At 39.4% G+C, this 66,342-nt stretch overlaps 1 protein-coding gene across 2 annotated transcripts; it reads right to left on the bottom strand.

Annotated features, from left to right (window-relative positions):
• Positions 1 to 5,876: 5,876 nt before the first annotated feature.
• On the bottom strand, positions 5,877 to 57,784 carry CCDC68 (coiled-coil domain containing 68). Of its 2 annotated transcripts, XM_034995798.1 has the most exons (15): positions 57,695 to 57,784; positions 57,190 to 57,339; positions 50,310 to 50,421; positions 47,612 to 47,705; positions 45,833 to 45,926; positions 42,896 to 43,026; positions 41,685 to 41,771; positions 37,816 to 37,956; positions 36,284 to 36,409; positions 34,508 to 34,636; positions 28,994 to 29,076; positions 21,437 to 21,542; positions 20,052 to 20,135; positions 10,992 to 11,068; positions 5,877 to 8,680 (listed from the first exon to the last, which is right to left on the bottom strand). In XM_034995798.1, the coding sequence occupies exons 6-15, from the start codon at positions 43,010 to 43,012 to the stop codon at positions 8,623 to 8,625; spliced, it is 1,008 nt and encodes a 335-aa protein (XP_034851689.1). In that variant the 5' UTR covers positions 43,013 to 43,026; positions 45,833 to 45,926; positions 47,612 to 47,705; positions 50,310 to 50,421; positions 57,190 to 57,339; positions 57,695 to 57,784; the 3' UTR covers positions 5,877 to 8,622. The 2 variants fall into 2 exon arrangements, with proteins under 2 accessions (XP_034851689.1, XP_034851690.1); XM_034995799.1 differs by lacking the exons at positions 47,612 to 47,705; positions 50,310 to 50,421; positions 57,190 to 57,339; positions 57,695 to 57,784 and adding an exon at positions 46,237 to 46,327.
• Positions 57,785 to 66,342: the final 8,558 nt, after the last annotated feature.

Genomic DNA, 66,342 nt, shown 5'->3' with positions numbered 1-66,342 from the left:
AAAATGTGGGAGACTTTGAAACATTTTGTTTGCTCTATCTGAATTTAATTTTCTCATAAATTGCACTTTGACTAATTTTTTAAGGAGTAGAATCACAAAGATGCTTCTCTGCAGATCTCCTTTTACCAACAGTGTGTGGTTGAGATATTTTCTAGCTTCATATATACAGAGAAAAAAAAACAAGCAAAAACATTAGCAACAAAATAGTGGGGTTATTTAAAAGGGTGTCAGCTTTTGAAGAAAAAAATATACAAAGGAATCATCTTTGGATTGAGTCATTTGAATTTGTTTCCCAGTTCCTTTTCTTTCCAACAGGTCATGGAAATCATGGCTAATATCCCTCAGGTGATTTAGTCTTTAAGCATCATTAGCAAATTTTGTAGAAGCAAGCATGTCTGTCTTTAACCTAATGGATCCCTTATTTAATCAATGGCTCTTGTCCATATGTCTGCTGGAACATCAAAATGGTGTCTGTCCTTAGTAAAGTATTAACATATTCTTATAGTTACTCTTTTATTCTCCAGGTTATTTTTCCAAATGCTCTTTGAGAGGAAGCTTAGTATTATAGAAAGGAAAGTGGCCAAAAAGAACAATTTGGGGACCATGAGTATGTCATTAAATATCTTAGTGGCTTCTTCTCATTTGGAGTGTATAAACCCTGTGTGCCCCCATAGGGTTCATGTCAGGCTCAGAGGAGAATCTAAGAAATTGGTTTGTAAATTATGTTCCATTTCCTAAACAGGCACTATTATCACAAGCTAAGAATAATAAAAAATTACAGTAATTTAAACCACTTATGAGGAGAAAGGACATAGCAGGGACAAAACACTAATTTTAGTAGTGGGTATTGGAAGCAATCGATGGTTAGCAATTTGAGGTCATTGTATTTGATGGAAAATGTTTAATATATCTGAAGTTATTGAAAAATATGAGTTCTATCTCATTTTGTATGTCATTTGGTATTCTAAGGAGTCCAATTGCATTCTAGATAGTATATTACAACGTGGTCAAATCCTCCTTGTACAAATAGGGCTTTTGTGTCCATTGCCTTGTAAAAGATACTGACTGCATCTGAAATTACCCAAGAGAAATAAGTTATCTTGCTTACTGTGTTAAAAATAGACAATGTTCTAACGTGACACTGAAGTGCTTCACTGTATTCCAACAGTCTACCTTTAAGTGATATTATTCTCATTTTTGGGCTAAGCACTTTTGATTGTTTTGTCTGTCATCTCCACAGATCTGTTTTGTCTAGTGCTATGAATGTAAATTAAAACCTTAAACATGGAGTTTTTATTCTATGTGCCCCTGAGTGGACTGTGGTGCCTGACAAACACTGTTGGATCATTGTTTTGTTGTACCAAAGTTCTAGTGGCTTCAGAAATCATAGCATCCAATGATTTTGTGGTGTCTGGGTTTGAATACTATGGTGGTGAACTGTATTCAGTGATGGTTTCTGCACATTTTTCAAGAATAAAAATGCATTTTTATCAATTATTTTGTGTGCTCAAAGCAAACGTATTTCTGTGCTGAAGTTGAGTGTTAAATTGGTTTCAACACGGAACTTGTTTCACATTTAAAATGGTATCCCTTAGGAACTAGGAACTAAGAAGTGATTTGGATTTAGCCAAGTTATTTTTATCCATCCCTCTAAAATTTTTCATTTATTATTGGCTTAAAAACTGGACTGTGCAAGGAAAATATTCTAATAATTTTGAAGGATACATGTATAGAATTAGCAGTTCACATGTTAAAGTATTCTATGATGCATAAGCACCTTGGTATATTATAGCCTTTTTCTTCCCCATAATAAAATGCTGAGGCAAGTGATGGTAACTTCCTTAGTCCCAGACTGGTGAAAGGACTGATGTTCAAGGCCAATTCAAGACCACAACCATACGCTTCCTTTTAAATATTCCTTTGCAAAGGCTGCCTTTTTCCCAGAGTTGCTCTCATTCCATATGTTACTTAGTCTTCGCCAAGATAATGATGAGTTTTTAATTTAAAGATAAACAACTCTCCCACTGCAGGCAAATAAATCTTTGACACCATGCTTTCAACTTTGCTCCCTGGTAGCAATAATGCTGTTTTACATAGGCAGAACCTTTGCCCCCTGGGTTCATCTTAAATAATTTATGACAAGAGGGTCGCCTGGGTGGCTCAGCTGTTGGGCGTCTGCCTTCGGCTCAGGTCATGATCCCAGAGTCTTGGGATCAAGTCCCACATTGGGCTCCCTGCTATGCGGGAAGCCTGCTTCTCCCTCTCCCACTCCCCCTGCTGTGTTACCTCTCTCGCTGTCTTGCTCTCTGTCAAATAAATAAATCAAATCTTTTAAAAAAAATTATGACAAGTCGTTAAGAACTTGCTTTTCCTAATGGTTTTATAGGATTTTTAAATAGTCCTAGCATGCTCCATATTGAGGGACGGAAAAAAGTCGATCTTGACATTCATTGTTTTTAATGAGGAAAAGAGAGCTCTTTTAAAAAACTAAGGTATTTGGATTTTTCACTCTCTCATACCAAGAAGAATTTCATTTCTAATATAAAATTCTAATTCTAGGGGCGCCTGGGTGGCTCACTTGGTTAAGTGTCCCACACTTGGTTTTGGCTCTGGTCATGACCAGCGTCCTGGGATGGAGCCCCACATCAGGTTCCGTGGTCAGTGGGGAGTCTGCTTCCCCTTTCCCTCTGCCACTTCCCCTGCTCATGCTATCTCTCACTATCAGATAAATAAATCTTTTTAAAAAATAAATAAAATTCTAAGACCGTGAGCATTGCTCTTCTGTTAGAAACTCATTTAGGGGACTTACGTTATGCTTTACGAAGCCAACACACAAATTATAATTTGACTAAGGTGATAGTATAGGTATTAGAAATGTTTTGTGATAATAATCAGATAGTTGAAATTATCAAAGCTTTAAATCATTTTTGTAGGTCTCTGAGAAAATGACTCTTCCTTACCAGAAAGATTTAAAAAAAAAAAGCAGCAGTGAGGTTGATAGCAGACAACTTCAATCTGTTTGCTTGATTCTCCAGAGAAATTTATATCATGACTCATTCACTGATGAAAAAAAATGAAGCAGAAGGAGGATTTGGAATCGTGCTAATTATTGGATTATGAATACACATTACCTAACTTCCTGGACCCTCTCCTCACTTGACTTCCAAGAGCAGTTCCTCATGAGTCCTCTAGGCAGGGAGTGTAAAGTCAAGGGGCGCCTGGGTGGCTCAGTCGTTAAGCGTTTGCCTTCGGCTTGGGTCATGGTCCCAGGGTCCTGGGATCGAGCCCCGCATCGGGCTCCCCGCTCAGCGGGAAGCCTGCTTCTCCCTCTCCCACTCCCCCTGCTTGCGTTCCCTCTCTCGCGCTGTGTCTGTCAAATAAATAAAAATAAAAAAATCTTTAAAAAAAAAGAGGATAAAGTCAAAATAAGACCACTCGGCTGAACCTTTTAAGAGTTTTCCCTTCACTGTACCTTCCAGAAAACATGGGCTTTGTCAGTATGTTAGGAAAACATAGACAAACAGGAACCGAGATACAGATTCCTAAAACTCATTAGCTTACCGCTGCTCAGAATTCAAAGAACTGGAAGGATAATTTATTATTCAAATAAAAGGAATGATTTATACAGGGATACGTGAAAGAATATGTTGCATGGAAAATGATTTAGACAATATTAGGACTTATTCTTCACCTGCCAGTCCAGCCGCACTGATGTCCCGGCTCTTCGGGGACACACCTGGTCTGCCTGTCCTCTGGAGCCTCCACACCTGTGCCCGCCTCTTCCTGGGCCCCTCCTCCACCAAATAACAACACCTTCGTTTGGTCACTTTCTTAGCCTTCTTTCTGTTTGTGCTTAAATGTTACCTCGAAAGAGAGAGGCCTTATTTAAAATAACTATCCTGGGACGCCTGGGTGGCTCAGTCGGTTAAGCGTCTGCCTTCAGCTCAGGTCATGATCCCGGGGTCCTGGGATCGAGTCCCACATCGGGCTCCAGTCCCACATCGGGCTCCCTGCTCGGCGGGGAGTCTGCTTCTCCCTCTGCCTGCTGCCCCCCCTGCTTGTGCTCTCTGACAAATAAATAAATAAAATCTTAAAAAAAATAAAGTGACTATCCTCTTTAAATTACCAAGCCATAGTTACCACGTTTAAAATGATCACCCAGTTTAAAATTGCAACCACAACCCTTCCCCCTGGTAACTCCTGACCCCTGTGTTCGGCTTGATTTTTCTTCACAGTCCATGGGACGTCTCTGACTTTATTATCTGTTTTTTGTCCCTAGAATATATTTACGTGAAGGTAGAGATTTTTCCTTTTTCATTCTTCCCTGACACACGCATGCCCTTTTCTTTCTCCACTGTCATACCCCTGGCATTTAGAACAGTGCCTGGCAAATAGAGGGCACTCAATAAAATATTTGTTGAAAGTAAAAGAATGAATGAATCTTATGTGAGAACCTGATTGGGTGACTATAGAATAACATAGTGTCAACTTAAAAATTTTTTTTACTATTTTATTGAGGTAAATATTTAAATTGTACAAGGTATTGATTTTGTCATGGAACACATCCATGACATCACCAATATCAACACACTGGACATTTCTACTCCCTCCCTATGTTTCTCTGTACTCCCCTGCACTCTTCTCTCGTGTCCCCAGGCAAATACTGATTTGCTCTCTGACCCTCTGGAATCACACATTATGTCCTTTTTCCTCTAGATTCTTTCACTACGGATAATGGTTATCCATTGTTGTATATATTTGTTTGTGCTTTTTGTTTCTTTTTATTGAGTTATATTCTAAAGTATGGATGTACCGCATTTTGTTTACCTGTTCACCTGTTAATGGACATCTGTTTTGTTTTCAGTTTTTGGCTATTACAAACAAAATTGCCATGAAAATTCAGATACACATTATTATGTGGACAGAAGCTGTTGTTTCTCTTGGTAAAAAAACAAAACAACAGCAACAACAAACTGAAGAATGGAGTGGCTAGGTCATATGGCAGGTGTATATTTAACTTTTAAAGAAACAACCTGTTTCCCCAAGTGCTTCTACCGTATTTGTATTCTCACCTTTAGCATATGATTTGGTTGTTCCACATAGTAAGGCCAGTCTTTTTATTTTAGCTGAGTTTTTATTATGAATGAGTGCTGAATTTTATCAAATACTTTCCTTCACTTACTAAAACAATTATATGGTTTTTCTTTATTATGTATATATGGTTAATTACATTGATTTTCAAATGATAAAACAACCTTGCATGCTTAGGATAAATCCCAACTTTCTGTAATTCTAGTTCAATTTTTAACACTTATAAGTATATACTTTAATAATAAAGCGATTAAATATGATTATTTAAATCTTTATTGCATCTTGAATATTTCCCACTAAAAAAATAAAAGAAAGAAGGAAGTACAGAAGGGAGGAAGTGGGGGGCGGGAGTGATAATGCTAACATTAGTGAGGAATTTTCAGCTCCTGATGGATTGGGTCCCTACTTCAATATTGATAGGATTCTCTAATTATTCCCAGCTCAGAGGAGAGGTAAATATTTTCAAAATAAAGAAATGAAATGTTTGAGAAGTGTGTTTGTTCTTAATTTTATAATAATGCTATTATTTTTTCAAATTCAGGATAAAAACTTAATAGATTACTTTTTCCATTAATTTGGATCCAGGGAAAATTAACAGAAAAACTCAGGGAGCTATCTAAATATCTGTTCACTGGCAAAAACAATCCATTTACTATGGGTTATATTGTCATAAACAGTCAAATAAAAATGACTTAATTCACTTATGTGTAATAATTTTCATGTAAAAAGAAATGAGAACAAAAAATAAACAAAATATGATATAAATTTTATTGTAAGGCATACCATAAGCAATTATTCAAAAGATGTATGTATTATACCAATTGTTTAGACATTTTGTTGTTGCTTAAACGTTTCTTAATGATAATTTGTAACAATATGTAATCAAAGTGAAACAAAGTTTCTTTTTATTTTCCACCTTCCTGTATTCACTTCAAGATCCACCTCAGACCTTCTTATCTGATATATTGATTAGTATAATTATAAGGACAATTATTTAGACTACAACTAAACTGGTTTTTCTTTTCCTGTATTTCTCTTGTTGTACTACTTTTAGGTTAATGCTTTTTATTCTTCACTATGATCATTTGTTTCATCGCTCAGAAATATTTATTCAAAAAACATTCCAAATCATAAAAGCTGAAATAAAGATAGAGGACATAATCCACATATGACAAATAAATGATATTGCTGATGCTACTAAAAACATACTTTCGTATTTGAAGAGTCCAAACCTTTTTAAGCTTCTGAAACTGTTCTTATTCTCAGGAAATCCAAAGGCCATTCCAGGGTGAACGTGGAGAGCACATGACCAGGTCCTAGCTGTATCACGTCCAGTAGACTTCCATGTTCAAAAATGAGCAGAGTTAAACCTAAATTAAATCCAACAGTGTCTTCCCATTTTTGACTCTAGAGTACATTATTCTAATGGGAATCATTCTAGTTGTTAGCTCAGTTAGATGGATCCATTCCAAACTCTCACATTTATTACCATCCTGCATGGTGACTGGGGTGTAAAACGAAACCTAAGTAGTCTCCAGGTGAAAGGCAAATTCGCCTACCACACTGCAAATACTTGACAGAGTTCATGATCCCAATCTCCTACAAATGTGCCTGAAAATATACTACCAAAAAATCTTCCATGTGGCATAAGGTCATGGTAATAAATGTAGAATTAGAAGATTTTTAGCAGGGAAGTTTTTCTGAATTAAGTTTGCATGAGGGTAATCCAACAGGTGAAAGGCCAACTTAATTGTAGCAAAATATTTACTTTATGAGTCAGGGTTATTTCTGAGTGTCATTTGTGGGATAATGCACATAGTCAACAAGGAAGCTGTGTTTTTAAAGGAGCAAAAAGAGGTATTTCCAAATTGTGGAAATATCTCAGACCACCAAGTGAGCAGATAGAAGGACTATTGATAGCCAAGTCAGAGGTCCCAATCCTTGCTCCATCATTAGCAGCAGGGAAAAGTCCTGGACCTCACAGTACCCACCCCTAGAAGATGGAGTAATAATATGACCTGCTTTTAAGGCCTATTGGGAAGATTAAAGTAATTAATACAGGTAAAGTACTTAGAATTGTTCCTGGTATAGGAACTGTGCCATAAATGTTATTCGATAACTACAGCTGAAAAACTAGCAAGCAATAAAAACGTGAAGCATGAAATGCACACATACATTTCAAGGATTACAGTACTTTAAAAAATATTTATTTGAGAGAGAGGGAGAGACAGAGTATGAGCGGTGGGGAGGAGGCAGAGGACAGAGGAAGATCCCAGGACCCTGAGATCATGACCCGAGCCAAAAGCAGATGCTTAACTGACTGAGCCACCCAGGTGCCCCAAGGATTACAGTACTTTGATAAATTTATAAATACATTACTTTATCTCATTTGTATGTATTTTTAAATATTTCATAGATAACACTGCTATTTCACATTCCACATTGAAAGACTTCCAGCATCTTTCCTGAGAAAATGTTTACAGTCCTACACCCGAGAGGACCATCAAAAGGCTTACAAGCAATTCAGCCTTCAGTGGGGCTAAGGCTGCCCATTATTCCTTTAGTTGAAGTGTGTTCTCTTCTGGAGGGTCAACATGTTTGCATTTCTGCAAATCAGAGTCTGGTTTTCCTCACAGCAATCCCAGACTCCACCTGTGATGAATGCCCATATCAAAATGTAAATACGCTCTCACCAAAGCACTGGACATTTAATTCCAATTCATGAATTCAGAGTCTTCCTGGCTGCAGACAGCATGTTTATGGAGGTATGAGCTGACAGCATTGTGTTTCTATTCTTCCCTCCAAAGATCGTCGCAGATAATAATGAATCTTGAAAAGAAAATTAGTCACGAAGCCAGAGAGAGCCACAAGCTCCATTTCTTTGTGCTTATTTGTGGGTTGTCTCTAGCAACCAATTTTCAATCCCAACTGAAGAATAGTGGCTTCCTCAGGTGTGGTGAGACGCCACGATTCTCAACTTTGGAGGGTTATGTGGGTTGGGGAATTAGCTAAACAGAACCTACTCCTTCTCCTGCCCATAATACAGTAACTCTCCCATGAACACTGGGTCAGGAGGTGAATTTATAAATTCATGTTAAGATATTTTTTTTATTATCCAAAGTGAACTTTAAAATATATCATTTACACATACACACATATACTCTTCCATTTATATACACAAAAACCACTATCAAAAAGTCACTGTCAACAACCTTAAACCACTCCCTTCAGCAAAAATCTGCAAGAAAGATTCAGATCTTTTTTTTTAAGTTTAAAGCAAAATTCATTTTCCATCGAAAGCCCCTGGTCTCTTCACCCATTTCGTAAGTTTTGAAGAAAGAGTTCCTTCCCCTGAATATATATTTTGTTTGATTTTCTGGAATGTCATCTTCCTGCAAAACTGTTGATGTATAGTACATTCCACTGAATGCTGGCATTGAGCCATTTCAGCATGCAAGTTTAGGCTGTGTTTTGAGGAATAAATAAGACCCACGTAGCAATCTTTCTCATTCAGATATTCAGCCAGTCAGCTCATTTCCGGAGCCTAATCAACATCAAATAGGGCGTGGTGTTGACAGTCTTCAATTCACTGTAGAAAAGACCATACAATTATTGAAATCGAGCACATTAAATGTTCGTGATGTAAGTGCTGTATCGCCATGATTACCATCTCCACCACCGCTCTACTACCCAGTTTGCACTAATTGCTTTAACCTAAGAGATATGGTGGTTAATTGGCTGACTCTAATTCCCCATGAGACATACTAGAATCACATGTGGAAGCATCAACCTTATGTCAATTCAGCTAGTTGTAGTAGGACAAGAGTGAGGAAGAGTGAGGGGAGGGGAGAGAGCGAGCGAGCCTGTGTCTGCCATTCCACAGAGTGAAGACATACACTGGAGTGACTTGGAGATAGGAAGCAAATCAACCCTTCTGCCAGGACACTGCAGTTCTGTCTGAACTTCTCTCCTCAACGTGTGTGATTCTAGTATTTAAAATATACATGTATGTATATGTGAGTATACACACACACACACACGCACACGCACACAGTCTTCTATGTGTGTTCTGTTGTTGTTGTCTAAGAGCATGACCCCGAATCTCCAGCAAACACTTCTTCCGGTGTTCAAGAAATATCTCTCTGTTCTAATGCTCAAGGGAAACACCTTGCTTTGTAGTACTTACTGAGAGATATAGAGCTATATTTTATGGGTGATGAAAGAGATTTGCCTGGATTAATCTTTAAGTGTACATGATTATTTTCCCCCTTACCAGCTACTTTTCTACTCCAGTCTCTCCCTTGAGTTATAATTCCATTGCCTATGGGCGAACCCAAGACTTCCCAAACCATACTACTGCTTACATCCTCAAAGCAGCCAATTGGCCATATTTTATCTTACAAAGATGAGATAGGAAGAAAAAAATATCTTTAAAACTAAAAGACCTGAATAATTAATTTACTACAGCTAAAGAATTGGCGGTAGAAGTCCTTCTCTCCAGCACCTTCCCTCTGCACGGGCTAGAGTTTCCACATTCCATACTGAAGTAGTTACAATCTAGAGACAACCTGACTCTCTCTCCTCTACTCCACTCTGGCTGCACTCCCTACAGGATCAAAACAGCTGAGGAGGGCCACCATGCCCTACCACCCCAAGGGGACTGGTATCTGGTAAGGGAACAACAAAGCAATCCCCTTCCTTTCCCTTGGGAAGTCATGCTTGCCCTTCTATTCTGGACTCTTCATTTCTTCCCCCACTCAAGTGACTTCTTCTCTCACTGCTTCTGAATCGTGGGTATTCACTTCCTCCTTTACTCTTTCTGGGGCTTAGTTTCTTTTCTTTATTGGAAGTTGCAGGGCCAGTGGCCAAAAAGTTGATAACTTAGCCTCTGGGAGCCCAAGGATTCTAGAAGCCTCGATTCAGAATGGCTTCATCTCGTCTCTAATTACATGCATCCTTAGCAAAGTGAAGCAAGGCTGCAGGGAATTCTGAACAGGAAGATAGATCTACCTGATTTCCTGGACTGAGGCTGATCACAGCAGACCTGATTTTCTACCTCAGGCACTGCGCCAAGGTGAGTTTCAGAAAACAGGCTTTTGCCCTAGAGGGACTAGACTGGGAAATTCAAAAGCTGCTAGAACAGGAAGTTTTTAATCACTTTTTAAATGATTCATGTAATTACAGACTATGTTTTCTTTTAAGTGATAATTTCACAGAGTATTATGGAAATAAGATTTGAGCCCAGAAGTTTTTTTGTTTTTTTTTTTACAACTTGGCATTTCAGATTCTGTCACCATTAGAAAGTGATTTTGATGGTTTCAACCATCATTTTGATTGCTGTCATGGGCCATTATCATTGCTTGATTCAGTCATTATTAGGTAGTTACTGAAGACACTTGCCCTTAGCAATTTAGGAAATAAAGTGAAATACAAGGAACTACTCCTGCCTTCTTGACATTGACAATCTACCTGGTTTGAGATACAGACGTGGACATTTAAATAAATACAAACAATTTATAATTAATATGCTCATCAATGCTACAGAACACAGGAGTAAACAGAGAAACAAGGACAACAGAGAAGAAATGATGTGTGCTGCTTGGAGAAAGTGTTGAAGCCAAGACTAGACTTATTTTATGGCACAAAGCAAGAAAAGATATCTAAATTTATTCACTCATTTATTCAGTAAGTATTTCTATGTTAGGCTTTGAGGATTCAATGATGAACAAGTAACACAGGTCTTCTTCTCAAGAACTGGGAAACAGACAGTAAACCAATAATTACTACGTAAGTATTAATAGATTGGAATATTTCTCAAGTGGGATAAATGTCAACATTCATGAATGAATGTCCAACAGAAGCTGTGAAGGCAGATGGCGGTGAGGGAAGGAAAACCTTACCTTGTAGAGACAGCCTTAGATACTATTGTCCTAGGTGTTTCAGACCAAAGCGCCACCTTGGTTTTTAGTTCTTTATTCTACAGTTGAAAAAAAAATGTGCAGAGATTAGATAGGTAGCACATTTATTAGCCACATGCTTAATGCTTCTGATCAACCCACCACCTACATCATTCCTTGGCAGTAAGCTTGTTGTTTCAGTCACTCTATTAGAACACAGAATGCAGCCAGTTGAGAGTCCCTATTATCTCTGAAATTACAAACACACCTGGAAAAGTGCATAAAAGTGGAGTAGTCTACGTGAGCTTCTGAAATTTAACAGCTGAACTATGTTCGATTTTACATAGACAGATGCAAAGAAGTTCATAAAATAACTTCGTTAAAGGACCTTGTTAAAGACACCCACGATATTGATTACAAGTTTGTCGTTCTTGTGCAATCTCTTGATTATAAACTCCATGAAAATAAGCACCATCTATTCTTTATAGTTCATGTCATTTTTAGCCTCAATTTTCTCACTGAAGCCTCAATTTCTTGATCTCTATGCTAGTGGTAAATGATACACATCTTGCCTATCATGTATTAGTTGGAAGAAACAAATCTCATATGATCATAATATTTTAAATCTGGGAGCACTCTCATAATTCTAGGAAATAATGCAATGGCTGATAATAAGGAAGGCAAGAGTTTAAGTTCTCAGGTACAAATCCTAGCCACTCAGTAGCTACATGACCTCAGTTACCTAACCTCTCTGTGCCCAATTTCCTCATCTGTATGCTAGAATCACAGTCTCTTCTTCACAGGTTCTGAAATGAGATATCAATATGTACTCAGCTCAGTGTTTGGCATGGATTTTAAGACTTAAAGACAGTTGGTTATGATTTTCTGGTCCAAGTACCATTTTTATAGCTAAAGACTGAGATCCAAAGAGCTTAAGTGCCCAACATCTTGTTCATGGCAGAACTCAGGTTCAGAGTCGGGTCCTCCTGGTCCAGAGCCCATGCTTCCTCTATCGCATGGCCACACCAAGCACAGATTTCACAGATCTGGAACATGAGACTTAAAACAGCAAAGCATCATGCCCAGGGTGGAGTTGTCAGTGGGCCGCACTGACAGGTCAGAGTTGTTTGAAGGATACACCAGAATAGCAGGGGCTGGGACTGGAAGGTAGCTGGGTGGGAGGCTGACAGGTGGAGCTGTGGCCTCCAAAGGACAGTAACACACCAGCTCCGATCCCTAGTAGGAAACTAAGGAGTTAAATAAAGAATCATATAATTGAAGTTTAAAAGGTATTTCCTAAAAGTCCACCTGATGGTTTGAAGTAAGCCAACACCAAATGCATGGTTTGGGGAAATAGATGTTAGAATTTTGATGGAAGCAAGAGAGTTCATAATTATGAGTGCCTAGCAAATGTCAAGACCTTTGCCAGGTGCTTTCTATAAAATCTTTTCTTTGATGACTTTTACTCTTACGCATATTAAAGAAATAGGGCCGGCAAAGCTCAAATTGTTTGGGTAACTTGTTTCTGATCACCCATTCTATATAAATGTGTGGGCTTTATGCAGGCCTGACTCCAAATCCTATGCTCTTTTCCCTGCAAGATGTTATTTTTCTGTAACCATAGGAATTAGCCCAGCCTCCTTACATTACAAATAAGTAAATGGTGAGCCCCAGGAGGACATAGAGATTCAATGATTTCTAAAGGGACTTCAGATCTGATAAACATGAAACAGAAAAAAGGAAACTGTCAGGAAATTAATCCACAATTAATCTACTGCAACCATCCATCCATCCATCCATCCAGTTAGTGAGTCTCTGCCATGTCTATGGCACCAAGCCGGGAGCAGAGTGAATGTGAAGCAACACAGGAAAACGTGGATCTCTCTCTCCAGCGCACAGGATGCACAGTATAGTGGGGGTGACAAGACAAACACGTGAACATTAAAAAATATAAATAAATAAAGGCGGTTCAGGAGATGCCATAGGCAGTAGGTAATTAATTACTACATAAAAGGTGTAACAGAAATCAGTGTGACTAGAATAACTTTGTAACATTTTCATACACAAGGAGATTTCACCTGGACCTTGAAAACAAAGTGAAATGGCATAGGTGGAAAAGAAGGGGGGAAAAGACTAAGGCAACAGTTCTTAAAGTGTGATCTCGGGATATCAGCAATATCAGCATCACCCGGGAATCTGCTAGAACTACAGATCCTCAGTCTACAGCGAGACCTACTGAGAAACCCAGGGTGGCCAAGGGATGTGTTTTAAGAAGCTCACCAGATGATTCTGACATCTGCTCAAATTTGAGAACCACTGGACTACAGTGCTGGTTTTATATTGGAATTATCTGGGAAGATTAAAGCTTCTTTTTTTTTTTTTTTAAAGATTTTATTTATTTATTTGTCAGAGAGAGAGTGCGCACGAGCAGGGGGAGCAGTAGAGGGAGATGGAGAAGCAGGCTCCCTGCTGAGCAAGGAGCCCAATGCAGGACTTTCTCTCAGGACCCTGGGATCATGACCTAAGCCGAAGGCAGACGCTTAACGGACTGAGCCACTCAGGTGTCCCTATCTGGGGAGATTTAAAATCTACTCATGTTAGAGCCTCACCCCAGAGATTCTATTTAACTTGGTTGTAGTCTGGGTTCAAGAGTTTTCAAGACTCATGGGGCGCCTGGGCGGCTCAGTCTGTTAAGCCTCTGACTCTTGGTTTCAGCTCAGATCACCATCTCAGGGTTGTGGGATTGAGCCCTGCTTCTGGCTCCATGCTCAGCTGAGAATCTTCTTGAGACCTCTGCCCCTCCCCCACCCCCCTTTCTCTAAGATAAAATAAATAAAATCTTAAAAAAAAAGTTTTCAAGACTCCACAGGTGATTCTAATGTGCTGCTAAGATGAAGAACTACCGGAGTAGGGAAACCAGAGACAAGATGTGGATTTTGCCCCTTCTTCTCCTTCAGCATCTATGCTGCATAATAACTAAAAAAATGGAGCAAAAATCTTCACACGCAATGATCTTTTTGCTGTGATGTTTCAAGAGTTAAGCACTTAAGTCTCACATAGGAAATGTACTTCACATTTGATAAATTGATAATAAAGATGTTCCTTGTGTAATGGAGATAAAGCTAATATGCACTCCAAACAAGCGTAGGCACCTATCACAGGCCAAGTATGTTGCTGAGAAAAACTAGTCTCTATACAATACTCTGCAAGTTAGGAAGCGATATGAATCATAACATCCTGATGACAATGAATATGGGAATAAAAATAATCCAGGCTGGACAATTACGTAAAGGCTACTGGGAGTTTTTCCAAAACAAACTCCTAGTTTCTCAAGTTGCTGAGTATCAAACAATACAAAAGCATAAGAGTTATCATGTTAGACTGTCTTTATGTTCATTTATCTCAGCTTCCATGCTGATTTATTTAAGCTGCTAGATTTAGGTATTTATTTTTGATTCATTTTCATAGTTTTTCCTGTCATTAGAACAGCCACATCCAGGAGTTTTATTACATCACTACTTTACAAAACTGCAAATCACTGACCAGAATATGTCTGCCATTATGATGACTCTGTCCAAGGATAGTTTATTGATGCAGTTTTCCAAAAGAACCTACTTTTTGCATCCTTTCTATCAACACATTCTTGTTAAATTAAATTTTAGGGATCACGGTGAGTATATAAAATAAGATAATCTTCAGTGTTTAGAAAATGGAGGAATTTCTGAAGATGTATTTCATATTTCCGTATCAGCCCATGATTAGTCAGGAAGCTAGAAATGCATGAGATGTGAGAGGAACGTCAGAGATGAAAATGAAGGTGATAAAGATATGGCAAAAATAGAAAGAACAGTAAATAATTTTGGTAGAGTTAAGCAGAAATCTTCCAGTGATATTTTTAAAAGTTTTAAAAACCTTAAGGTTGTTCTTGTCGTTGTTGTTTTATTTTTTTATTTATTATTTTTTAAAAAGATTTTATTTATTTATTTATTTATTTATTTTTTAAAGATTTTTATTTATTTATTTGACAGAGAGAGACACAGCGAGAGAGAGAACACAAGCAGGGGGAGCGGGAGAGGGAGAAGCAGGCTTCCCGCAGAGCAGGGAGCCCGATGAGGGGCTCGATCCCAGGACCCTGGGATCATGACCTGAGCCGAAGGCAGACACTTAACGACTGAGCCACCCAGGTGTCCCAAGATTTTATTTATTTATTTGGCAGATAGAGACACAGAGAGAGTGGGGAACACAAGCAGGGGGAGTGGGAGAGGGAGAAGCAGGCTTCCTGCTGAGCAGGGAGCCCGATGCGGGGCTCAATCCCAGGACCTTGGGACCATGACCTGAGCCGAAGGCAGGCGCTTAACGACTGAGCCACCCAGGCACCCCTCGTTGTTGTTTTAAAGGATTGAGTTATATGAGTGAATATACCTCCCTTCTGGAGAGGGAAAAAAAAAAACCCTGCTAGGATAGAAAGACAGCCACAGAAAAAAAGTATTTGTTACTATGACTCAAAACACTGGAAAGTGGAAAACACTGTAATATAGTAACTGTGAAAATGACTAAAATCAATATAAATGGTCAGGCAAATTTAGTAACTCTTCATTTCTAAATACATATTGTATGCACACACATGTATTTCACACACACATATATATATGCACATGCACATACACACGTACTCCCCCCAACACACCCTTATTTAATCACTCCAATAAATAGATTTTTGTGGTGGTGATGGGAGGACGGGAGCCTGTGCTTCCAAGACAATAAGACTCAAATGAGTGATTTTGAACGAGTTTCTTAAATTCTCTGGATCTCAGTTTAATCACTTACAAAATGTAATAGATAACTTTCTCCAAGAGTAATCTTGAAGGTTAAATAAAATGAAGCATGTAGCATGCCTAAAAAGAGATGAATGTTTTTGGTATGGATGATGCTGTCTGTGGTTTAGAAACAGAGGTGATGTGTTTAACTTGGTTGTTCAAGCTTGGGTGACCATTTATCATAAATGGAATCAATTCACCCTGTGATTTAATGGATTCCAAAATAGGCAGTGGTCTTATATTTGCAGTGCAAGATAGTATATCCCTGCATAAATCACCCCAGTTTAAGAACTTCATAATAAAGCACTGACTAGGACCAGACCAGAAATAGGCTAACCATGGCTCAAACACTCACCAAATTCAAGTACCTGGTCAAATATCACAGGTTCAAAGATACCCTTCCTGACCCCCATCACTCTATAACTATCACATTGTCACATTCTACACTTTTCAGAGTACTTGTCCCTCCCTTATTAAATTGTTTATTTACTTGTTTATGTGCTTATTATCTGTATCTTCAATTAATAAGCTAGAGGAGATCTGGGACAGTCTGTTCTGTGCGTTACCCATACCCAGCACTGGAAACATTTCCTGGTACATCATAAACACACAAAACTATTTGATGAATCAATTAAATTGATGCAGCTTGGACTTTTTTTAAAGCTGAAATGGTCATTGTAAAACTTCTTGCTGTGAAGGAAAAGATTTATTTACTGAAGATAAGAAATTTTGAGAATATAAAGATATTCGTCAGATACTGCTATAGTTTGAAGACTCTTTTATGAAAGAACACACTAAAAAACAGAGGCTTAAATCGAGCTATGTACAGAGAATCTGAGATAGTATTGAGCAGTGTTTGCACATCACTGCAGAGAGTCTACAATCAACCAAGAAGTTCCCACGAAGGGAACAAATCTGTTGCTTTCTCGCATATAACACTGAGTGGCTAATCAGCAATTATTTGCTGCATTTGGAAATACAGAAACAGAGTACAATGGAAACAAATACATTGTTCCCGTCTAACTATTAGACCACAAGACCAGTTGGATAATGTACTGTACCTGAGCAATCTGAGTTAAGTTGCCAGCCTATTTAGGATGGTAACATTTATTTTTGGGATGATATAAATAAACAGACACAACTAAAGGACATAAAACTGGATTAAAAGCAGCAGTACCATTGATACCTGAATCCTGTGATGATAGCTGGCACTTAATTATGTCTGGCTAGAACACAGTGAAGTGAAAGCTCAGAGACGGATTAACAGTATCTCCAATTAAAATGTGTGACCAGTGTGCAATGTGTAAAGCAGTAGGGTACTGGAGCCCAAATAGGCAGATACACCATCAGAAGAGATTTCCAACATAAAAACTCAGTCTAGGATAATAGGCACTTCAAATTCATGAATAAAGGCCAGACTTCTCAATAAAGTGAGACAACTACAATGTTAGATCCCTACCTCACACCAAACTTCCTGAATTACACATAAACTTGGATTTAAATGGGATTCCCAGTCCAAAAAGGGAACCTGAGCACATGTGTTTATCATGTCTCCCTTCTTAGATTTTATTAAAATAATAACAAAGGATTTCTAAGTATTAAAATCCCTTAGTAATGAAGAGGAAAAAATAAGACTATGAGCAGATCAGAAATATCAGGCCTGAAGGACTGAAAGTGAGCAAAAACTTGACTGCTAGAGCAGAGGCAGCTGCAGGTGGGGCTGTTGTTGCTAAGAGAGATGATTGATCCAGCAGAACCCTGGGAGTCAGAGAGCACATTATCAAAAACCTGAAAAATGGATATACTTTGAGTTACCAATTCCGCTTCTAAAAATTTATCTTAAGGAAGGAAGTAAATATACAAATGATCAGTGATGTTTGTATAAATATGTTGAATTCAGTGCTGTTACAAAAGCAATACCAAAAACAATCTAATGTCCAATAACAAGGACTCAGTTAATTAAATTATTGTATATCAATAAAGTGGCTATTTTAAAAGATAACATAAATGTAATCTGATTGTTAAGCAAAGACTTCTTGTTATATTGTTATATAGAGAAAAAAAACTCTTTGGCATGGTCTATGATCTAGCCCCTTCCTACCTTTCCAATATCATCCCATGCTATTCCATCTAACTCTTAGATTAGAAGCACTCACAATGGCTCCCTGTCCCTCTTCCTGACAAGCCCTACCACCCAATTTTTCACTAGGCTCAGATTAAAATTCATTTTCTTAGAGAACTTCTTTCCACCCACCAAGCTAAGTCCTCCATCTAGGTATTATCTGTCAGAACATCTTGTTCTTTCCTTGCAGAATGCTTCCACAATAGTGCTATTTACATGTTCATTTATGCATCTGTCTCCCTCTCTAGACAGTCAATTCCAGAGTGCGGGCCTCATGTCCCTTTTGTCCAATACTGTTTTCCCGAACTTAGCCACTTCCCCAACTTAGTCAGTTCCCAAAATTCTACACCCCAGCAGCCACGCAGTAAGTACTTAGAGGATTAACAACAAGATTGATAATGTGAACAAATGAATGAAGCTTAAAAATACAATGAAACGGGCATGATATTATGCCATGTAATACATACACACAGGTATGGAACAGGCAAATCGAGTCCTACAGAAATACAGATGGACACAACTGTGCGGAGTGATTACCCACGGATGGCAAGTCTGCGTGATGTTCTTATTATAAGTACTTATTCATATTTCCTAATTGGTATGGAATGAATGAATATATATTAATTACATTAAAAATAATATAAGAAAAATATTTTATCAAGTAACATTTGCCAAAAAAATCCACTAAGTACAAAAAGCAGTGAGGAAATCCCTATAGGGACATTTTTTGGGAGGAAGAGGCTCTAATGTGGTCTGAATCCCATCATCTGAACCCCTCGATGTAAACTGACAAGCCATTACTGGGCACTTGAGTGGACACGAGTTTTGAGCCAATTATTCCCCCATCCCTGCATTTTTCAGCTGCACAGAGCTGCAAGCATGGTCTTTCTCAAATAGCCATGTGTAGCCTAAAGAAGGTGAAAATCTAAGGAAAGTCTGAGGCTCATAGGGTTCACCTTCCAGAAGAGAGAGAGAACAGCGGTCCTCTGGGAAGGGAGAATTGGCACACCACGGCTCTGGTTACAAAATTTAAGATGTAAAACTATTTACAACCTCTTTATGTTATGATGACTTGTTCCTTCTGTTTGGGGAGAGCTGAGAGAACAGGTGGCAAGAGAAAAGGTGGGGCAGTGTGCTGGGTGCGTGGTCTATCCTGGGGACGAGAAAAGCCCCCAACGATGATGAGGTGTCTGGTGGCAGTCAGAGCATCTCATGTAACACTGGCAGGGGGACAAGCAGGAAGTCAAAATACTACAGAATGAAGGAGAAAAGGTGACCAGGCCCAGGCAGTCAGTTAAGAGCCTCTGACAGAGGCAGAGGCGGAAGCACTGAGCACCAGCTAGAGCCCAGGGGGGAGGCAGGGGTGGCGTCTTCAGGTGCTCCAGCCTCAGTGGGCTTTGCTGCACTTCCTGGGAGGCAGGGTGCTGCCAAGCCTCCACCTGCAGCTGAAAGCCTATAAAGGGCTTCCCTAGTGTAGAGGGGAAGGAGTGGGCAGGAAGAAAAGCATGTCTTATCACAGTAAGTTATTGTTATGTTTCAAAACACTGAAAGATAAGAAAACTACAAGAGGCTTCTTGAAGTGGATGAGCCCCGAGGCAAACCGTGCAAGCCATGATGGGTGTGAGTGAGGAAAGAGGAGGAAAGAGGACATCTCAGGGCGGGAAGGAAACAAAGACATAAGACAGCAAACCCAGCCATCTGGCCAGAGCTGAATTCACCCCAGATGGTCTTGATCGAGCTTCTAATTCAAGTCCACATGGAGAGATGTTCTTATTTGTCCCCCCAGGAGAGCAAGCATTCTGGAAAATTTGGATGAACTTTTAACAGTAATTTCATAATATTTAATACTAATAATTTAATATTATAAAATAATATTTAATACTTCAGTAATTATTAGGAGTACCTCTCCCACAAATCCATAATTTCGTATGCATAGAAGATGCACATGCACACACATTCACAAAAAGACACTCATAAACCCACACAGACACATGCACACACCGGCCCTTATATGGACTCACGGTGTCATTCATACAAAGGCTCACAGACACACCGAGCGCACACACACACACACACACACACACTCACATTTACACTGAACTATACAGCAGACTCCCTCCTTACCTGGGCTTCAAGTATGTGAACTTTTTCTTTCAGATTTTCAATTCTTTTATCTTGTTCTTTTAAGTTATTTTTTAATCCTTCCATCTAAGAATGAGGAAACACAATTGGAAAAGTCTTGTCAGACAACAGGGAAGTTACTTAAGTCAGACACTGCACAGGTTTCTGTGGTCCACTGACATCCATCAAATAAAAAAATTAAATCCCAAAGCATTAGCGGATTCAGTAGCTTATAGAAAAGAGCAGGGCAAATTGGCACCTGGGGATGAGAGCGTGTGGGCAGTCCTATTAAACACTGTAATCTCCGGAAAACCTGTTTAAACCAAACCCGTGGGCATGCCTCCTGTGGAAGGCAGCTTTGGCCATCCTTCTGTTTCCGACACACAGGGTCATACTGCCGATGCAGAGGCTGGTGGCCATCACACAAGGCCACCACCCAGAACGGGGAAGCTCCCGAGGGCAGAGATCTGGTCAACCCGCGGCATAATGAGGTGAGCCTGCTTTGCTTGGGAAGAAAAGCATCTGCCAAAAAGCAGTGTGCAACTGGGGAGGTGGGCGGATGACCAGAACAGAGTGGGAAGAGAGGAAACCCACGGGTTCGAAGGCTGGTTCTGCCACTACCAGCCCTGTCACTTAACTACTGCGAGCCTCTGTTTTCTCATCTGTCAAAGGAGAACGTGGGCTGCCCCCTACATCCTTCCTGGCTCCCAAGTGCCATGACTCAATTCTCTGGCCTTTTGGTGAGGTCCTAGCCAAATGGTACATTTGTATCAGGGAGGCATTGGAGTTATTTGAAAGGATTCTTTTTGGAAACAAATATTAGGTAGTAAAAAATGAGTGAAGGTCTGATTTTAAGTCGAAAGCACAGCCCCTGAACCAGATCCATAGAATTCTTGAAGTAAATCGTATGAGTTCACAATCCACCATCCATCTGGCTGCCACCAGCCTCTCTTTCACCTGCCAGGATGTTCCCAGAAAAGAATGGCCAGGTGACACCCCCTCCCCACACACCTACTAAGTAAATTTACTGTTTGTGAGGTTATAAAAACAGATCCTTGCTTCCTCAAAAAGGGCTGAATCTTGTAATCTCCAAAATTTTCTAAAGAACAGTGTACATTACCTGGCTCGGAACACTTTAAAAAAAAAACACTGAAACCTAAAGAGCAGTTAAACACAATCTCCCAAACATCTTCACTGAGAACACAACAGGTGTTGGCGTACAGACCGAAGAAGGCATTGAAAACAGAGTCAGGTTACATGGGATGAAAAAGGAAATGTTAGCGGGGAGAAAAATCTCACTGCTTGTGAAGTCCAGGCAAGCTGCCTGTATTCAGTCTTCTTACTGTAAGCATACCATCTACCAGAGAAACACACTTGATTAATCTGACCTCCTGGATGACACTGCGCAGGTTCTGATGTTGGGAATGAATCACAAACTGCAGATGAGAGATCTTCTCCTGGAGAAGGGAAATCTCCATTTGAAGATTGTGGCAACTGGAAATGCAAAAGGAAAAAGATAAAGATGTGCTGAAGCATCGTGCAGCCATTTTTTATAGCCAGGCTGCCAGGCTCTCCTCACACACGACTCTGTTACTGGGCATCGTGCGGGAAGGACGCTGGGGGCCCCATATGCCACGCAAGACATGGAAGATCAACAGCCACAGAGCAGCCTCTGATTAGCTCAGACAGGAACTTGAATGAGTATATCCATTCATGTCAAAAGCTCCCTCCTGGCCATCTGTGACTTCCCTACCTCCAGGAGGGGGTTGAGTCAAACTGTACTGAGCCCGATGAAGCACTCACAGAACTAAACAGTCTTGCCTAGGAACACCCACACACCCAGCACTCATCAGAATGCCCAGATAACTACATAAGGATAGTGGGGCTAGGACATGGGGGGCTAGGAATGGAGATTTTTACATATAATGGGAAACCAATTTCCAATGATACAGAGATGGTGTATGTTGTGGTTTGCCTGTTTGTCTTATTATTATTATTATTATTATTATTATTATTTTGGCTTCCTGCTTTGGGTAATTCTACTACTTGTAAATAGGGCATAAAAAAAAAAAAAAGGAAATTTAATTCCAGCTAATAGTTTGAGTCCCCATCGACCTTTGTGAAAAAAGACAGATGAAATTTGGATTTAGATTATTCATACTTTCCCGAAACTCCATTTAGGTAACTGGAATTGATTATACAGCTTTTGACTTGCCAAGATTTTCTTTCTTTTTTTTTTTTAAGATTTTATTTATTTATTTGACAGAGAGAGAGACAGAGAGAGAGGGAACACAGCAGGGGGAGTGGGAGAGGGAGAAGCAGGCTTCCCACCAAGCAGGGAGCCCGATGCGGGGCTCAATCCCAGGACCCTGGGATCATGACCTGAGCCGAAGGCAGACGCTTAACGACTGAGCCACCCAGGCGCCCAAAGCTATTCTTTTTTTTTTTAAAGATTTTATTTATTTATTTGAGACAGAGAGAATGAGAGACAGAGAGCATGAGAGGGAGGAGGGTCAGAGGGAGAAGCAGACTCCCCGCCGAGCAGGGAGCCCGATGCGGGGCTCAATCCTGGGACCCTGGGATCAATGACCTGAGCCGAAGGCAGTCGCCCAACCAACTGAGCCCCCCAGGCGCCCCGCCAAGATTTTCTTCTTGCCAATATTACTGGAGTTTTGAAGTACCATGCATTGTGGCAAGCTCACCAAACTTGGGAGCTTCTCAGCTTCGGTGTAACAGATAGAATAACTCCCATCTGTATTACTTTACAAGAACATACTGTGGACTAAAGGAGGTAAATGAATATGCTTTCGGAAAGTAAGCTTTTGCACAGCAATGTATTAATATTTCTTTAGCTATTAAGGTTTTATAATTAGTAGCCAACATCCAATGCAATTGCAATTGTGATTTTATAGCCTCTACAAATATTACAAAGGTCGTGGACACTCATGTGACATTACAGACCACGTTCTCATTTGAAAAAAAAAAAAAAGAGAGTCTCATTTTGTTTCACATCATGTACTGAAACATTGCTTCTCAAACTTAATATGCATTGGAGGATCTTATGAAATCATGAGGGATCCTGTTAAAATGCACATCTGGATCCAGGAGGCTGGGACAGGGCTTGAGATTCTGCATTTCCAGTAGGCTCCAGGTTGTTACCAGTGAGTATGCTTACCCATGCTTTGAATAGCCCACTGAGGTTGGCTCAATAACATAAGTAATATTCTCTCTCAAGGTCAAGTAATTTGCAGGCAACTTGCAATATTTAAGACAGTCTTTTAATTTTTTCTCTCTCTTGGTTTTGCATGAGAGAGCTTTAAAAAGTTTGTTTTACTGTAGAAAAAAATTAATTTCTATGAAATCATAGAAATTCTTGCACAAGTACAAATATTGCATAATGACAGCCATTACTATTTATTTATCCTATGGAATTAAATAATTCATACTATAAAAATACTGCACAATTACACAAAATATTATATAAAATGTAGTTCATAGCATAAAAATTAGAACACTCTAAATGTTCATTAATAGAAGACTAATGAAACTAACTACACTATATCTGTGCCACTTTTATTGTACATATACATATATCACAGGGATAGACCAACAGACTTGATGTGTATCAAAGATGATCGGCAGAATATTATAAAAAGGATGATCCTTTCAACAAATGGTACTGAGACAACTCTATATCCATATTAAAAAAAATAAAATGAAAATCCTAAACTCATCTCATAAGAAAAATAAATTCCATGTAGACTGTAAATAAAGCTGGGGACCCAAAAGACTTTCAGAAGATAATATAGAAGAACATCTTTGTGAATGTGCAATAGACGAAGATTTTTTAAAACAGAACTCAAAACAGTATTAACCACAAAGGGAAAGACTGAGAATTTTGACTAGACTAAAATAAAAAACTTGGGAGTCATCAAATAAGAGGGAACAGGATAGCCTCAGAACCTCAGAAACTCAAATGATTAATAAAGGCATTGTACCCAGAATATATAAGGATACATCTACCAATCAGTATGACAGATACCCCAGTAGAAAAATTAGAAAGGGACTAGAGATACTGAACACACACAAAATGAGTTGAGGACATATGGATCAAAATAGCAGAGAAGGCAAACAGAAGTCTGCCCCACAGGGGGTGGGGCTAAGATTCAAAACTGCTCCAGTGAGGAGGGAAAAAGGAGAGAAGTAGGGAGGGAGCTGTCAGACTCAGGATTTCCCTGGGAAATAAGGAGAAATAACTCGGGATGCCTTACAGAGGCAGGCTGGCTTTGAATATTCATAAACTGTTCATAAGCCCATAAGAAAATTAAACATTTAAAAAAAAATTTATAAAAATATTAAAGATGAGTATTCATAATGTCTTGTTGTGTACTATGATGACCCAGAACTCAGAGGGAAAACTAGAGGGAAAAAAGGGTGGCTTTAGGAAGATGGGGTGGGGTAGATGTTACGCTCCTCAAAATACAAAGCTCAGGGAACTTCCCCACGTATTCTGTGATGGTATTACCATAGAAGTCACCGTAGATGAACAGAAATCTGAAATAGGTCTCAAGATGGAAGAAAATAATTTCTAGAAGCACTCTTGAAAACACAGGGCTTTCAGACTTATCTGCATTAGTACACTAGAATGGGGACTAACAGAAGTTGCAGAAATTCTCTCTTAGGATTGTTCGATAAATATGAAACTAATCACCCATTAAAGGTCTTTAAATGTGAGACTACACTGAAATAAACTGCCACCTGAGCTCCCTTTAATCTCTGCTCTTTATCTTTCTGTTAAAGCAACTCAGTCTTAATAAAGAGGTACTAAAGCAAAACCAGCAGGAAGAAAACATTACAAAGGCCAGGCCTAGAAAAGGACACTGAGCCCTTCTAATAGATGTCTGATTCATGCTCTGCCTCCCAAAGCCTCAATATAAAGTAAATGCTGAAATTAAAATAGAATTGAAAATCTTATACTTTGGGAAGATGTAGATGTGTTTTTCCTATCCTTCCCACTGAGTACAACCAAAAACCTAGAGATTATATGTAGCCAAACACAAGAAGGCTCTGAAAGGTGGAGAGAAGGCAGACCAGTTCAGGACCTTGGAATCCAAGGCATAACACAATGGTGAGTTCCCTGGGCTTTCTTTTTGCCTCATATATCCCAGACTTGGAGCTGAAAAAGTCTGTAGTCTGGAAATGCCAAAGAGAGCAAACAAGAAAAGCCCCATAAACGGGAGAGGAAAATCTTGGCCCTATTCTTTTGAGGAAGGGAATTGAGGATCCTCTCTCCATTTGGCACTGAGGGAGAGTCAACAGAGCACCATTTCTGATATTCTTCCTCTTAGATTCCTTAACGTTCAAGAGAGAAAGTCTATCTTATCTTTAACTTGCAGACATGTGAAAACAAATGGCTTAGCCTTTAGTAATACGGGATGATTGTAGCATAAGTACTTGGCAAGAAGCATACCCTCAATCACTCCGATGACCAATGTCTGCCAAACACTTAGTCAAAGGAAATTGAATTAAGGGAGGATTGTCTCTCTATCCATTCATCAGGATACTTAGATTTTAACTATCTTTGGGTTAACTTACACCATCAGAGGGCAGCATTATTCAACCATGCCATACCTTGCCCTCTGCTCCTCACTGTTATAATGGCTTTGTTTTCATAGTTTTCTGGCATCATTCTATCCTTTTTTAAAGGATTTTTCTGAGGTAGAGCTCCTGTATTTCTCCAAAGGATAACTCTAAAATGGACCTTTGTGTTTGTGATGTCACAGGGCAGAGGGACAAGTTGGGAAACTGCGATCTGCTCATACACACCCAGGGGAATTAGGAAACCAGGCCGAGGGAAAGCCTCCAGAGGTCTCCAGAAATGAAAGAAGGTCAAATCTCCTCTATAGCAGAATGAGCACCGACTGCTCTGAGAATTCTAGAGCCCAAACTCCCAGCTCTTACAGCTTCTGAGAGGCTGTATATATCGCTTCACAAATTAGAAGCTCAGTTTCCTCCCTGAAAAGTCAATGAAAGGATTAAATTAAATAAGGTACCTGGAGTTACTCTATAAACAGCAAAGCACAATACATGTGTTGGCTAGTAGTGATGGAATTAGAAACATGGAATCAACCTTGTTTTCCACGAGATGCTTCTGCCAAATCTCTTAACTCTCATTAAAAGTAATTGTGGGGATTAGCATATTATATATTCATACCCATATGCAAAAAACCTGTCATTTTCTCCTGAATTATAGAATACTTAAAAGTCATCATTTTTAGAGATGCTTTTTAATATTAGAAATGCCAGGTTAGAACATATTGAATCTTTTCATCAAAATGGCAGAGTCCTGAAACAAATAATACATTTATATGTTAAAAAAAAAAAAAAAGAAGAAGATAGTAGGAAGGGAAAAATGAAAGTGAGGAAATCGGAGAGGGAGACGAACCATGAGAGACTATGGACTCTGAGAAACAAACTGAGGGTTCTAGAGGGGAGGGAGTGGGGGGATGGGTTAGCCTGGTGGTGGGTATTAAAGAGGGCACGTTCTGCATGGAGCCTGGGTGTTTTATGCAAACAATGAATCATGGAACACTACATCAAAAACTAATGATGTAATGTATGGTGATTAACATAATAATAAAAAGGAGGAAAAAAACTAATGATGTAATGTATGGTGATTAACATAACATAATAAAATTTAAAAAAATAAATAAAATAAATTAAAAAACAGATTGTTTAAACTGAACTAAATAATTAACTTAGGCTTATATAGAGAAAAATCTATAAATAAATGTCATACAGATATAAAAAAAATGGCAGAGAGCCATGGCACCTGTCAAACCCACTATCCTGCCCAAGGGAAATGTAATCACCCAGAGCCCCCTGATCAGGGAGCTCTTTTGGGGGTAAGGGAAGGCCACCTGTAGGACTGGGAGTTGGTGCCTGCCAAAAGGCCATTGGTTAGATGACAATGTAGGAGTTTGGTGACCATGAACAATCTGCCCAATACAGGAAGTAGTATTAGGCCCATAGACTCTTTCCTCTGCAATTTGAAAGGAAAATGAAGAATATAAGCCAGCTGGAGAAAACCACTGAAAAAAGCTAATAAATCACACAGGAAAAACAAAGAACAAGAAAGAGTGAAACTGTATGAATACACATAACTGAACAGGAGCAACAAAATAATCTGGTTTTTGAAAACACATTAGATGCTAAAGGGTGGTCTTCCCGTCTTCCCACGAGATCCATCTTCTTTGTGGCCATATCTAATCAGTCTTCACCTACCAGAAATCCTCTTATTTGTGGTAGCTTTACCAAGTCTCTATTGCCTTAACCAAAAGAGTCTGACTCCTACTGATTTCATTTTCTTGTCTACACACAGACAAATAATAAGTAAGATAAATATTTGTGATGCCTACAGTCTATGAAAATTACATAAGCCTGGATGTTCAAACACCTTTCTAGAAACACAAAACATCCATTTCCCTCAAGACATTTCTAAATCCTCCCTAAGAGCTGTCTGAGAATTCCCTATAACAACTGCTCATATATAATAGAACAGAAAGAACAGTTCAGTTTGGTTTCTAAAATGGTTACATTTTTGGCTCAAAGACTGACAAAAACCCTATTATCAATAAAAATCATTTCTAAAGGAAAAAAAAATCAGACTCAGGTTGTCTGGACTCTTGATGGAAAGCATAGTGTGCCAGCCAGTAGTTCTGCTGTATGCACAGACTCTCTTTAAAAAGGAAAAAAACCCAACATAACCCACAGATTTACTTAAGAGTTATGAGTATATGCAAGTAATTCTGAAGACCTAGGAATGTCCTCCACGGTACTTCTTCATTTCCGACAGAGATGAGCAGTGCTATCCTGCACTCTCTTAGAAAGCTCCCTACTGGGGCTACGTGCTTGTTCACAAAGAAGAATATGGGTAAATTAATATCAGTGGTGTTGCAGTGTGTTCTGAATATGTAAGTGCAATTGCTAGGGTCAGACCAGGTCTGGACTTTGGCGTATGTGGTTCAATACATGACTATGAGCCAGACGGAAGGCAGAAGCTTTTGAGAGATGAGAAGAGAAAGAAAGATAATTGGAAAGGAAAGAGAAACAGAAAAAAAAAATCAAAGACCAAGAGAGAGGGATGTTTGAGTATATATTACTGGATAAATGAGAATAAGAATTTGTACATTCTGAGGCTCATCATAGTGCTTGATATCCTAAGAAGCAATAGTTGCAGATGGATAAAAGAGGACCTCAAAAGAGGCTTGACTTGGAACATTATATCAGAACCTATAATGACAGTGGCAGGTTTAGAATTAAAAGAGAAGAGAAGGGAAGGGGGACAAAAGTGAGGAAATTTTATACGTTTTAAGTTATTACATGATATTGAGAGAATTTTTCTGAAACCAGCGAAGTAAGGCAGCAGTTGGGTGATAACCATGATCCACGCCACCCCTGTACTCAGGGCTGTTAACAGCTTGTGAATTGTGAGTATTTGTAAGTAAGTCCAAAGAACTAAGAATGCATTCAGAGTAGTTCCTTCATTCTCTACAAAGTTGGGGAGCACCATAAAAGGATCTTACAGTTCCACTTGTGGGCTAGCCAGTTTGATACATGTTATCGCAGAGATCCTTTAACAAAATCAGAAGCATCAGGGGGAATGAAGCATCCTCTTTAGCACCCAGGGTCAACAGGGAACGGACAGGCTCATTCATTCTTCAGGAGGATTAACCCTGCCCCAGTTTCCCAGTACCACCAGGGAACCCTCCCCAGTGGGAGGGAGGGGAGGTATGTGACTGTTAATATTAAGTAATCGCCCTTTGTCCTGCCCTTTCAGTCTTCCTGTCTCCTTGGAGGGTGCTAGCCTTCTGTCCGTTGGCCAGTGGACCATCGGAGAGGAAAGGTATCAGGAACTGCTTTAGTAAGGAGGGAGATTTGCAAACCTTTTAGCATATGTAGCATTGGATTTGAGTTGCAGCAGCTTGTTTTCCAAAGACAGTTTTTTTTCTAGCAGTGTTTTCTTTTCCTAGAAGAAAATAAAATACAATTCTATTTATTTCTGTGCATGTGTGCATGTGTTTGCTAAGTCACTCTTGCAAACTGTTTGCAAAAGACACTTCTTATAATATTAGAAAATACCTTTTAAGCTAAAGAGCTCATTTCAGATGGCGCTGTTACAACCCACCCCAATGAGGCCTGGCCAGGCATTCTCCTGTGTGGTTTCCAAGTAGCTCAGGCACAGGTCCAGACTAGTTGTCTTCACTCCCCTCACTTGCCTGGAGAGGTTTTGCTCCTCCTCCAGCCACCTACTGAAGTATACCGTGCTCAGTCTAACTCCTGCCTCTCTCCATCCCACCCCGAATACAAACTGGCAGCTCATCTCTCTAGGCATTGGCTCTCCTCCATCCCACCTGCTTCTCCTACATTAGACCGAGTCGCTGGTATCCAAAGACGCTATTGACCTTATACCCCTACCTGCTCACATGGCATCTGTCAGAAAGTAGCAAAGTAGTAAATGCCTTTTTAGTGAAGGATCAAGGCCACAGGCAATAAAATCACTTCCTAGTTAGAATACAAGAGAAATTTTGATATGGAGAAAGAAAATATAAAGAAATACCTGAATGTCATTATTAAATTCTTTCCATTCAAAAATAAATAAATAAATAAATAAATAACAAGTCCACGAAAACCAAGTTGGGATGATTGTGGGTTGTTTTTTTTTTTGTTGTTGTTTTGTTTTTTAATATTCGATGGTAAGAATATTTGATGTTTTGACACTGTTTACAGGGCTGTTTAAAACCATTCCAGGGCGCCTGGGTGGCTCAGTTGGTTAAGCAACTGCCTTCGGCTCAGGTCATGATCCTGGAGTCCCAGGATCAAGTCCCGAATTGGGCTCCCTGCTCAGCAGGGAGTCTGCTTCTCGCTCTGACCCTCCCCCCCACACACACACTCATGCTCGCTCGCTCTCAAAGAAATAAATAAATCTTAAAAAAAAAAATAAACTACTCCTGCTGCAGTACTCATATGGGTAAAATACAAAATGCAGTGGGAATCTCTTTGGACATGGACTGACCTAGTTTTGAAACTGTGACTGTAACATGTTTTTTAAGAAAAATTAGCCAAAACTTGGAAAACAAAACCATATATGATTTTAATGTCATATTGGGTCATTGTTGAATAAGCAATTCTCATGGAGAATTTCTGTGTTTGACTCTATTGTTTATGATTTGATTAGAGCCCTGACTCTGTGAAGTTGCATGTTCATGTGCAGATTTCTGCCTGGTAGAAAAGATAATCCCTCAGGTTATGGTTTGATGGTCTTCAAAAATATTAACCAGCTTTGTATCTAATCTAGTAATCCGATCCTATATTCCTTTTTTCAAAATGCCTATAAATACCCAGTTTCTCAAAATCTATTTAAACCAGCTTTACCATCTTACTGCTTCCCTTATTAATGAATGAGTTGAGTAAAATATCAGACATGTATTCATTCTATATTTGTTTAAGTCGTGGTTTTTTAAGTCATGACTTTCCGAACATCCCTAAAATGGGGATAATACTACCTATATTGAAACGTTGGGATGGTTGGAGATATTATATGTGAAAGGCCCACATGCTTCTCTCGTACATATTAGGACCTTGATTTATAATAATTTGAAGGCGTCAAACACTCCCTATCTTAGGCGCTATTATTTTTTAAGTTTATATTAATTTTTTCAATTTTTTTCCTGTAGCATTCTTGTCACATATAGGAATTTCCCTTGTGTTCCCTAGCTGTGTTCAACTTATTTTTGAGGGATCACAGGTATGCCTTGTAAGCTTATTCTGATACTTGGATCATCAAAGAAACACAACACTGATAATATATTTTGACTTTGTAGGGAGGAAAATGGTGTTTAACATTCTTCTTAATGGGCTTACTCTCCATTAATGGATCTTCATAACCAGGGTTCAAGCAGACTGGACAACTGGACAAGTAAACATTCTGCCCTGGCCAAGGTTCCAGCATGGAGCCTGGGCTCTCAGTGCTTCCTCTCTGACAACATGGAAAATCACACCATACTGGCCAGCCCTTTTTCTCAGGGACAGTGTCTTGTGGAATAGGAAAGGAGTTCACAGCACCACCCAGTGGGCAATGCACTCTTCCCAAAACTGCTGCACTGGGGAGCTCAAGAGCTCCCTCGCCCTACTGATCAAAGTGGAGAAGACACCAATTTAAATAATTGCCATATGTTAACATCTAAATGATTTAGGAACCAAGTATATCATTTTTATCTGACACCAGAGAAGATCAGGGCATAATGGAAAGCATTTTGAACTGGTAACTGGAGGACAGTGGAATCGTTCCTTGTTCCCACTGCCCTTATTTATAAAATGGTGAACGAGGAACTAGGTGGTCTCAAAAGCACCTCTGAGCTCTAAAATTCTAATAGAGCTAAATCAATGAGACCGGAAAACAAATATGATGCAACAGAACTGCACTGCTAGCAAAAGGAACATACGCTGTATTAAAATGCACTTATTGGGCGTTTTTGCTGGCTTATCACTGTGTTTATGGAATTCATTCTCACTGCATTCCTGATTAAAGTGGGACAGATGGTGAAGGTTTTAAGTAATGTGTTCATTACCAGACCTCATACCACTAATGGCTATTTACTGGAGTAGTGGCTTGTTCAAGTGAGTAGAAAATGAATCCTTCTCTAGGGGCCACCGACTACCAGGACAATATTTATCAATCTCTGCGTGGGCGTTCATTTTTAATTTTCATTTCCTTTCTCAACGCATGTCTTTCTCCTACTAACACAAAAATCTAGAGTGCGCCCTCCTCTCCTTCTGATACACACCCCCCACCTAAGGAACCCTTCATCACAGCCTTAAAAGTATTCTCAGTATTACCTTAAAACAAGAAGATGTTGCCAAGCTTTGTTTCTTATAGTTTAATTTATTTGCTTGTTTGTTTTACAGATATAACATCCCTTTAACCTAAATATGTTTTTAAAAAAACTCCTGCACAGTGCCCTTCCATCCATCCCCACCTACTTCCACCTTCCTGAGATTTCAGTAGGCTCTACTCTAGGAAATTACTGAACTAGAATATTCAGGAAAGTTCCTGCAAGGCCATGAACCATGGGCATCCTGTCCATTTACTTGGTCACAGAGCACCTAAAGACAGTCCACCATTACGGGTCAATATCAAAATAAATGCAAAAAAACCAAAAGCAATAAAACAAAAAAGATAAATGCTAGGCTATCACTTCTCAAAAATGTCTGCCAATATCTAAGCCAGCCAACTTTATTCGGGGGTACATTCCCCTACCTTCAATATGGGTGTTTGCCTCCCTAGGAGAATGAATGAAGAGAGGTATGGGAAGTTCCTCGAGTCCCACAGAACCCAGATATCCTACATTGCAATCTCCACAAAGAGACTATACCCGGTTCATTTACAAACAGATATCTAGCCTCTAGCTCTGACTGGTACACGGTAAGTGCTCAAGTATTTGTTGAGTAAACAGTCAAATGAAGGTAACCCAGAATTCTGAGACGAACTCACATCCATTTCACAGGATTTCTAGGAAATAGAAATGATATTCCACAGCTGGCTATTAAACCTGGCCCAGTGTGACTGGGTTTGGGTTTGAGGTGATCACAAATCTAAATTTAAATGAAAGCTGGTTAATCAGCCCTATTTGCATTCCAGAACTGTCTTCCTTTTCTAAATGCAAACATTCTTTGTGCTGAGTTTGAGAAACTATTTATTACAGGATAAATATTCTAATGTTAAAAAGTAGTCATCCAAATGTTACAGTTTGTTCAAAATATCCTAACCATACACTGTCCCACTTCAGCAAACCAGCTGCTTGAGGACATTCTAGCCCAGCGATTCTGGCTCCAGTAAACCATTCAGTGACCCACTGCACAATACTATATATGTAGCTATATATTATTATTACTAGATTCAGTTAAATTTGGGCTTATTTAATTTTTGTGATTTCCTCATAGGACCTTCACTGACACTACAAATTCAACCAAACTCAGTGTTATAAATTATTGGGAAATATGTAAAAAATTAATCAAATTTCCTTTGGCAAGAAACCTGAATATGGAAATGTGATGCTTCTGAAGTGACATTTCTCAGATGGCATCAACTCAAGCAGACATAAAACGGAGTAAGGCTGAGGAGGGAAAAGGCAAATCAGGGAATTATTATAGTAAATATAAAAATTTATTGGGCAATATTTACCAGCAGTCAAAACCTATATTCTTTTTTTTTTTTTTGAAGATTTTATTTTTAAGTAATCTCTACACCCAATGTGAGGCTCGAACTCACAACCCTGTAATCAAGAGTGGCACACTCTACTGAATGAGCCAGGCATCTAGGCACCTCCAAAGCCTATATTCTTATCTAGCCCAAATTCAGTTTCAGAGAGCCCAATTTTCTATTAGTTTGTTTTGCCACTAAAAACCCAGTATTCCTTGGTTTGCCTGTATTCTAAATTCTAAGGGATGCATTATTAAATTTATGGGCCCACCTTGTGCATATTTTTGGAGTGTCATTCAAAGGCACACGGCATAAAATTTTTAAGAATTTTTGCTCTGTCACAACTCTTTTCTAAATTGTCTCTTATGGAAGTTCCAATTCCTAGAGGATGTCTTTTCTTAATGTGAATTATATCGGTCCTAATGCAGCCATAGGTATTCACAATCCCAAAGTGAACTCGGGTGGCCAAAGAATGGATATTTCACTGACTCTAATGTAGAAATGCTATGATTACAGGGATCCACTGTATGATTACTAGTAATAGGTGGACTTTGTGATCATTCCCATTGTTTCTACTCACAGCCTCATCTGCTTCACCTCTCTAAGCCATACATACACCAGAGAGAGAAAGGGACAGAGGATGATATGACTGCAGTATTTGTAGAGAGGTCAATCAGCGACCGTACAGATCATGTTAAGTGTATAAGGGAAGGAACTAATATTATTGAGTACTTTCTAAAGTCTTAGTTGTTGCAAAGGGTACTTACTTTCAATTAATATCTTATTTATTTTAGGGGTGCCTGGGTGGCTCAGTCGGTTGGGCATCCTGCTCTTGATTTTGGCTCAGGTCATGATCTCAGGGTCATGAAATCAAGCCCCACGTCGGGCTCCGTGCTTAGCAGGGAGTCTGCTTGAGATTGTTTCTCTCCCTTTCCCTCTGCTCCTCCCCTCCCCCTGCTCGCTCTAGCATGCATGCTCTCTCTCTAAAATATATATATTATTGTTGGCTAATTGAACATAATAAAAAAACCTAATAAAATAAAATATACATATTATTATATAAATATATTTAATTATATAAACTTATAAGTTATATTTATACATATGTAATATTTATATATTTATTTTAGTGCTATTTTCTTTCATCCTCTCCCTAACCCTGTCTGGAAGAAATCCCTTTAAATCCCCAGGGGCTCACCCTTTCCATCCTCTGTACAAGGTTCTCCAGCTCTGTGATTTGATTATGTTTTTCTTCAAGCTTTTCAGCAACCTGATTCAGATTTTCAACATGTTGCTTCAGTTGCTGTTCCTTTTCGAGTCTGTTAACCTTAGGTCAGAAAAATGATTATCAAACTCTTGCTTTTATTACATTTATACAGCTATTCTCTCCCTCTATAATGTTGAGTAGCCAAAAAAAATTAATAATTCACACTTGATTCAAATTACTCTTTTGAATTAATGGGCTGCAACAAACTAAAGCAATGTAGAATTAATAATATATTAGTATTATTCGTAGAATGTTTACACGTGTTACCATAAATCATGCTATCCCAACTGGTATAAGAGAGATGCTAATTTAAGAAAAGTGAAATTTTTGACTTTTTCTCAAAGAAACTGAATTAGAACAAAAATGAAATCTTTTACTGTTCCAGTAAAAAACGTTTCCGTTTTTTTTTTAGTGTTTTATTTTTAATCAGAAAGTTTCATAAAAGCAGAATAATGATCCCCACTGTGTTGGGGGCTATTTCTCAGGCCTATAGCCTGAGTTGTACTAAAGACCATAGAAGTGAAGTCTACATCTGGCAGCCCATAGGCCACACTTGGGAGTGTCTCAACTGACTTCGACATGCACACACACATCAGCATTTACATTTCATAAAACTTGAGATTTACAGTAGAAAAAAGTGTCTAGTTCCCTTCCCTTGGAAACCCCAGCTGGGCATTCCTGCCAGGCAACTTCAGGCCGGCGCTGAGGCCCCTTTGCAGAACGTGCGTGCATTCCCTTCCCTACAGGCCAACCATTCACTCACACAGAGCACTTGGGTCCACATAAGCGGGCTCGCTTCATTCACTGAGGTTCTTAATCTGCACCCTCACATGCGTGTGAGTTTCTGACCATCACCACCACATCCAGCAGCATGAAGGTGTATCACCTGCCCAGTGGATTTCCTACTGTGCTCCCCTGGGGACCTTGCAGAGGCCTAGGCACCCCACCCCAGCATCAGTGAGCTTCCCTATTTTGAGTTTTGATGAACATACACACACACACATTTTTTTTTCCTTTTCCAGTCCTAGAATACGCTTGGTGTATAACTGGTCCTAGAATGTACACTTCAGATTTAAAAACAAAGCAAAAAAAGGATGGGTGTGTCTGCACGTCTGTATGTCTATGATATACACACACATACATACACATGTGTACATATTTATGTGTTTAAAATATTTTAATTTATATATTAAAATATGAAATATGCATTTTAAAATATAAAGGTACACATACGTTTTCTTTTTTTTAATTTGAAGAATATATTCTAGGGTCAAAACCGTTTTGAAACCATTGATCTAGGCCAATTCTTTCATTGTAGAGACATGGAAAGCCAACCCCAAAGAGGGAGAACGCCTCTACCTAGGTCATCTAGTTAGTCCAAAGCAGAACCAGGGGAGGAGTCACTGGCCAGTGTCACCGGGACAGCCCTGATTTCCAGGCAGGGGGTACCGCCTCCTTCCACCGGTGTTCCACAGGGCTCTGGACAACTGCAGCAACACAGGATCCGGGCAACGTCTGGGCGCCAGGCTAAGCAGGGGTGGGGAGAGACCGGCGCCGAAGATGGGCACCCTGCCCTGTCCAAGGCTTGCCAGAGTCCCGGGACGTTGCTTATTTTACACCTAACCTCAAAAAGAGATTCGTGAACCAACACACAGACACACGCACCGGGGTGCTAGTTCTCCAATAGACAAGCTGCTAGCTTAGTACCTCGAGTAAGTGTTTACCATCCTCATGCTTCTTTCTAACTTCTTCAGACTGTGTTTGGTAGCTTTCAGATAATCTCTGGGCCACGTTTCTCAGAGCCCCTGCTCCTGCTTGTCTGCAGGCTTCCAGCTGGGAAAAGAGGTCATGAATGTTTCGACGTTTACAGCAAAAAGGGTTAAAGGCAGAACAGCTTGACAGGCGGTTGAAAACAGGCTGTAACCGTACCATTTGCATCCTCCTAGACAATAGATAGGAGAAAAGACACTACGATCTGGTTAAGAGGAAAATGTAAAATGAGAAATGCCCTATTTAGGGAAACGGTCATGCAGAAGGATTTGCACTGACCAGGCCAATCTAAAGCTCCAAAATCGGGCGCCTGGGTGGCTCAGTTGGTTAGGCGACTGCCTTCGGCTCAGGTCATGATCCTGGAGTCCCGGGATCGAGTCCCGCATCGGGCTCCCTGCTCAGCGGGGGGTCTGCTTCTCCCTCTGCCCTCTTCCCTCTCGTGGTCTCTGTCTCTCATTCTCTCTCTCTCTCAAATAAATAAATAAAATCTTTAAAAAAAAATAAAAAATAAATAAAGCTCCAAAATCAATGGGCTACATTTATAAACTGCACCCTTCAAAGAGCTCCCAGTGCTTTATTGGCTTACACACTTATTTGTGTTTTATCATTGATGTCCACAACAGTCCTAAAAGATGTATTTTCCTAAAATAGCAGTGGGACAAGATGTGAGGATTAAGGGTGAGTGTCATGAATCTCTCAAGGGACTTAACCTAAAGAAATAATCAGGAATGGCCACAAGGATTTACCTACAGAGATATTCATTGCAGGACTGCATACATAACAAACCAAAAAAAGAAAAAGAAAAAGAAGAAAATCTAAAGCATCCAACAATAGATTAATTAAACAAAATAATGAGACATTTGACTTTGAGTGCTCTAATTAATATTTATTAAACATGAAAGACTTTAAAAAATTATTTAGTAAGAACACTTAACATGAGACGACCCTCTTAACACATTTTTAAGTGTAAGACACCGTATTAACTACCGGCACAACACAGCAGATCTCTAGAACTGATTCATCTTGCACAACTGAAACTTTATACCCATTGAACTTGTGTAAAATCTTTTCAATAGTAAAGTAGTCTCCAAAATAAAACAGAATTAATTTATGAAATGGAAAAGCATTTCTCTACATAGGTGAACATACGTATGGATCTGTGGATGTATAATGATGTCTGTCTGTTTTTACACATCCATGAAGCTATCTTATTGGCTCAAAAATACAAAATTAGATTTCTCCTAATAGGGGCACCTGGGTGGCTCAGTCAGTTAAGCGTCCAACTCTTGGTTTTGGCTCAGGTTATGATCTCAGGGTTGGGAGACTGAGCCCCATGTCAGGCTCCGCACTCAGCAGGGAGTCTGCTTGAGATTCTGTCTCTCCCTTTCCTTCTGCCCCTTCCCACTCTCTCCCTAAAATATATAAATAAAATCTAAAAAAAAAAAAGAAATTTCTCCTGATAGCCATACCTTGATTTTCAATACTTCATTTTCTTTGTTCATTTCTAAGATCTGCTGTTCTTTTCCTTTCATCCTTTCCATGAGCAGATCCAAACTGCAACAAGAGGGGTCCATTTCAGAATCAGAGCCATTTTGAATGTTTCGACAGTGCTGAAATGAAAAAACACAAAACTCAGCAACCTGACTATTCCTTTCCTCTACAAACTTTGACAACAGTAATTACCACTCACTATTACATATACCAAAAAAGATTCAGGTCAGCACAAATAAAATACATCTTTTGAATTTCAAGTGTTAATAGGGAATTCTAGATGAAGCAGCTGACCTTTGTATTTGCTCAAATTTGATTAGATTCTTGTATCAAAAAAAGGTAGAGGTACATCTTTTATACTTTTTATATTTCCTATAGTTTTAAATTTACCATGAAGTCCTTTTTAGGAGATAAATAATATCCACAAGGCCAACTTTTTTTCCTTTTTTACCTAAGTTGCAGACATAAGTGCATTTTGGTTACATTGTATTATAAACTAATATAATCAGACATAATAGTTACAAGACATAATATTCAATGTTCAGTGATGTTTCACTGTAATCACCCCATATTAAATTTCCAGAGATGTCAGAACTGAATATTACTGCCAGTGTGACTCAATGTAAACTCTAGCCCACTGAAAATACACTTAGAGCATAAGATAAATCTCATCTGGAATCAAGGACACGCAGAAGTGGAAAGGAAATTTGAAATGATCTAACCCAACTACATCAATTTTACGATATGAAAGGTGAGGTACTGAGCCTGGGTTTATGCAGTAAGTGGGAGAGCTCTTTACACAGCCGCTTGAGTATCCATCCTATGCTTTCTGCTCTTCCAAATTATTTCAAGACAGACGAAGGAATTACACTATTCTACATACCCTACATGAAACAATTATAAAATAATAGCTTCTATTTAATAAGCATCTACCTACCTATGTGCCCTGTAATCTTTTAGATGTTTTATCAACACCCCTTTGTCTGATTACTTAAAACACTAGAAGGCACTGTGACCATTATACAGAGAAGAAAACTGACGATGAGAGTGTTTCACTAATAAGCCTGAGGTTATACCTAAAATAACTACCAGAACCAGAATTAGAATCCAAGTCTGTTTAACAAAGCCAATATTCTTTTCAGTACAAAAGATGGGCTACATTTACAGAAATAAAAACAAAAAAGCAAAAAAGAATATAGTGCATATAAATAATATAGTCACTATAATTCGGTCAGGGTTTTATTTATTTATTTATTTTAAAGATTTTATTTATTTATTTGAGACAGAATGAGAGAGAGAGAGCACATGAAAGGGGGGAGGGTCAGAGGCAGAAGCAGGCTCCCCGCCGAGCAGGGAGCCCGATGTGGGACTCGATCCCGGGACTCCAGGATCATGACCTGAGCCGAAGGCAGTCGCTTAACCAACTGAGCCACCCAAGCGCCCTTGGTCAGGGTTTTATTTACTCTACTCCAGACCCTACTATATACTCTCACTCTCTGTATATAGAAGTTATTTTGTTTTTTAATTTGTTAAAGGATACTTGATAGAAAGACTCTTACAGAAGGCAGATTGCTGGCAGCAATAGATAGCTACAAAGGTCATGGATTTGTGCGTCTTGAACTTTAATGTGCATATGAGTCATTTGGTGACAGATCTGGTTAAATGCAGATTCTGATTCAAGAGGTCTGGGGTGGGGCTCTAGATGCAGCATTTCTTCCTTTTTTTTTTAAGCCATAGAAGAATATATATTGACATGGGAAAATGTGAGCAATATACTTCTACATGAAATACACAGGACATAAAACAATATATACAGTAATACCATTTTATGGAAAGAAACATAGCCATATATACAAAAGCATGCATAGGAAAAGAACTGAAGGACGTACATAGCAAATGTTAGTAACGGTTATCTCTAGAGAGTAGAATTAGAAGTGATTATACAATTTTTTTTTCCAGTAAATTTCACTGCCCTCCAAATGGTATCTGCTCCATGCTATTCTTCGCTGGATGCTGCATTTCTAAAGACCTCCCTGATATTGCTGTTACTCCCAGGACGGCAGCCCACACTTGGTGAGCAGCAAAGCCCGAGATCACGACGGCTAAATTCCTACATGGACATTGTTCAGATATTGCAGGGGAAGGGGCAGGTACTTTGAGGCTGTTATAGGTCTGCTAACCATCTGAGGTTTGAGATGACCAAGGCAGACACCAGCAACACAATTCCTCTCCATTCCTAAGAAGCTAGTCCTATCAAGGTCACCAACAACCTCCCCATTGTTAGATCCAGTGGTCAATGTTCAGCCCTCCATTTACTTGGCCCAGAGGCACCATTTGACACAGTGGCCTCTCCCCACTTTCTGAAACCCTTTCTCACTTGTCTGCAGTGACTCCCCTCTCTCCTGATTTTCCTTCTAATTCACTAGCTTCTTTCCCCAGCCTGCTCTGGTGATTCTTCTTCCTAAGTGTTGGATATCTCAGAACTCAATGCTCAAATTTTCTGTCATTTCTTTTGGTTTTTGAGATTTGTTTATTTATTTACATATTTATTTTTGAGAGAGAGAGCTCCCGCCCGTGTGGCAGGAGAGGCAGAAGGAGAGAATCCTCGACTTCCCTCTGAGCCTAGAGCTGGAGGCGGGGCTCCATCTTAGGACCCATAAGATCATGACCTAACCCAAAACCAAGAGTCAGATGCTCAACTGACTGAGACACCCAGGTGCCCCTGTCATTTCTATCCACACTCACATATTTGGTGATCTCGTCCAATTTCAGAACTTTAAATGCTATCCTTATGCCGCAAATCTCTGCCCTGTAGCCTGGACCTCCAAGCCCAGACCCTTCAACCCCAGAATCAGACATGCAGCACCCATGAGGAACCTCCACTTAGAGGTCTAATAAACAACTCCACAGAACCAAAATGGAATTTTTTATCTTTTTCACCATTCACAAATATTAACCTTTTTTTCTAGTTTCTGAGCACTTACTATAAGAAAAGATTTGGAGCTGGGGCACCTGGGTGGCTCAGTCGGTTAAGTGTCTGCCTTCAGCTCAGGTCATGATCCCAGGGTTCTGGGATCGAGCCCCACATCGGGCTCCCTGCTCAGCGGGGAGTTTGCTTCTCCCTCTGCTCCTCACCCCACCCCCCTCGTGCTCACGCTCTCTCTCTCTCTTTCTCTCTCAAATAAATGAATAAAATCTTAAAAAAAAAAAAAAATATTTGGAGCTAGTTGTGTTAGTTTGGGAGGTTGAGGATGATAAAGGGAACACTGTTTATGCCTCAGACCCTGTGATCTGCATGCTCTGTGGCCATACTATATAGTGGATAACACTGACATTGATGAGGTGCACCTGGCTCAGATGAGCTCTAACCTGCAGAATCCAGACAAGGCTAAGCGTAGATTGCTTGATGTCACGAATATAAGGCCAGTCGAAGGGGAGAGGGAAATTTCAGTTTATCAACTGTCTGATCACTTGACCCAGAAACCTAACAGCTTCAACTCTGTGAGCCTAAAAGGTGTACCTCCATCTGTCTTTGGGAAATGTTGCTGCCATATATCCTGGCTGGGCTGACATCTTCCCATATACTTTAGATAAGTAAGCCCCGTTTAAAATATTCAAGTAAGGTCTAGTCATTCCAATCTGAGCCTACTAATAACATCTGTGGTTAAATATTTCTTACATATGCCCATTAACATCTTTAGATACTGACAAAATATTTAACATTCATCATTCAAAGCTTCAAAGGAAAATTTAATAATTATATTAAAAAGTTATTTAAATAAGGTTTATACTGTTTTATGTTTATTTACTGAAGGAATAAAGTGGTACATTTTGATCCATTTATTACCTTTGTTTCTAGTTTGTGATGTGTACTGTTATGTCCTACTTCATCTTTAAAAATTTGATTTCGGATCTTTTCCAGAGTAGTTCGGATCTAGAAGAAAAAAAGATTTTATTTTTTTTCAAAGGCATTTAATGCCAAATATTTTTTTCCTTTATACCAGCTATAGTATACCTGATTTAACTGGAAAGTTAATACATAAATACTGATCTTAGATTTAAATCACTGCCTTTAACCTGACTTGCATTTAGGCTAATATGGTTTAGATTGCAGAAAATGAACATTTGGTCTTTATAATTCTTTCTCAGTCAAACCTAAAATATAACCTAAATGAGTATTATACTACAAAATAATTACCGTTTAGTAATTAGTATTTAATACTATTTAATTCTATTTTTCCTATGTAGTAATTTAGTACTAATTTACTATTTAGTAATTACTATAAAACAATTACTATTTAGTAATCACTACAAAATAATTACTAGCTAGTAATTACTAGAGAATAATTACTAGCTTGTAATTACTAGAGAATAATTACTATTTAGTAATTACTACAGAATAATTACTAAGAGGAGATCATACAAATTTATGCAGGAAATATAAGCCCATGTCTTAGTGACCTATGGAACTGCAAGACACTCAAAGATAAATTAATCGATCTAAATAAGTTACCAACTATCTCTGTCCAAATTTCTCTATCTGTTCAAAGAAACAGTTCCTAAGAATATATACTTTTGTCAGCCACTATCCCTGGATTCTCATAAGATTTCACATTTTTAATGAAGTAACATGCCAACATGGGTCACTGGGGAGAGCAACCCGGAATGTAAAAAGAAAGTGGGTAAGGAGAGACAGAAACTCAGAGAGACCCATAAACATCTACTTGGGAACGCAGTAGCAACACTCATGAAACCACTGAGAAATGATATAAAATGGTAGGAAGTACAGTGGTGAATGGTGTGGGGCAAATTAAGTGCTGATAGGTGTTCTGAACCCTTCTGGCCCATTATTCAAGTTTACTCCACATGTGGGAACAGAGGTTCATGTCCTCAAGAGAGGTTACTAAACATATGTTGAAATTTCAGCTGCTAGGATTGTCCTTTTACCAAATGTGTCCTCTCAGGTTCTATGGAGGGAGAAACAAAGCCCACCAAACCATATTAGATTGCATTTCAAAAAATCATGTCATGCTAATATGATTCCCAGCACCTGCATACCTTTCTCACATATTCGGTTTCTTCAATAACATGAGCTGGTGTGAACTCATACAAGGCAGAATTATCTTCTCTTTTACCCATTGGGGGGACCTCTGTGGTCCCTGTTACTGTTGTCATTGTGAATTCTGGCTCTAGGGAAGCATAAATCGATTAGACAAAACTAACTTCTTTGATGATACGATAATATGGCTCATAAACTAAAAGAAGTTCTGTATTAGCACTGTAATTAAATATAGTAGAAAGTATTATAAATTATTGATATCTGTATAGATCCAGAAATCCAGGAATTAATTTAATATAAAAACAGCACCAGCTGAAGCATTCACTGATTAGAAGCATAAAAATCAAATTATCTGAGAAGGAAAAATGTAAAACGTTTCTTTTTTACTCCACATCATATTGGACTGTAAAACCTCAAGACCAGAGACCACATCTTATTCATCTTTGTATTCTAGCACATTATAACTACTTAATAAATGACCGTGGAACTAAAACAATATATTATAGCAAAATCATATATATATATATCACTTTACACTTTATCTAACTCTCAATAGCCTATAAAGGTCATCTACTGGAGAACTATTTGTAATAGAAAAATGTTGGGAAAAGCTAAAATGCCCACAAAAAGAGGACTGGTTGAGTAATCTACTGCTATGGGGTCTTCTCTAGGATGCATTATTCAATAAAAAAAACATGGTGCAGAAAAGGATATATAAAGGATCTATGGCATCATGATTTCTAAAAGAAGGGAGAGGTGGATAGAAGGGGAAAATCTATGATTTAAGTTTTGACACTGAACAACATTATTTTACCTCATTTTAAAATAAAACTAAATTAAAAAGAAAAAATGAAATCCTTCAAGATAAGAAATAAATAAAACAAATGACTATATCTTTATATCAAGTTGGTGACATAGCCACATGAATTATTTGAAGTGATTTTTAAAGCATTTGCCAGGGACTATTTATCCCAGGTGTGCTATGCCCTAGGAATGAAAAGAATTGCAAAACAATCTTAAACCATACTCACTAATAATATTGTTAATGGAAATGTTGGTGTTGCTATTTTGAAACTAGTTATGTGTACGTGCATACACATGCACTCACCCACAGAAATGCATGATGTAGAATAAAGCCACAAAGTCATTGTCTTAACATCATTAAGAACCAAGATTCTGAGAATAAAAGAAAAAGCTCCTACCGTTAGAACAAAAAATGTTCTGTAAAAACCTTACAATCCAAACTGAAATGATGAGTAGGAAATAATGATTTATCTTCCCTTAAAAATGAATATTCTAGGTCCAGCCCCTCAAAAATTTAGAAATATGAGCAATTAACGCTCCTGGTGCCAGACTGTGGTCTCAGTATACCACTTTCCACTAAAAAGAAACCATGGCTTCTTGAGTGATTTAGGTCTGGGACAAGAAATGTACAAAGTAAGCTCAAGATATCTTGTTCTTCCAGAAGGCAAAAAGTGATCAAATGCTACTCAAATAAGACACAAAAGCCAGCATGATAGAAAAATGACTGTGAAGGATTGAAAAATATAAAGGATTTTGAAATTCCTGAAATCATGGTGAAGGAGAAAAACCACCACCACCAGCAACCATTATCATCCAACTCAATGGAGAGGCCCCCATTGTACTAACATTAGTTCAAAAGAGGGAGTGAGGGGTCACCAACAAGCATTTATCTTGCCTTTCCTGTATGGATTATATTTCATGGTGACCAAATAGTTGATTCTTTTTTTCTAAAGAATTTCTGCTAATAAATCCAAGTGGATTGATAGAAGACCTACATTTTGTAACCCCTTATGAAGTAATGGATCTGAAACAACAGTCATCAACCAGTGCTAAAATCACTAGGTGAGAAGTTGATGTACTAACCTGGGGAACCTCACTAATCCATCTTGACGTAAGTAGAAAGAGACACCCAGACATTTTGTCCTCTAGATGTGGTACAGTCACAAGTAGAAAGCATCACCTACAAAGTATGCTTTAAAAAAAAAAAAAGTGAACTTGAATCTCATCAAGCCACTGTATCTAAGGACAGTAAGTATCTGGACAAGAGAAAAACGTTCAATGACCTTACAAGGGTTAAGGCTGCAATCAGCCAAACCCAAATTATGTGACATTTTATGGGACGAATAACTAGTTCCTTCCACAAACTATATGAAGAAAGATGGGAAGAAAAGAAGGAAAATTGCCACAAATGAAGAGTCTTAAGAAACATGACCAAATGCAATATAGGAATCTTCTTTGGCTCTTGATTCAAATAAACCAGTTACATAAAGACATTGTTGAGACAGCTGGGGAAACTTAAAGTCCGACTGGGTAACAAATGATGTTAAAGAGTCATTGTAATTTTGCTAGGTATGATATTAGAATTATGATTAATTATGATTTTTTAAAAAAGATTTTATTTATTTATTTGACACAGAGACAGCGAGAGAGGGAACACAAGCAGGGGGAGTGGGAGAGGGAGAAGGAGAAGCAGGCTTCCCGCTGAGCAGGGAGCCGGATGTGGGGCTCGAGCCCAGGACCCTGGGATCATGACCTGAGCCGAAGGCAGATGCTTAATGACTGAGCCACCCAGGCACCCCTAGAATTATGATATTCTTTAGAAAGATCTTTTCCGTTAGTCATACTTACTGAAATATTGCATTTGGAATTGCTGTAGAATGCTCTAGCAGAGAGAAAAAATGGGGTGGGGTAAAAATGAATGAAGTTTGGCAAAATGCAAGGAATCACTGAAGCGGGTCGAGGGCACATGGTGTTCACTAGACTCCTCTATTTTGGTTCTGTTTGAAATTTCCCTAATAAATAGTAAAGAACTGAAAAAAATAAAATAAATAAAATGAAAAGCCCTGTGAGGTAGGATTATTTGTCTCAATTTACTGATAAGGAAGCCAAGACTCCCGCAGGTGATAACTTACCCAAGGTCACCGTAAAACTAAGAGCTGAAACTCAAGCCTTTGTCTTTTGGACGACAAGTTCAAGGGTGTTTCTATCACATTAAGGCTGGCTTCCCTACTGAGAAAAAAAACAACAAAAATATTTAAAATTTAGCAATGACCTCTGCTGGTAAAACACACAAAGAATTTTCACATTTGCTAGCATCACTTTAAAACTAGATAGCTAGGATATCTCTAGGCTAGGATAACTCTAAGTTCTGAATTTATCATTTAATCTTCAATGAAATTGACAGAGGACGCCAAGAATTTTCCATTTTATTGTAAATCCTCTTAGACAGCCACAGTGGCTTCTCTTTGTGTTGCCTGCAGTCGATTTGGCCGTTGCAACGCAGCAAGTCAGCTTTCGCAGAATATGCTGCACGCACCTCTGCTACTTGGTCCTCTGAAGTCTCTTCCCGGATGAAGTCCTTGGTCCCAAACAGCATTTAAATGCAATTTGAAATAAAAGAAACTGGGGCGCCTGGGTGGCTCAGTTGGTTGAGCGACTGCCTTCAGCTCAGGTCATGATCCCAGGGTCCTGGGATCGAGTCCCGCATCGGGCTCCCTGCTCTGCGGGGAGCCTGCTTCTCCCTCTCCCGCTCCCCCTGCTTGTGTTCCCTCTCTCGCTGTGTCTCTCTCTGTCAAATAAATAAATAAAATCTTTAAAAAAAAAAAAAGAAAAAAAAAAAAGAAATAAAAGAAACACCCATAGAGACAAGAAGCAATGTGCTTGAAAACCAGAGGGGAATGTGAAGTTCAAGCTTGAGTGGTGGTCCCCAAACCATGGGAACCCAATCTGGCTTCCCACCTGTTGCACAACCTATGAACAAACAATGGTTCTAACGTTTTTTAATGGTCCAACATGAACGTGCACGCACACACACAAAACAAAAATCAAAACAAGCACTACATGAAAATGATATGAAGTTCAAATTTAGTGTTCATACATGAAGGTTTACTCTACAATAACCACAGCCATTCATTTACATGCTGTCTATGCTGTTTTTGCTTTATAACAGCAGAGTTGAGTGGCTGCGGCAGAGAAAATATGTGGCAAGCACTGTCTCAAATATTTACTACCTGGTCCTTTACACAAAAGGTTTGCTGACCCCTGGGTTAGGATGTAGCAGAGGGTGGGAGCAAAATCTGGGGGAAAATAGAGGCGAGCAGAACAATAAATTTGGTCTGAGTTCTGTTTTGTTCTCCAGTTCCATCCCCCACTGATCCACGGTCCCATTTGATTGATTTGCATTCTTTTTTTTTTCTTTTTAGTATGTTACACAATGTGTACAATAACGAATGATAAGAGGCGTTTCAGCATAGGAATGAATCACTCTTCGCAATGGATCCCAAATGCATTCTCACAGTCTTTCATAATTTGAAAATCACCTCGGGCCCCACGTTATATTTCCTAAACATATTCTCTCCTGTGCCTTTTATTCTTCATATCAAGGAATTCTGCTCCTTAATCACTGATATTTCTCAAAACACTGTACCTCTTCTACTTGCTGGTTGGGTCATCTTCAACAAGTTACATAAAATTTTAGCCTCAACTTACCCATATCTGTAAAATAGGGATAAAACACCTAGAGTTGTAAAACTGAGGGTTTTGTTTGTTTGTTAGTTAGTTTGTTTTTAGTTCCTTGGTTGCAGCAGGCACTCAATGGACGGTAATGGTTAATATCATTGCTCCTATTTTTTAATATTATTAATAACCACAAAGACACGCAGCCTATAACAGAGGGGGTGGTTTATGCCAACCTGGTTGCGAAGTTTATAGCCAACTCTATTCAAATGAAATCAAATTCCATTTCTCTCTTTGATTCGGGAAATTTTTGTGATCACAGTCCTTGATCTGTATAAAGAAAGCCAAGGTGAACTTAAGCCAGCAAAGTCCAAATTACCATATGGCATCACCATCCCAGGGAAAGTCCATCTTAGCATTTTATTTCTGCCAGAAGTAGATTAGGCAGATAAAATTTTCAAAATAAAACACAATCAGTTAATTAAAGTGAGAAAAGAATTGTATTTGTTTTATGCTAGAGTGGACTGAAGACAGCTTAGAAGTGGCATCACGCCAAGAGGTGTTATTTCCTAGATCGGGGCTTTGCAAACAGGGCTCCCAGGGGGAGGGGAGGTGGTAAGTAGACAGGGCTTTGCCATTCTCAACTTGAGCCAAAGCAGTTCTGCTTTGTTATGCCACACACTGAATTCTTCCATGAGATTTTCTGTGAAGAAGGAACATTCTACAAATGAAAAGGTTTGGAGGCAGACTGCCTTGTTTCATGGCCTGACTCTGCCACTCAGGAGCTGTGTGACCGTGGGCAAGTTTCTTAACCTCTCTGTGCCTCAGTTCCCTTATTCCCAGATAAGATTAATAATTAATAATGATAGAAATAATAAACAACATAGGGCTTTTTGTGAGTTAACATTTTCCGGGCACCTAAAACAGTTCATAGCATAAAATAAGTGATTTGTATCTGTTTGTCAAATGAGTAAATAAAATATGAATCCATTATCCACAATTATTGCTGATAAGCCGTCTGATTATTAGAGAAGAACTAGGTAATATTTTAAACAGTCCGCAGACCCAGCTAGGAAAATCTGCTTCTGGGATTTTAAGACTAGCAAATCCATGGTATTGGTTCTTTCTCAATAACACATCAATAATTCATCAACATCCCCAACTGATTATGCTAACACCTAATGAATAATTTCCAATTTACAAAGCAATTCATACACATTATTTGTAATCTGTGCAATAAACCAACACATCATTGGGTACCCAGGGTAATGTAACTAAACCTACTTCTCTGTTTAATGACATAAGAATGGCTTATGCATTATACAATAAACACATATGAGGCACCATTATGGAGTTGAATTTTGCTTCCTCCCCATTCATATGTTGAAATTCTAACTCCCCAGTATCTCAGAATGCGATCTTCTTAGGAAACAGGATCATCACAGATGTAATTAGTTAAGATGAAGTCATACTGGAGTAGGCTGGTCCCCTAATCCAATATGACTGGTGTTTTTATAAAAATTGGGACACAGATGCACACAGGAGAATGTCATGTAAAGCTGAAGGTAGAGATCAAGGTGATGCTTCTATCTGCCAAGAAAAAGCCAAAATGGCAAGCAAACCACCAGAAGCTGGAGGAGAAGCATGGAACAGACCCTTCCTTACAGCCTCAGAAAAACCTAATCCTGCCAACACCTTGATCTTGGACTTCCAGCTACCAGAACCGTGAGACAAGCAATTACTATGTTTAAGTCACTTAGTCAGTGGTACTTTGTTATAGCAGTCCTAGGAAATGAATACAGGCACTGCTTATATTCTAGAGCTTCTAACAAAGGTATTTTCTCCCTTTATTTAACCTTTGATTCATTCACCCATGGATCAAGTATTCATTGAATACAGCGGTGTTAGGTGCTGGGACCACAGAGGTGCGGAAGACACCTTGCCCTCATGGGACTTCCAGCGCAGAGGGAAGACAGACATTACACTAAACAGTGAACACACAGGGAACGTACTGAGAGGTGGCGACAAGCGTGAGGAAGAAAAGTAGAGAAGGGAAACAGAAGAGAACGAGGTGCTGTTCTGGACGGTTCTGGATGCGTGGTGAGGGAAGGCCATTCTGAAGAGGTGGCAGTTAAGCAAAAGGCCTGAACGACAGAAGGTGATGCTGTGTGGCCAGCTGGGGAGAAGAGGGTCCCAGGTGAAGGGGCAGCAAGACAAGAGGCTGGAATTTGCTTACGGTCGTGTTCTAAGAACAATAAGGTACACAGTGTAACCTACCACTTTCTTTTTCTTTTAATGTCGCAGGGAAAGAACACGAACAGATGTCCAAACCCTAGAAGAGACTGACTGTGTCTTGAACATTAAAGAGCACACCTGTTCTGCAGCTATATTACACAGCACAATGGTGACATCCAGTGTCAGCTGGCTGAATCTCAGGTGACTGTGCATTTTACCTGAAAGCGATGCTGGAGGGAAGCGTCTATAAGAAGACATGCGTGTTAACCCTCAGCTCCAGTAATAATGACATTGTTTTCAAGTAATAATCTAAGATTTTTTAAGTAGAATTAATTTTATTCATTTGTGACACTCATTTATATACAAACAGATATTTACATCATAGTCAACACTATAGAAAGCTCTTAGATAGGAAATAAAAGTCATTGATTTTGAAAAAAGGATCGAAATACTGGCACACGCGCAATATACAAATAAATGGGATTGACGAACACTGTGCCATTTACTAAATCAGTTTCCGTATATTGTCAAAATTAATCATTACAACATACTGTACCACTATACCTATTATCTATATATCTATAGCTGTATCTAAATCCACCCATGTATGTATGTATAAGGCAACCAAGTCCCAGAACAGTGATTCAAGTTTTTCACGGTCATCAATTGACCTCTCCACCTGAACCCAGACAGACTGACCTTAGATCGAGGTGTCTTTGTAATGAAATAATCTATCTTCTTTGTTCATTGCATAATTTGAAATTTTGAAAACAGCTGAAGATTTCACCCAGTGCCCAGTATAGCAACGAAACTGCAAAAAAGGAAAAAAATCACATGAATCCGTTCCCATCTGGGGGAACCACTGGGGAGAAGGGACCAGAGTCTGCTGAGAGCCTACTGCATGCAGGCTAGGGTTTACCTCCTTTAATAATCCTCACATACACTCTGAGAGGTCGGTGTTAATATTTCCATTTTATAGATGAATAAACATAGCTGAGCAAGATGAAGCAAAACAGCCAGTTAATGATGGTCGTGGATCTCAAGCCTGAGTTTGCTGGTTCTTTCCACCTTACCACCTTGCCTTCTATTCTGAGTGGATTTCTAAGCCTACTTTCTTGGGCCCGAGCTAGTTTAGTAGTCAGGTCACTAAGTAACAGTCAAGTGACTTCTGCTGTGAGCTCCCCGGTGTGTCCTTCAGGAGCAAGAGCAGATATTTTTGTCCCAATAGATTTATTCCACGGACAGGGGCAGTATGGCTTCATGGCTTAAAAATGGCGGCTTTGGACTTGGTCGGTGCTGTCCACGAGGCTCTTCTACTTCCCACTAGCTGGGTGGCCTGGGAACAGTTTCAAACTTCCCAGGCTTCAGCTTCCCCAACTGAAAATTTCAGATGCAACTGTTGAATTTGTCACAGAGTTGTATGAGGATTAAACGGGACAGTGCATAAAAATGCTTCGTGAAGTGTCTGACCCATCACGCACAAAGAATATTAAATAATCATATTGAAATCCACAGCCCATTAAGGACATTTGCATATAGGACATTGTTTGGAAGTGTCGAAGCATAAGCCCAGCTGTCCCCTCACTATCCACCCCTCCCCACCCCGCCATCACCCCCATCAGTCAACTATTCCTCCTGTTTTGACCTCAGTTAACAATCAACTCAAAACCACCTAGGATTTGTCTGTGACAAGAATATGAAAAGAAACATGTCAATGACATATATTTTAGTCATTTGTAACATTTAAAAGGAAGGTACCCTTTTGGAAAATTTCTCTTGTGACTATAAAATATTTTAAGAGTGAAAGGTTCGGGAATCCACAAAATATCTTTAGCTTCCTAAACTCATCCTGGAATATGTTAGCTCCAACATAATTACTTCATTTAAAAAATTATCCAGTAAGGGAGGTAAAAGACAGACAACAGTAAGCGTGAATGAGGATGCAGAGTAGCTAGAACTCCTGTCTGATGCTGATGGGAATGCAAAGTGGGCAGCCACGTTGGACAACCCTAAGGCAGTTTCCTATAAAGTTAAGCACTCACTGTACAACCCAGCAATCCCACTTCTAGGTATTTACCTAAGTGAAATGAAGGTCTATGTCCCATAAATCACAAATGTTTCTAATTGTCAAACACTGGAAAAAATTCAAATATTCCTCCAAAGGTAAATCCTACTCATCAATAAGAAGAATGAAGTACTGATGCACACAATGTAGATCAATCTCCAAAGCATTTTCCTGATCGAAAATAGCTAAATCCAAAGGGCTACGTTCTATAGTTCTATTTGTATGAGATTTAGAAAATTCGAAATTATGGGCACAGAAAATAGATCAGTGGTTACCTGGGGACTGGGAGTGGGGGAGGGATTGACTACAAAGGGGACACAGGGGAATTGTTTTGGGGGGGGGAACATAACTGTTCTATATCTTTTTTTAAAGATTTTATTTATTTATTTGAGAAAGAGAGCGAGCAAGCCCATGAGCGGGAGTGTGTGGGGGGGGGGCAGAGGGAGAGGAAGAAGCAGACTCTCCACTAAGCAGGGAGCCTGATGTGGGGCTCAATCCCAGGACCCCAAGATCATGACCCTGAGATCATGACCCAAGCCGAAGGCAGACGCTTAACTGACTCAGCCACCCAGGTGCCCCACAACTGTTCTACATCTTGATGGTGATGGTGGTTCCATGACTGTAACCATTCATCAAAACTAACAGAACTCTGCGCTAAAAGGGGTGAACTTATATACTTTTATTTTAAAAATAATAATCATGCAACAGCAGCCTAGAGAAAGCAAAGTACAACTGAGATTTCAAAAGCCAAGGGCCTTCACTGATTTTATCAGCACTAACTGGAAGTCACAATTAGCTGGATTTGTTTCCCTTTATTCAAATTATTGACCCCCAAACAATGTAAATGGCAAACAAAACAAAACAAAACAGTGATGGAATCAGGATTGTTAAAAGGTAAAGTAGAACCACTGTTGCCACAAGAATAGCCAGGGGAGCCTGACATTCAATATGGTGACAGAGGAGCCCCAGGAAAATCCTAAACATCTTACGAAAGTTAACCACACTTATTATTCACTAAAGTGGAAAAGTAGGAGGAAATCTATAGAAGTATACAAGAAGTACATAAGAGTATTTGCCACGACAAGATTTAAATCTAATTCATGAACCTAGAATTCCTCATCTCATCTACCCATCCCCTTCTTAATCGTTTTCTAGCTGCATAACATGTTTCCACTCTTCACCACGGCCCATTTGCACGTAGACTACTGGGTTAGCGACTCCAAAGTCTGTCCAGGATGGCCACCACCGGCAGCAGTGAGGACCTTCCCATGGCAGGAAGATGTCAGACTGATGCACACGCTCAGTGCAGCATCCTCCCCAAACCGGAGCTCACAGAAAGATAACCAGGGTGAGAGCAGCTTCTGGCTCTGGGTAAAACCTAGTTCCTTATAACAGATCACATCATCATGAGTGATGAGTGAGCTCATCAAAATAATTCGTAGACTCTCACAGCTCAATGCTGATCAAGCCTTCCTCCTGCAGGTGAACAGACACAACTTGGGGGGAGCATATCCCCGCCAATTTCAGAGCATATGAAAGTGGGAAGGATGGAGACAGATTCCTGTCAAGGGTATATGACTCTTAGGAGACATTTGGAATGACATTGTCAGTGGAAGTCTGGAAAAATGCACCTGTTCTAGAGATTTTTAAACCCTTACCAAGTTAAAAAAAAAAAAAAAGGACATTAGCAGTAGAGACTGATTAATTGATCCAATCACAGATCATCAAAAGCACACTGTTCCCACCCAGGGATTTCAGCAAGTTGTTCTGATATTCCAAGCAGAAAAAACTGAGTTCCAAATGAGCACATTCAGCTTTGGAAAACTACATTATTTAATCTAGACTATCTTGTTTTCAAATTTTAGAATTTTAAAAATAAAATCCTTCCCATTCTAAGTTGTCAATAAAATAGACCTTCAAGTTATATTAATGCTCTTTTTTCCCCAGTAGGAAAGTGTAATTTCAGCAGTAACTTGCAGGCATGAAGAGACATATTGTCTTCTCTTTAGTTTGCCAGCTTTTTCTAGAAGGGTTTCTACTCAACCAGAGAAATCCTTCTAAGAGGATCTTTAAGCATAAGTTGCCAAGCATAGCCTCCTAAGAATGCATTTGCTGTAGTAGTTGGCACAAAGCAGGGTGAATGGGGGTGTGCAAGGGAACAGCTCTAACCGAACTGCTGTTCAAGGTTCCTGATTCCTAAGAAAGGTAATTCAAAGGTCAATGCTTTTGCAGTGTGAGAAAGTTCTGATTTGGCTTGTTCTCTGGATGACACACAGAAAAACACCACCACTTAATAGGAACTTGGAGTGATTTATAATTTTGTTCTAGCTCCTTAAAAAGGTCCCAGAGAAAAAAGAAGTGGGACCTTTTTGTTTTGTTTTGTTTTAGATTTTCACTGATCTAAGAGCTCAAACTAGTGCCTCATTTTGTAAATAAACAGCTGTATGTTTTATTCTTTAGCACAGTCATAGAAACCATAGAATAATAAAACTAAAAGCATATAAATTCACATTCACTCCCTTCAACTTTTTAAGGCTTAAGGAAATAGATGATTCATGCTTTATGTTAAGTGGGCCATTAAATATGTTATTAGGAAACACTCAGATTTTTAAGGGTACTTCAGTTATCACTGTTAGGTCAAACAATCATCAAAATTCACCCACTCTAAATGCATCATTTGTGAAGAAAATATAGCAAAGGAGATATGAATTCTCTTTGCAAATATGAATGTCAAGAGCAAAACATCTTCTAAGTCCAACCTAGAATACCAAATGATTGATGTTTTCTGCTATTTGCACAGGGTTTACTATTTACTATTTTCATGGGAGTATCACAGAAAGATCACAGAAAATAGCAGTAATCCATACCAGGACTGTATTTTTCATAAATATAAATAAGAGGTTGGCTCCTATCAATTATTTTCTAATTATGCTACCAGGGAAGCTGGACCAAAGTATCTGTCTTACCACTTAAAATGTAAATGCAGAACTACCCACCAACTGGTGAACAAAATGTGGACCAGCCATAGAATGGAATGAATAGTAGTTAGCAATAAAAAGGAACAAGCTACTGATAACATGCTACACCCTGAATGAACCTCAAAACCACTGGTTCTAGGTGAAAGAAGCCACATGCGAAAGACCATCTATTGTATGATCCCATTTGTGTGAAATGTCCAGAAAGTCAAATCTAAAGAGAGAGAAAGCAGATTAGTGGTTGTCTGGGGGTAACAAATAGGAAGGTGGGGTCTTTTGGGGATGCTGAGAATGCTTTAAAACTGGGTTGTGGTAACGGTTGCACAATCCCATAAATTTCCTAAAAATCATTGAATTGTACACTTGGATATATTTTATGGTATGTAAATTATACTTCCAATAAAGCTGTTTTTTTAAAAACAGCAACAACGACAACAACAACAAAAAGCAAGAATGCCTTGGACAAAGTAAGTCTTTTCCACTGGGGCAAAATATAATTACAGTCATATTTTTCTAATTTACAGGAAAAAACAATGTGATGGATAGAATTTTCTCAATTTGAAGTTTTTCATTTATTGATTTATATGCTAAATTATTGGCACCCACTGCTACAAGTTCAGTTTTTATTTAATTTGCATGAAATTGATATTTAGCTATTTCAGACTTAACATCTCAATTTTTCTTAATATTTAACCCAGAACATGTGATTCCTAAATTTTTCCCCAATCTAAGCAAAAGAGAAAAACACTGACCTGAATAATATATAAGTTCCTTTATAATTTTAGAGTTGACTATTTAAACTGGTGAAAGAGAGTATGTGATTTGAAGATAATCTAGTTTCAGTCACTGTCAAAACTGGTAGATGATCACTGATACGGTTCTTATCTATGATCTCAAGGTGTCCTGGAGGACTCCAGCATTGTGCAAATTCCATGAGGACAGGAATGTGACTTATTTACACATCGCTGTATCCACCCCTCCCTCCCAATCTGAACTCAAAACAAAGTGCTCTGCGCAACAGGTGCTCAACCAATGCATGAATGGGCCCACAAATCCACACATGCACCAAATATTTTCTAAAACTGAATGTGCACACACTCATGCTTTTGTTTTCCAAACCCATGTAGCTGGCTGTTTTCATGCTTAGTAAAATGCAAATTCACTTAAACATGTTATTAAGTTGATAGTAACATTTTGCCATTATGAATTTATTTTCTATTGATAAACGGCCTATAATTTTGATATAACTATCTCAGTTCAGAAGATTCGAAGCCAAGACTTTGAAAGACTTTTAGATTCCTTTCAAAACCTTCAGTTCTTTCCTTTTTCAGTCATGATCCAAACAAATAAATATATGCCTAATTTTTCAGCTTCGGCCAGAATTTGGACTACAACTAAGCCCACTGTCCAGCACATTGTAAATCAATCAGCTAACAAATAACATGCCTGTTATTATTTCATAAAATTATGAAAGGGAATGATATAACTGAAATAGTGTGTTTATTTCAAAAGTCTCTTTTTCATTAGTGTAGGTTTAGTTAATGAAATTTATTTAGCAAATCACAAAGACAGGAACCTTAAGAAATTTGCAGGAAGTATAAGATGTTTTCATTCTTTCTGTAAGTAGCTGAGGAACCACAAGGGTACACCCTGCCTCAGGCACAAATTCCTCTGTGTCAGGGACCTTCACTCTAAAACTCTCAGTGTGGGGGAGGGGAGAGGGTGGGGAACAGGCCAGTAACAGGAAACAAAGCACCAACTGTGTCTGCCAGGGTACCTGAGACTGTGGCTCAGATCATATTTCTGAAAAACCAGACTTCTGCACAACTGAATATTTAATAGCATTAGGTAAAGTCAAAAGGGCAGATTATCTTTTCCTTATTGCAAATGCAGAATAATTCCCTTTGATGCTTTATCTAGTCTATATATACCAAGATAATAAAGTTTTGATTCCTAAAATAAAACAACTATAGTATAATGGTAAACAGACACAGCTCTGTTATGTTTGGGGCTAATTGCTTCTTCTGATCCTTATTTTATAAATATATATATACACATACATGTTTATATTTATATATATTTATATATTATATGTTTTTATATTTACATATCTATATATGTATATATAGATATAATATATAATCTATGTATAATATATAATCTATATATAATCTATATAATATATAAATATATAATTTATAATATATATTTATATATTTATATATTGTTTTTATATTTACATATCTCTATATTATATATTTCATATACACGATGTATTCTTATATATTTTATATATAATATATATTTTTATATATATTACATATATATATTCTCCCCTCTTTTGAAGAAGGTGAAAAATTTACAGCCATGTCTTCACTCAGTCTAACAACTATCCTTACACTGTCCTGTACTATATTCTTCAGTAAGATAACAATGCCCCTTTGCGCACCTGCCAAGAGCTCTGTAACTTCCAGCTCTAAAATCCCAGGGCAGTAGAAAACTGTCAGCCAATGGGCTGCTCTCCTTTTGGAATACGTACCTGCAGCTACAGAAGCCAGCGGTAACGAAGGGAGGGTAAGACCACCACCTTTATTCATTCATTTGTGCTCTTAAAAATTGCGGCCAGTGACCTGTCGAAGCTGCCACAAGGGGACCGCAAGTCTTCCGGTCCGCTCACTCTCGGAGACCCCTGGCAAAGGGATTGCAAAACAGTCACCCAAATAAATAACCAGATGCGCAGCGGGCGAAAGGAGGGTTATCCTTTCCCGGGGAAAGGCAGCTCTTTCTCTTCCGAGGGGAGCCGAAACTTCTCGCCCGGGGGATCGGGAACTTCTCGCCCAGAACAGAGAGAGAGGTATACAGGGAGGAGTAGCCTCCTCCCCAAGAACCTGTTTTGGCCGTCGGTGCGCTGCGCTGCGCTGCGCTGCGCTGGGGGAACCGGCTCTGAGGGCCCCGGACGTCCGCTCACCGGGGGTGGGGCGGGAGGGGGTGACCAGGCGCGCGCCGCAAGGGCTGAGCTCGCGGGTCGCCGGGGGCTCGCCTACCTTGGAGCGCGCGGGGGCCCCGACCTGGCTCTCCCGCCCGCCGCCACGGTCGGCTCCGCGGGGCGTCGGTGGCTCCGCCGCCGTCAGATTGGGCTCCGCCCCGTCGGGTGCGCCCCGGCCGGAGTCCGGCGCCTGGGAGACTCCGGGGAGGAGCCCGCGCTGCCGCCGCGCTAGGACGCGCACGCCCTGCTGCACGCACCCGGGTGTGCGCTCCCTGCAGCCGCCCCCCGGTCCCCAACGCTGCACTCCTGTCGGTGGAGAGATACAAGGGGGCAGATGTTGCTGTTTTTGAAGAAGGTTCTGTCTGCACTCTCAGTTCAGGAACTTCTGTCTTTGTTGAGGATATAAAACTTTTTATTTTGGAGTAATTTTAGATTTAAGAAAAAGGTGCAGGGCGCCTGGGTGGCTCAGTTGGTTAAGCGACTGCCTTCGGCTCAGGTCATGATCCTGGAGTCCCGGGATCGAGTCCCGCATCGGGCTCCCTGCTCGGCGGGGAGTCTGCTTCTCCCTCTGACCCTCCCCCCTCTCATGTGCTTGCTCTCTCTCATTCTCTCTCTCTCAAATAAATAAATAAAATCTTTAAAAAAAAAAAAAAAAAAGAAAAGAAAAAGTTGCAGAGAGAGTCCAGAGTTCCCTAAACCCTTCAGCCGGTGGCCCCTAATATTCACATCCTACGTCTGTACGTGTGCACGTAAGCGTGTGCATAGTACATAGTACATTTGTCAAAGCTAAGAAATGAACACTGGTCCCTTACTATCAACTAAACTCAACCTGTTACAGATTTCACTAGTTTTCTGCTAATGTCTTTCTGTACCAGGATCCCATCCAGGGTTCCACAATGCATTTAGTGTCATGTCTCTTTAATCTCTTCTGGTCTGTAACAGTTTCTTTTCTTTTTTTTTTTTAAAGATTTTATTTATTTATTTGAGACAGAGAGAATGAGAGACAGAGAGCATGAGAGGGAGGAGGGTCAGAGGGAGAAGCAGACCCCCCGCCGAGCAGGGAGCCCGATGCGGGACTCGATCCTGGGACTCCAGGATCATGACCTGAGCCGAAGGCAGTCGCTTAACCAACTGAGCCACCCAGGCGCCCTGTAACAGTTTCTTAAGTCTTGTTTTTCTTGATCATTTTCTAGAATTCTGCTAAGCTGTCTTGTGGGTATCTCTCATTTGGTTTTGTCTGTTGCTTTCCTCATGATGAGACTGTGGTTATGGGTTTGGTGGAGAAAGACCACAATGGGAAAGTGCCTTTCTCATCACAGCCTCCTACCAGGGTACATGATAGCAACATGACTTAACTGCTGGTGATACTAATTTTTATCGCTTGGTTGAAGTAGCTATCTGCCTTCTTTCTCTACTGCACAGTTACTATTTTTCTTTTTCCATACTCTTTTCTTTGGATGGGAGTCACTAAGTTCAACCTGTATCAGGAGAGGAGAGTGGGGGAATGAAACTCCATCTGGGGGTGGGAGGGGCTATCTACATATATTATTGGAATATTTCTATAAGGAGGATTTATTCCTCCTCTCCCATTTATTGACCTATTCGATCATTTATTATATCAGCATGGACTCATACATATTCATTTTATACTTGGAGCTATAATTCAATACCACATTATGTATGATGTTGTTCAAATTGTTCCAGCTTTGACTCTTGGGAGCTCTTTCAGGTTGGTTCCTGTGTCCCTTTGGAAGTTCATAAACATTTAGGGACTGGGGATAAAAACCTTACTAATTATTGGCTCCACCCCTCTCACATTTAACAGATACAGAAAACTGAAACAGCCCTCTAATATCTGAGAGCTATTCTGAATCTTCCTGGGAAAAAAAAGGTGAGGGGGGGGTGGAAAATTGTTGTTTTGTCTATTTGTTTGTTTTCCTAACAGATGAACTTGTAGTTTGGGACCCAACTGGAGAAGTGAAAGTTGACGTTTCCTTAGGTAAATTTTGGTCAACTAATCCTTGTGGTTCTACTTATAGATAAATGGATATTTATAGACAAATCATGTTCCAAAGTTAGCCATGGGTGTTTATAATTGCATTAAACATTGAAGAAATCCTGCTGTTGGGGATCCTTTGTTATGTTGCTTTGGATTGCTCCTGTTTGCATTTGCAAGCTGGTCCTGTAAACACTACATTTCCTCCTTCAGAGCTGGAATCTGGGATGCTCCCTTGCGTTCTGTGACCCTCACCTGTCTTTCTGGCCTTAACCTTTCTCCGAGAGGGAAATCTACTCCATTAGTCCGAGTTTTGCTGGGTAAACACAGGATGGGTAGCCCAGTGAGTAATCCAGCACCACGGAATGAAGAGGTTTTCTACTTTTTAAGCATTTTTGACAACGTTACTAAAAATAATAATACTTGTGTTTTTCCATTTTGGAAAACTAAATATTTTCCATTTTGTATTTAAGTCCCACCATATCCCAGAGAAATGTACAAGATCAGAGGTAAAGGTGAGACTTCTGTGCATTTTCCTGGAGGGAGAGAGGGACTCTAACTGAAACTAATCATTCTAATCAATATCAAGTACTGACTGTATTTCATAGTTTTCTAAATGGCTATTACCCAAATAATTTTAATAACTTTCTGGGGAGGAGAGCAGAGAACCACTCAGGATTAAGGAGACTATGGAACTATAAAATATTAGCAACCTATAATAGTGCTGCCCAGGAAAACCCATAAACCATCCTTAAATTTAAAACTCCAGTGGTATGTCTCAGAGGGTGGAAATTGAGGAAAGGCAGATCAATGTTTATGGATTTTTCTTACAGCTGTAGCATTTGATTGCTATTTTTATGTCAGAATATACATAAATCATTTTAAATAGCCATATTTTCTAAAGCTGCTTTTCTTCACATTTTACCTATGGTTATCCACATTTTTAAAAAAGTATTGGTATTAGTATTATGTATGTTTTGGAATGGCTTGGGTTGTAGGGACTAGAGCACCTCAAACCACCCTCAGCACCCTCACTGAATAAATGCTCTGACCTTGTGTCGGGGTTCACTAAAAAGGAAGGATTTGGGGGACGGAGAACAAAGTAGCAGATACAGTCTTGCCTCTTGGAGGACACTACACATTATTGTCCGGGTTAAAAGTGGCTCAGACCGTGAATCAAGCGCCCACATTCAGAGCCTCTGCCTTGTGGCATTCAGACTGGGGCTCATATTTGAAATCACTGTTGTTTATTTCTGTTTGGGAGTTATTTGCTAAAAGGAAATTGTATGTAATATGTATTTTCAAATGCAAATCCTACCATGTCATTTCAGCTCTGCCCCTCCCCCAATACACACACACACCCACCACACCACCACCACTACCATTCTTTAAAACCTCCTAAGGACCTTGGGTTTAAAGCCTAAGCCCCTCCCCCGGGCAGAGAAGTCACCCACCTCCATCCCTCCTGCTTCCTCTCTTGCCACATCACCACATTGCTTGCCAGCAAGGTGAATGGTTTGTACTGTTCCAAACCCTCTCTTGTTTCTCCCTTTATGTTCCATTTTGCTCTAATTCCCCACATAAGCACACCCTCACCCCATAGGCGAGAATGTTCTTTCCCCTCCTCTTCGCCTGGAAATTCCTGTTCACTTTATTCAGTATGTACAGGGAAACCTTCCCTTGAGATCCCCCACTGACGTTGAGCAGCCCGCTTAGGTCTTCCCCACAAAATGCTCCATATATTGCACTTGTTATTGTTTTAGTTTCCGACAGCTGCTGTAACAAATTACCTTGAACTTGGTTGCTTAAAAAAATACGCATTTATTATCCTACAATTCCGTGGGTTAGAAGTCTGATATGGCACTCATATGGACCTAAATTCAATACATCGGCAGGCCCTGTTCCTGTGAATCTGTTCTCTTGTCTTTTCCATCTTTTCTAGAGGCTGCCTGCATTTCTTGGTTCTTGGCCCCTTTCTCCATCTTCAAAACCAACAACATATCTCTCTGCAACTCTGATTCCAGCTCTCCCTGTTTCACTTGCAAAAACTCTTGGGATTACGTTGCAGTCAACTGGATAATCCAGGATCATCTTCCCCATTTTAAGACCCTTATCTTAATCCCATCTGCAAAGTCTGTTGTGCCATTGAAAATTACATATGCACAGGTCCCAGAGATGAGGACCTGGACGTCTTTGAGGGGTCATTATTCTGTCTGCCACGACTGTGCTGCGAAATAAACATTAAGTTTTGTCATTAAATACTTCTTTTATGCCACTAAATCAAGAAGGCTTGGCAACATTATGAAGGAGGCATGCTCCCATTCCTTTTTAGTGATGCCTCTTTTCTTTCTCTTCTTTTTTCTCTCCTTCCCATCGCACCCCCATAGCACCAGCCGAAGGAGCACCTGATGTTGGAAGATTTTTCGAGGTTTTTCTCCTTCCCCATACCTACAGTCTTCCTGGGCTTTCTGGGACTTGTTGATGGGCGAAGAGAAAGCAAATGTAGAAATTAAGGCATGTGATCTTAACAGAATTGAACCCTATAGGCCCCCTGAGTCTTGCAGATTGAACTCTGGGCCCAGAGAAAACGCACTGCACCTACATATCTCTCACCAGCTGGGAACCACAGTCTGTCTACCCTATGCAAGCTGCCTTGCTGAGCATTGGGGTCAATTGTTATAATTTTAAATTTCAATGAGTTTGCACTTGAAATGGGTAAGTCACATATGCACATGGAAAATAACTATAAATACTATTACATAGTAAATTAAAATATTCCCAAACAACAAACTATCACTGACTAGTAGGAGAGCTAACCAGTACTAGATGACTAAGAGAGAGAGTACTGAGTTTAGTCAGTGCCCCAGGGAAATCCTCAGGAGGAAGTAGGATTGGAACTGGGTTTTAAGTGTAAGTACTGATGTAGGAAAGATGTTAGGGTTTGGGCTGGCTAACAAAGAATTCTTGAGAATTCTTTGGTGCAAAAATGTGATTTTACTGAAGCTTGGGGACAGGCCCCTGGGCAGAAAGAGCTGCCCAGGGGTCATGAGGAGAGGCCCATTACACACTTTCAAGTTGAGAGGGGATTAGGAGTAACTTAAGTCTCTAAGGAATTTTGGAAGCAAGGTTTCCAGGACCTTGAGGGGGCTCGCTATTGTTAGGAAGAGGTCATTTATTACTGTCAAGTAAAACCCTAGTCACGAGACCCTTCAGATATATATCGGTGGGTCATTTGCTTGGGGGATGACTGCCACCATATATCTTGGGGGTTAGAGATAAAGGAAGTTTTAGATGTTAAAGTAGACTTATAGGATCCTGGGGGTTGGGCTAAGATTGCCTTTTGCCCTTAGCAAAGTATTAACGTGGAGGCAGCTGAGTTCCTAGAGAAACATCACTCTGCCTGTTTCAAGGACTTGTCAGTGGACTGTAGGTAGTAAGGAAATTTAATTTTTCTTTTGCCTTTGTTTCCCACATCAGTACCATGTTACATGGGAGAGCACGGGAGCTTTTTTTTGCTCGGGCATGGGCAAAGGCACAAAGAAAGTAAATGTTCAGGCAGGTTTGTGAGCTACCAAGTAGACCAGTCCAGCTGGATCACAAGAGATTCAGAGGAGACAGAACAGAGAGGGGGGAGCAAATCATGTGTAAAACACAAAAGGTTCGGGTAATAATATATTTTTCTTGTTCATCTCTTCTAAGAAAAGAAGGAAAAATCACTGTGGGAAATGAAACCCCGGTTGTTCTGAGTTCATTAGCAAAACACTTAACAAATATTTATGAACAATAAATGAGTGTCTGCTTGTATATACAAGTCTGTCTAAACAGGTGGATCTTTTTCTAAGGCTCCTTTCACATAATGGACACAGAAACCATAACATAACCAAAGGTAATGTTCAGACTATGTGCCTACTGATTGAGGGGTAGCACTGACCAATCAGAAAAGCTACCAGCCATAATGACCTGGTATGGATGAACCTATGTGACCAGCTGAAGGAGATCTTTATTTAAAACTATTATTGCTATCTTAGCATAACTAGATGTTCTTTCATTTTCTTTTAAAAATTCCCTTTGAATGACCTCACTGATAGGAGGAATTCTTAATCTCAGGAAACAAACTGAGGGTTGCTGGAGGGGTGGGAGGGATGGGTGTCTGGGTGATAGACACTGGGGAGGGTATGTGCTATGGTAAGCACTGTGAATTGTGCAAGACTGTTGAATCACAGACCTGTACCTCTGAAACAAATAATACATTATATGTTTAAAAAAAAGAAGAAGAAGAAGATAGCAGGAAGGGAAAAATGAAGAGGGGGAAATCAGAGGGGGAGATGAACCATGAGAGACTATGGACTCTGAGAAACAAACTGAGGGTTCTAGAGGGAAGGGGGGGGTTGGTTAGCCTGGTGATGGGTATTAAAGAGGGCACGTATTGAATGGAGCACTGGGTGTTATACGCAAACAATGAATCATGGAACATTACATCAAAAACTAATGATGTAATGTATGGTGATTAACATAACAATAAAAATTTTTTTAAAAATAAAAATTCCCTTTGAAAGCACACAGTTGAGTATATTCCTTTGGACCTAATCAATTTTGATTGTTATATCATTTCTTTCTGTGATGAGCTTGGTTTGCTCTGCCTTGGCAGTAGCTAGAGTAATAAGTGCCATTTCCTTCTGTATTGTAAGGATGAGAACACCATCCAGGTCTCTAGAAAAGACCAGCTAACCTTTGGGACATATTTTCATATCCTGAGATGATAATCTAGGCCTCTGTTTGAGAGTCTAATATAAGAAGAGATGGCCAGGTTGTTTTTGGTAAACACCCGGGTTGCAGATGGCTGACGTATCTTTTCCATATTCTTAAATGCTACTGCAAGGGTTTGAATAACACATCATGGAATAAAGAGACTAGGAAACACTAACCTTTCTCCTGCTACAGGCAACATACTTGGGACAACCTCCTGATCAGCAAAATCATGGCAATGGTAAAAACCTGCATATCCAAGATGAATGCCCCCTGGTCTAACATTGTTTATCCTTGGCCCAAATGAAGGGGGACTAAAAAGAGAAAAGCAGCCCCTGTCAGCAAAAGATAGCATGGTACTGCTAGCTGGCTTGGTACCATCTGGAGATGGCCTGGCACTCGGGCCAGGGAAAATGCAACAAGACTACTACAAGAGAGGACAGGAGAGTGACCAGCCAATGCCTTTCATAATCATATATGTAAACCTCTCAAACAAATATTATCAAATTGAATCTAGCAAGGCACAAAAAGTACAATACATCCGAACCAAGTTGGGCTTATTCCAGAGCAGCAAGATTGGTTTAACTATTAAAAATTATCCCACATAAGTCTCAACATTAAGGAACTAAAGAAGAAAAATAACTGGTAATTTTAAAAATGGAGCAAAATAATTTGTTAAAATTCAACACCTATTTATGATTTTATTTTTTAAAAGATTTACTTATTTATTTGAGAGAGAAAGAGCATGCATGAGCAGGGAAGGGACAGAGGAAGAGGGAGAGAGAGATTCCTCAAGCAGACTCCTAGCTGAGCGTGGAGTCCTATACCACTGGGCTTGATCCCAGGACCCTGAGATCATGACCTGAAGCCAAAATCAAGAGTCGGTTGCTTAACTGATTGAGCCACCCAGGTGCCCCCTGTTCATGATTTTAAAAACAAACAAAACTCTTAGAAAACTAAGAAGAAAACTTCCTTAATTCAATAAAAGAATACCCACAAAACTTTATAGAAAACATCATACTTAATGGTGAAAAATTGAAAGCTACTAATCTGAGATCAGAAGTAAGGTAAGGACACTTCCATCACAGTTTTTATGCAATGGCATATTGGAAATTCCATCCAGTGAAGTCAGATGAGAAAGGGAAATAAAATATATAAAGATTGAAAAGGAAACATTATGTCCTTATTTACAGATAACATGATTGTATATATAGAATGTCCACAAGAACTATCAGAATTAAGAAGTGAATCCATTGTTTTGCTGTATTTATGTGGTCAATACGTGAAAAAAAAAATCAGTTCTATTTCTACATAGAAGTAAGTGACAGAAAGTGACTTTTAGAAAGATGTCATTTACAATAGCACCAATGAACATAAAATACTAGGAATAAATCAAACAAAAGAAATCCAAGTCCACTGCACAGAAAACAACGCCCCCATCCCCCTCCCCCCGATAAACCCAACTAAAGAAGGCTTGTAGATGATGGTGTGGGCTCTACTATGTTCAGAGGTTGGAAGCCTAATTTGTAAAGCTGAAGATGGACTATAAAGATGTTAGTTGTCCCCATATTGATCTCTCTAGATTTCATGAAATCACAATCAAAATCACATTTTAAAATCTAAGTTGACAAGTTATTTATAAAATTTATATGGAAATGTAAAGGTCCAAAAATAGTCAAGACAAACGTGAACAAAAATGAGCTATGTTGGAGGACTTACACAATCAAATATCAAGAGTTAGTAAAAAGCCGTAGTAATTAGCTTTGTAAGTGGCCCAAAGATAGACAACAACACAACCTGAGTAGAATAGAAAGTCCAGAGACACATCACATACATCCAGTCACATAATTTATGAAGTGAAAAAAAATTGAAAAATATGTTCTTTTCAATACAGTGCCAATAATGAATCTTGTATCCGAATTACATCATATACATAAAATCACTTCCAGGTGAATCATAGATCT

This window comes from Mirounga leonina, unplaced genomic scaffold (genome assembly GCF_011800145.1).
Source record: "Mirounga leonina isolate KUSES-001 unplaced genomic scaffold, KU_Mleo_1.0 Mir_93, whole genome shotgun sequence".
In the NCBI taxonomy this organism is placed as follows: Eukaryota; Metazoa; Chordata; class Mammalia; order Carnivora; family Phocidae; genus Mirounga; species Mirounga leonina.
The sequence above is the reverse complement of the archived record's forward strand: the minus strand, read 5'-3'. Positions and strand labels throughout refer to the sequence as shown.

Bases quoted from the DNA above. Each gene is read 5' to 3' on its own strand.
- CCDC68 (XM_034995798.1), bottom strand. From the start codon at position 43,012: ATGACAACAGTAACAGGGACCACAGAGGTCCCCCCAATGGGTAAAAGA. The intron at 29,077-34,507 runs GTGAGCCCCTGG...ATTTTCTTCTAG, and splicing joins TTGTACAGAGGATGGAAAGG to GAAAAGAAAACACTGCTAGA. The intron at 21,543-28,993 runs GTTTGCAAATCT...TTGCATTTCCAG, and splicing joins AATGCTACATATGCTAAAAG to TTGCCACAATCTTCAAATGG.